Source organism: Hemiscyllium ocellatum, unplaced genomic scaffold (assembly GCF_020745735.1).
Source record: "Hemiscyllium ocellatum isolate sHemOce1 unplaced genomic scaffold, sHemOce1.pat.X.cur. scaffold_649_pat_ctg1, whole genome shotgun sequence".
Classification (NCBI taxonomy): domain Eukaryota; kingdom Metazoa; phylum Chordata; class Chondrichthyes; order Orectolobiformes; family Hemiscylliidae; genus Hemiscyllium; species Hemiscyllium ocellatum.
This window is the reverse complement of record NW_026869152.1, coordinates 229,227-292,706: the sequence shown is the minus strand read 5'-3', so window position 1 is coordinate 292,706 and position 63,480 is coordinate 229,227. Positions and strand designations below refer to the sequence as shown.

The 63,480-nt window shown below is 45.5% G+C and overlaps 1 long non-coding RNA gene across 2 annotated transcripts; it reads right to left on the bottom strand.

Annotated features, from left to right (window-relative positions):
• Positions 1 to 21,894: 21,894 nt before the first annotated feature.
• LOC132814060 (uncharacterized) lies at positions 21,895 to 54,192 on the bottom strand. Of its 2 annotated transcripts, XR_009644278.1 has the most exons (6): positions 54,004 to 54,034; positions 45,101 to 45,207; positions 36,098 to 36,206; positions 32,068 to 32,173; positions 23,133 to 23,261; positions 21,895 to 22,637 (listed from the first exon to the last, which is right to left on the bottom strand). It is a non-coding gene; the product is annotated as an uncharacterized LOC132814060 (long non-coding RNA). The 2 variants fall into 2 exon arrangements; XR_009644279.1 differs by lacking the exons at positions 45,101 to 45,207; positions 54,004 to 54,034 and adding an exon at positions 54,164 to 54,192.
• Between the last annotated feature and the right edge of the window lie 9,288 nt (positions 54,193 to 63,480).

Here is a 63,480-nt window from a genome sequence, read left to right as displayed (position 1 = left end):
CCCCCCCCCCCCCCCCCCCCCCCCCCCCCCCCCCCCCCACCCTGCTGGACTCAGAGTCAGACTCATTAATTTGGTTCTTAGTCCGCAGACAAGAGCTAGGAAACTGAATTCAAAGTGAGGAGAGAGAGTGTGAGAACTGGGGTGGGAGGGAAGGGAGTGAGGAGATTGGTTTGGATTTCAGTTCACAGAAGAAAGAGATTGCTAGACTGAGAGTTAAAACTTTGGGAAACATGAAACTACAATTTAATACTATAATTGTCTTATAAAGATCATCCTGTATTAATATGGTGAGTTGTTTTCTCAGTTGTAGGGTACCGAAAGGGTGGATTTGTGGATGAGAAATTCAAATTGAACTTCATTTTCAGTTTTGATAGTTACTTGATCCGTGCCGATCTGAATATTCATTGGCCTTTTCCTGTGGAAGGAAAGGTGTGTATTCTGTCCGTGGGCGAATATTCCAAATCTCAGTGTGACTGAAAAAAACTACTGAGACACAGCCAAGTCCATGTTAGCGTGGTGACTGTGGAGAAAGAGTTCGTTTGTTTTTGAAAGTCTGAAAAATCATGGCATGTTTCCCAGGAACAATTAAGCCACTGCTTTGCTTTGTAGAAGGACAAGTCTTTAATTAACCATACAACCAGAAAGACACAAGGATACCTGCACCTTGGGAAATACTATGAAAACGGGATTGTTGTAAAGGAGTTCATTCTCGATCATGGATTGTAATCCATTGGCGTTGTCACGTCGGTTCCAGCGCCGTGGGGAAACACTGTAAATATGATGAATGCAGTGTAGGTTTCAGTTATTAAACTGTAAAAAGTGCAGAACAATTTACAAGGATGTTGTCAGGGCTCAGGGGTCTGAGTTATAGGGAGAGGTTGGACAAGCGAGGATTTTTTTTTGTTTAGAGCAGAGGAAACTGTGTGGGTACTGTTCTAGAAGTGTATAAGACCATGAGGGGCATGAATAAGGTGAATGCATTCAGTCTTTTTCCCAGGAAATCTAGGACTGGAAGGCATCAGTTGAAGGTTAGAGGGGAAAGAATAGAAGGGAAGTTGAGGGGCAACTGTTTTACACAGAGGGTGGTATGTATATGGAATGAGCTGCCAGTGGAAGTGGTTGAGGTGGGTACACTCTCACAACAGGTAAAAGGCATTTGGACAAATACATGGATAGGAAAGGGTCAGAAGCAGATGGGCCAAGTGTAGGGAAATGGGGTTAGTGTGGATGGACATTCTGGTCAGCATGGGCCAAAGGGCCTGTCTCTGATGTTATAACTCTAAGTGCATCTGCTATTTCTCCCACTAACTCTGTTGATATCCTGGGATGTATTCCATCAGGGCAAAGAGACTTATCTATCTTTAGCTCCATTAGCTTGCCCAGCTCTACCTCTTTCATGATAATGGTTATTTCTAGTTCCTCACCTTCCTCAGTCTCCTTATCAATTACTGGCATGTTCTTCGTATCCTCCACTGTGAAGACTGACTGCTGTGTACTCATATTCCTAAACCATGCTGGATAGCAACAACTACATTAGCAGAACTCTGAGAGGTCTTCTTTGAGTCTTTATTGATGAGACATGGCAGTTACCTGGATAGTGTACATGCAAAACACCTCCAGGCAATATCAGGTAAAGCCCCACCTGTCCAATGTAAAGCTCCCATTCTTATACCTTTTGTGGTTTGGTACTTTGAATAGAGACTCTCTCTCAGTATTATCTCCATGACAATGGTCAGTTAGAAAGTCTACTTCAGTTTCGCACTTTGTGGTTAAAAACATACACCCCTGTGGCTCCCTCAAGTATCTGACAGGCACTTCAGTTTCAGTGGGGCTGTCTATCAGGATTCTGATATGGAGGAGCCGGTGTTGGGGTGGGGTGGGCAAACCTATGAATCACACAACACCAGGTTATAGTCCAACAGGTTTATTTGGAAGTACAAGCTTTTGGAGTGTGCTGTGATTTTTTAACTTGATCAGGATTATCTCTATGGTAACAGTTAAGTGCTTCAACAATTACAGAGACCATATATTTCCCCTTGAGCAGTGTAAAACTGCTATTCCGGCCCTGGGGACAGCTACTCATCACTTTTCTCTCCCAATCCCATCTAGCTTTCTGTTGATCTTTAAAGTTTCTCTAATCTCCTAGTTTCTCCGTGGTCTTTGCCAATTTGTATGCCTTCTATTTAAATTTGATATACTCCCTTATTTCCTGAGCCACCCATGGCAGATTACTCCTTTTCCTACAGTCCTTCCTTTTCCCTGATATATACTTTTGCTGAGCACTTCGAAAAATTCCCCGTTGTCCGTCAACTTTCCCACGGTAAAGTCTTTGCTTCCAGTTTACATTAGCCAACTCCTGCCTCATCCTATTGTAGTCTCCTTTGTTTAAGCATTGGATCTTGGATTGGATCTAATCTTCCCGCTTTCCAGCTGTGTTCTAAGTTCAACCAGATTTATCAGAAGTCTTTTACCAGATAACGAGGTGAGGCGCAGTTTCCTGGGTGTTTTGTGTTACATTGTCGTATTAAAGTACAGGATAGATATTCACAACAGAGTATTCTGGACGGTGTGAATGTCCTCACAGTCTAAAACCATAAATCACTGTCTCCCCTCAGTTTAAAATTGCAAAATCATTATCTCCTACACGCTTCCTCACTATCTAAGTTTGGAACGCTAATCCACCTGACTATCCTGCTTTTTCCAAAATCTCCTTTGGTGAAGGTGGTGAGTTTTGGATTCAGCTTTCCAGTTATTACCGTAAGAAGATAAGCACTGGGCACAGGAGAGGCAATGCAGCCCTTCGAACCAGCCCCACCATTTAATACGGTGATGATTGAGCTCACCTCGGTCTCAGCTGGGTTTTCCCACCTGCTCTCTCTCACCCTTCATCTCATTGTAAATTCAACATCTGTATCTCTTCATTAAATCTGCTCATTGTCCTGGCATCCACCACATTTTGAAGAGGGAATGCCACAGATTTGCAACACATTGAGATAGGTACATTCTTCTTCATGAGAATAGAGTCCCTATTGTGCAGAAACAGGGTATTCATCCATCGAGTCCACACCAGCCTATGATGAGCATCCCATTCAGACCCACCCTGTCCCTGTAACCCTGCATTTCCCTTGGCTAATGGCCTAACCGGCACATACATGGACACTGTGGGAAATTTAGCATGGGCAATTCACATAACCTACACATCTTTGGACTGTGGGAGGAAGCTCGAGCACCCTAGGAAACTCACGCAGACATGGTGAGACCGTGTAAACTCCTCACAGTCGCCTCTGGCTGAAATAAAACCCGGGTTCCTGACGCTGTGAGGCAGTGGTGCTCACCACTCAGCTACATCTGCTTAAAATCTGCTACCCTTTATTAACCTCCCCACCCCGCAATCTATGTTCCTTACGTCAGAAATCAGGTTGTGGAAGCAGATGTCTCAGTAAAATCCCGTGACAGCCCACATGTCCTGTGTGTCTGAATGGGGATCCTATACACAACACCCTCCAGCCCACACCTTTCATTCACTATCCAGAAACATGTCTCCAGTGGCTTCATGGGGGCTACAACTCCCACAATCCCTGAGGCAGGGACCACACATGTGCGGGGAAGCCCAGAACTGCACATGTACAGAATATGGGCGGATTTTGGAGCATGTGCTTTGGGGTAATTAGCGGAAAGCATTTGACACTGTGATTGGCTGGAGGAGGAACCAATCAGCTTGTAGGATTAACGGGTTGGGGGGAGTCAAAGGGTCACCACACCCACATGGGCCCAAGTTCCATCCCCAACTTGTCATAATGCTGGGAATCGACCAATGGGAAACAAAGAAGGATCTGACCCATTCTCCCAGACTGAAGGTTCCTCTTCTGTCCAGGATCTGCCACCTCCCTTTCTGTTTCCTTTTGTTTCATTCTGCTGTTACATTATTGACTTGCAGCAACTGAAGGGAAAGGAAGTGAACCCAGAAAGGGTGCAGAGTCTAACCAGGGACGGGAAGTGGTGGCATGGATCTGTTTATCAGTAACTCCATGAGAATGGTGGCGGGTACATTAGGGACAGCAGAGGCAGAATGGTGGGAGAGAGTAAGTGGGCTGGAGGGTTACAGCTTTTGCAGAAGAAAGGGAAAGAAGATTTCCAGAGAAGCTAGAATTGTCTGCTCTGAATTTCTAACCTGTACATATTTGTTTATTCAGGGTGCTTGATGGTAAAGATTTGCAGACTGAAATCTCAAACTCATGTGCAGATCGTGATTAAGTTAACCAGCATTTGAAGAACCAAAGATGGAGAATAACTTGGCCAAAATCCTGTACACTCTCCTTCCCAGCATTGTCGGTCTCTCTGCGCCAAATGGACTGTGAATGGTACAAGACAGCAGCTCACTACCATCTTCTCAAGGGTAACTAGAGATGGGGAATAAATGCTGGCTGAGCCAGTGATGCCCATATCCTGGAAATGGTTTCTGTCTCTAGTTGCTGAAAACCAGTTGATGTTACTGCAGGATGGTGAGGGATGCTGAGTACATCCTCCAGGAGGCAGCACCATCACATCACCCCTGCCTACACCCACACAGTAACACCGCAACGTCACTGGAACAAAAGGCAGTGAAGCCAAAGGAGGACTTAGATATAGTTCTTCGGGTAAAGTCATGAAAGGGGATTGGAACACAGCAGGAACAGGAGACTGAGCTGGATGGTCAGCTGTTTCCCATTGAATGGTGGAGCGGGATCGAAAGGCCGAATGGCCTCCTCCTACTATCTCTCCTGTATGTATATAGCCATGGAGCCCGGCTAGGAAGAAGTAGGCAGGGCAGGGATTCTCCAGGCGAATGCACTTCCACACCCAGTTTCAGTGAGGGATGGTTTGATGGATTTTATTTAACATTTGTCTTTAACACAAGGTTTGTGAATTTGGTTTTAAAATATTGTAGCTATTTATTCCACAATAAATAAAACTAAAAGAAAATAAATGAAACTATCTTAATATAACAGTTTTTAAAATTTCAAACGCCCTGTAAAACAAATCCTGTCTACTCCCGGACACCATCAGTTTCCAGTTACTCAAGCTCCAGGGAAATATTCCCTCCCTGTCTGAACCTTTGGTTTGATTTAACTGTTTTTCAGTTCTGGTTCTGTGAGCTGTGAAGTGTTCTTTATTCCCCATTTCTCTGACCCGGACGTGGTATCTCACACAGCTGATCAACCTTCCCACCAATAACATCATCACCCCCTATTACCCCATTTTGGTTCACATATAATCACCAGCAGTAAACCACCCATGTATCCAATTGAATATTTATAAACAACGCCCCTTACAGGCAAAGCAAACCATTATAAATGACAAAGTGGGAAGGGATCAAATCAAAGTAGAGTTGGGAGTGAGGAGGCAGCGATGGAGATAAAGCACTGTATCCACTGCGGTACCCATCTCTATCTAAAGGCAGCGGGAGAATTGATAAAAACTACGTGCTCCTTCTCCAAGGACACCCTGTTGTATCGCCTTTATCCTCAATCATAGAATGGAATCCCGACAGTGTGGAAGGAGAGCATTGGCCCATCAAATCCCACCAACTATCCAAAGAGCATCCCATCTGGAGCATTCCACCCCTGTAACACTGCATTTCATATGGCTGATCCACAGAGTCTGAACAATCCTGGACACTGTGGACAATTTAGCATGACTGATCCACCTAACCCACAAATCTTTGGACTGTGGGAGGAAACCAGATCACCTGGAGTGGACCCACACTATCCTGGGGAGAATGTGCAGACTCCACACAGGCTGTTGACCAAGGCTGGACTCTAACCTTGTACCTGGTGCTGTGAAGCAGCAGTGCTATAGAGCAATTTAAATCAAAACAGATGACCCCTGCTCATTGATGTTTGTGGAGACTCATTGCCCAGAGAGACATCCTGAGATTCAGAAAGAGACAATATGAATTCAGTCAACTCCTGCCGAGTTAATGTGATTAACAACAACATCAATACTCCAACAGTATCATCAGACCTCGTACCTACTCTATCATTTACGATTTTTAACCCATGGGAAGTTTGTTACCAGCTCGATGACAGCCATAATGCTCTGACCACTTTGACAGAGCCAGTGCTTGTCAGTTCTCATAGTTATCAATAGATTGTATCTAAACAGGATGCCCCACAACAGGAAGTGCACTGACACTCAATGCATGTAAGGCAAGGTCATTTTCCTAAAACCACTCGCGTCTGGCAATACCATTGAATGTATTTTATACAGGAGTCTTTCAGTCTCAATTGCCAGTTCCAGTCCATGAAGCAGCCAGTAACACGCCCCAGTGAATTGAATTCTAACAGCAGCATTGCCCTGGCAGGAGAGATTGAGGAGCTTGAAGCTGTCTTCTCTGGAGTATCTAAACATGAAACACTTCAAATGAACAAAAATCTTCAAGAGTTCGAGAGAATGTATACAGGAAGGAAGTGCTCCTAGGCTGGTGTGCCTGGAATGAAATAAACACTAACTACGGTATCTTTACCCAGCATCCCCTTTAGCTGCATAAATGTTGAAGATTTATTTGCTGCTCTCTCCATCACTCCCATTTTTCACTGCTGTAATGTTGATGACTGTGCAAATATATAAAATTTAATTTAATCCATCCCAAAGCCTCTCTGTACCTGTGCCTCACTTGTGTTCACCGAGACACTCATTCAATCTGACCTCTTTGTAAACCCTGCTCTGATATTTCCTTAGAGGGCTCAGAATTAATTATTCACAGAATTGTTACTGTACAAAAGGAGGCTGATTGGCTGATCAGCTCTCCAAAGGATCACCTCACTGACTGCTATTCTTCTCCCTTTACCCCATAAACCTTCCCATTCATCCTCTTCCAATAACACCGGCGAGTTCACAACTAACCACAGCGATCAGATTTATTTTGTTTGTTCATGGGATCACGGCATCACTTGCTGGGGCAGCATTTGTCATCCATTCTGACTGCACAAGAAATGGTTCAGAGTCAACCCCATTATTCAGGGTCTGGATTGACATGTCGGCTGGACCAGGTCAGGAGTAACACAGTCTCCCAGACCCAATGATATGAAGAGTTGATTTCTGGCCTACTATCTTATTTCTGAAACGATAATGAATAATGTTTGCCTTTGAATTAAAAGAGAAAGACGAAAATGTGTTTTTATTCTGATTGAGCCCGTCCTCCTGTGTCTCTCAGTTGTTATTGACAGTCTCATTCCCCTCGCACCAGAACCTGTTCCAGAGAGTGTTACAGAAATAGCAGAATGGTCAGCTGCAGCTGGTCACCTGACCGGTCACTGGACCCAAAGGTTCACTCTCCACAGATGCTGCCAGATCTGCTGACTTTTTCCAGCAATTTCTGTTTTTATTTCTGATTTCCCAGCATTTGCAGATGTTTAGTTTTTCATATTCATCTGGTCTGTTGCAGAGGAGTTTATTGATGAAATTAGAGGGTTTTGCAAGTTGTACGTTAGGTCACACATCAGCTATGATCATCATGAATGGCAGAGAAGGGTTGTGGGGCTGAATGGCCTCCTTCTGTTCCAATGAAAGTTATCCATCGGCAGCTTGTGGTAACATTTCCCCTCACTGCTCACTTCACCCTCCATGTCTAACACACTGTTACTGACTGAACAAACCTCCTGTGTTTGAACTAAACCTGCTAATGTTCAGTGGCTCCTCCTGCCTCCTGGGTTTAACTCTCATCATGGAATGCTGTCTTGTATTACTGCGGGAATGCCCACAAGGACTCAGCCTGGAGTCTGTATCCCCTGGGATCCACGAACCCCATTTATTTCCTCCTTCCTCTCTCATTCTGGCTATTGAACTCTCAGTTTCAATCCATTCTCTTGTCATGCTCTTCAACATGCCCATGTGGGTGGACTAGAGGCAGCTGGGATTTAATGAAGGGAAATGGGAATTAGGCGGAAGCATGAGGAGAGGTGACAGCAAAGACAGTTCTCATTGTAACGGCAGAGTTTCTCCATGACCCAGTGAGTGCTGCAACACCTAAGACTGTGGGGGAGCCAGATTCAATCAGGGATTTGGGGAAACACTCAGACACTGACCTGTCCATCTGGTGTTAACTCAGACAGAGAGAATGAAAGATACACATTAGATTGCAACTTTGATGATCTGGGGCAATGAAACATGCTTCCGACCTGATGATTTCAACCTCAAATCTCTGAAAATACAAACACAAAGCTTCCCATTTGTACCAGGTTGTCTCTCAGCCTCCTGTTTTCTTGAGAAAAACATTTGGAGCCGTTCAGCCTTTTCTTGTAATTATAACCTCTATGTTCCTGTAAGATTTGTAATGAAACCTTTATTGTTTTCCTGTCCCTTGTGAGTGATGGCAGCAGCAGAAACAGTCCTGACCTGTGAGGAGTTTCAGTTGGAATATTGATATTTACAAATTCGTTCTCACCCTCACATACAGTGTGAAATTGAGGTAAAAACAGAAGGATAGGAGTGAGTGAGAACCCACAGAAACACACAGGCAGCATGTGTACCTGAGCTGAACGAACCAAGCATTAGGAAAATGTGACAGCAATCGCAACCATTTATAATCGCATAATTCTGCAGGTGTAGACAGAGGCTATTCGGCCCATCAAGTCGGTAATTACCTGCTCTCCTACCCTATCTCCGTAACCCCACATTTACCATGGCCAACCCAACGCGCCAAACCTGCACTCTCCAGGCCATGTTAGCACGGCCAATAAAGCAAACCTGCACATCTGTGGGAGGGTCACAAATTACATCCAAATGCTCGGAATTGTGGATGAAAGCTCACAAATACTTGACTGACGCAAATTCTCTGTTTCCAAAATAAAATCTGGGGGAAACTGCAGCCAGAAAGATTTCCCATTATCTCTGGAGGAACAGAATTCAAAATTTGTGCCATTGACCCGGGGGGGAGTGAAAGTTACAGTGGTCAGGGAACTATCAGAAATGTTCGAGTAAAAAAATGAGGTCTGCAGATGCTGGAGATCACAGCTGCAAATGTGTTGCTGGTCAAAGCACAGCAGGTTTGGCTGCATCTCAGGAATAGAGAATTCGACGTTTCGAGCATGAGCCCTTCATCAGGAATAAGAGAGAGAGAGCCAGCAGGCTGAGATAAAGGTAGGGAGGAGGGACTAGGGGGAGGGGCATGGAGGTGGGATAGGTGGAAGGAGGTCAAGGCGAGGGTGATAGGCGGAGTGGGGTGGGGCGGAGAGGTCAGGAAGAGGATTGCAGGTTAGGAGGGCGGTGCTGAGTTGAGGGAAACGACTGAGACAAGGTGGGGGGAGGGGAAATGAGGAAGCTGGAGAATCTGAATTCATACCTTGTGGTTTGAGGGTTCCCAGGCGGAAGATGAGGCGCTCCTCCTCCATCCGTCGTGTAGTTGTGTTCTGCCGGTGGAGGAGTCCAAGGACCTGCATGTCCTCGTGGAGTGGGAGGGGGAGTTAAAGTGTTGAGCACGGGGTGATTGGGTTGGTTGGTTGGGCGGCCCAGAGGTGTTCTCTGAAGCGTTCCGCAAGTAGCGGCCTGTCTCACCAATAGAGGAGGCCACATCGGGTGCAGCGGATGCAATAGATGATGATTGTGGAGGTACAGGTGAACTTGTGGCGGATATGAAGGATCCCTTGGGGCCTGGAGGGAAGTGAGTGTGGAGGTGTGGCGCAAGTGTTACATTTCCTGCGGTTGCAGGGAAGGTGCCGGGGGTGGAGGTTGGGTTGGTGGGGGGTGTGGATCTGACAAGGGAGTCACGAAGGGAGTGGTCCTTGCGGAACGCTGATAGGGGAGGGGAGGGAATATATCCTTGGTGGTGGGGTCCGTTTGGAGGTCTTGGTGGTGGGGTCCGTTTGGAGGTGGCCTTGACCTCCTTCCACCTATCCCACCTCCATCGCCCCTCCCCCTAGTCCCTCCTCCCTACCTTTTATCTCAGCCTGCTTGGCTCTCTCTCTCTTATTCTGATGAAGGGCTCATGCTCGAAACGTCGATTCTCTATTCCTGAGATGCTGCCTAACCTGCTGTGCTTTGACCAGCAACACATTTGCAACTATCAGAAATGTAACAGGTTGTGAGTAGGTAGGTGTCAGACAAGGACAGAAAGGCAGTCTGTCACATAGGCGAAGGCAGGAGAGATTAAACAGCAGAAATGGTAGTCCCTCAAGGCCAAGGGGAATAGATTTAGGGCTGGGAAAGAAACAAGAAAACAAGATATGCAGCTGCCAAAGAAATACTTTGAGAAAATAGGTTATAACAACATAGAGGACAGCGTCTACAGTCTGAAATTGTTGCTCTCATTGGTGAGTACAGAACGCTGTAAAGCCTGAGTCATTCTATCACAGCCAACACATGGAGGATGGGCCAAGTGACTTTGATCTGTGCTGTAACTTTCTGATAATTTTATTCTGACATTTGGAGCTCAAGTCTAATGATGTTTAACTTCTCAAATTGGACTGGAGTTTAATATTCTGGAGAAATGTCAAATAAATCACATTTATCCCATTCTGCAGAACTTAGTCCATTGCCCTGCACGTTCCAACATTTCAGTTCCATCCACGTACTTTTATTCAAATGTAATGCTGGTAACTGCCTCTGTCACCCCATCAGTGAGATCCTGCTCTCCACCATCTCTGAGGGAAATAAATTCTCCTTTCCTCTTTTTTTCTGAGAATTATCTTCAATCTAAAACCTCTAGTTCCTGATGGCTCTGTTAATGAATAGCTGCTTCCTATCCATTCTACCTGGATTCCTCAGCATTTCATCACATCAATTAAATCTCAGTTCATCTTCCTTGGGACCCCCCCCCCCCCCCCAACCTATCCAATCTTTCCTCAGAGCAGAAATTCTCCAATCAGAGAAACATTCTGATCAATCTTCTCTGTCCCCTCTCTGGTGTGATCACATCAATCCTGGAATGCGGGGACTAAGAGTGAGTGCAGTACTTTAGCCGTGGTCAAACTAGTGTTCCAGTGTCACCTCCGTGTTCTTGTGGTTGTTGCTGATACAAGAAGTGTCCTGGTTTTCCCACATGGAACTGAATGTGCACTCCATGGGGCTGGGATTCCCTACCATGTGTTTGTTTGTTAACTAATCCTAAATTAACTTCACATTTCAGATACCCACCAATAAATTTCGTCCATTATACTCAAGTCACCTTACTTTTAATATCTCTTTAAAATTATTACTAACACAACAGGTTTTAATTTGCTGAATAAGTATTCCGGTGTCTTCACTGGTACAATCACTTGAAGATTATCTTTACCTTCAGCTACATGTGGCGAATTGAACACTGATTGTAAACATATTAATATCAAATGGACTTCAGTTTTATGATGATTCATCCAGTCTGACATTCTTGTTGATTAATATCTTGGAGAGAACTGTCCTCAGAACTCCAGCTGTGCTCTGACTTCAATCACAACTGGTTGTGGTGGACTGCAGATCTTAGATCTGTTCCGTTGTTTACTGGATTGTTTCGCTCTGTCTATCACTTGCTGCTTATGCTGTTTGGTAACTTCATCAGGTGAACACCTCATTTTTAGGTATTCATGCTGCTATTACTGACATGCCCTCCTGAATTCTCTCAGTTGAATGAGGGCTGATCCTCTGGTTTGATGGAAGGAGGGAGGTTGGGGAATATGCTGGGCCGTGATTCTGTAAGCTTTGTTGGAGTACGACTCTACTGTTGTTGGAAGGCAAGAGCTAAACTCTTGCACTGTAAACCCGATGTACAAGAAGCTACATGCAGTATCCTGAACCCTGATAGGCCAAGACATGAAATACGAGCAACGCTGTACAATGATGCAGGATCACAACTGCAGCAAGGGGAGATTAAGATCCAACTTGACATAGGAGTAGGGAAAGAAGCAGCTGATCAGATTGTCTCATTCATAGTCACAAAGAGACTCTGTGAGATTATTGTCCTGTTGGAGGTGAGGATGGAGGAGGTTGGGGAGATGAGGAGCTCTTCAAAGGAAACTAATCTGCCTGAGAGTTATGGGATCGACTTGATTGCTAGGTATTTAACAGAAAGGTAATTGAAACTGTTCTTATCCCCAAAAGATAACAAGACTGATGGTGTTTACAATCATGATCAGAAACAAACCTCAGAATACATGGTTCATAGATGAATGTCAATAGCCCATCAACATCCAGCTCCTGCAATTATTCAGCAAATGTATGTGTGATTAACCAGTCCTGATGTCAGTCCTGATGTACCAGAAAATCGCTGTTTACTCGGTGCAGATGGACAGTGATGTGGGGAAGTATTGGCCGAGTGATATTGTCGCTGGACAGTTAATCCAAAGCCCCAGATAAAGTTCTGGAGACCTGAGTTCAAAGCCTACTGCAGCAGATGGGGGAATTTGAATTAATTTTAAAAAACTTGAAAATTTAAGAATCTAATGATGACCATTAATCGATTGCCAGAAAAGCCCATCTGGATCACTAATGCCCGTTCAGGAAGGAAGCTGCCATCCTTACCTGGTCTGGCCTACATTGTGACTTCAGACCCACAGCAATGTGGTCGACAGTTCAGAAATGTTGTGAACATTTCCAAAACGAAGTTCTCGATATGCAAAACTTTATGAACTGCCAAAACCGTTGCTCATTACTTGGTGTGAAAAAGAGAAAAAAAATCATCCAACTGTGGTTATGAGTAAATTGACTGGTATCTCAGCAGGATGGATGCCTGAATGAATCCCTTCCCCCCCACCCCCCCCCCCCCCCCACACACACACACACACAGAGCAGGTGAACAGCTTCTCCCCAGTCTGACTGGTTTGGCCAGTTTCCAGGTGGGATAGGCAAAGAATTCCCTTTTGACATTCCCCACATTTCCAGAGTCTGTCCCTAGTGTGGCTGCACTAGTGTTTTGCCATTTCAGATAAATGCTGGCAGACTGCTATACACACCCTCACCACCCCCTCCATATATATACACACCCACACACACACACACCACACACCACACACACACACACACACACACACACCCCAGAACCCAGTATAAAGCAGTAAACATTATCTCCTGCTGTGGAAGGACAGACTGTATTGGTCTGAGTAGGAACACTGAACAGATTTACCTAAATGACAACTTAATCGGTGACCACAGCAAGTTAAGCAAGTCCAAATAAAATGCATTATTGCACAGAGAGAGGCCCATCAAATCCAAGCTGGCTTTCTGTAGCAGAATCCCATATTCTCCCTCCTCATATGTCCCACAAACTTTGCAAGTTTATTTCCCTCAGATCTGATATAATTGTTTTTATCAATCATTCATCTTCTCCTCTGCCTGCACCACCATAATAGGTAATGTTCTGCATATTTCTAGCCAATACAGACAGCAGAAACACTTGTTCATGTCCCTCTGTCTCAAAACCTTACATCTGATCTTAATTCTTGTACCATCGCCTATCGAATACAGATATTTTTGTCTGCTATATCTAGATCTGTTATAATCTTATACAGCTCTATCAAAATATATTTAGCTTGTTTACTTCAAAGAAAATAGCAATTTCTTCAAATCAATCCAATGACTGCATTTTCTTCATCAGTGAACCACTCCAGTAAGTCTGTACTCCACATCCTGAAGATCACTCATATCTTTCATTGTTGATGACTATTTTGTTCCACAAATCCAGACGATGCAAGTTTTCTGCACAACAGCAGTAGCTTTATTATCGGACAGCCGGCGAGAGTTTTAAAGCATCTCTAAAGTAGCAAAGTGCCTACTTGTAGAGACTCTTCTTCATGAATCTCTGCCTTACCCACAGAGACAGTATATTTAATAGGAATTAGACAAAGGCATATCAGTCACATGGGCGATTGTCATTACATAGTTTAAAGCAGGTAATTATGACCTTACAAAGCTTGATGAATGGCGATGTCCTGTGATAACGTATGAATGGATTACAGAAACTGATTATCGTAATATTCATGATTATGTGTTGGTGGGAAGAGATTAAGGCTGGAGGGTTCTTCCTTCAGTAAATGGGGAATTCACTTACCTATGCTAATATGGAGGGGAGGTAAGACAATGGGAGCTTGTTAGATGATTATAACTGTTATCTCTTATAATCCTTTCCAAAACCTTTCCTACAATGGAAGGAAGGCTCACTGGTCTATAATTACCTGGGTCATGTCTGCTGCCCTTCTTGAAAAAGGGCACAACATTTGCAATCCTCCAGTCCTCGGGTACTAAACCCATTGACAATGATGACTCAAATATCAAAGCCAAAGGCTCTGCTAGCTCTTCCATAGCTTCCCAGAAAATCCTCGGATAAACCCCATGGGGACTTGTCTACTTTCACTCCTTCTAGTATTGATAACACCTGTGTGTAACTAACCTCAATCCTTTCTAGTCTAATATCTCGTACCAAGTTTTGTCCTCTACAATATTCCCCTTTTCCTGTGTAAACACCATTGAGAAATGTTCATTTAGCACTTCTCCGATCTCTGCACGGTCCACACTCAACTTCCCACTTCTGTCTTTGATTAGCCCTATTCCTACCCTAATCATCCTTTTATTCTTCACATACCTATGGAAAATTTCAGGGTTATCCTTTATTCTGTTTGCTAAAGACTGCTCTTGTCCTCCCTTTGTTTTTTTTAAACTCTCTCTTTAAATCCTTCCTAGCTGATCTGTAACTCTCTATTGCTTCATCTGTACCATTTTGCCTCATCAACACATAAGCCTCTTTCTTCTTCTTAACAAGAGATTCAATTTCTGGAGTAAACCATGGTCTACAAACTCTGTCTGTGCCAGTTGGGTCACCCCACAGCCATTGATTTTCCAAAGACAACAATCCAAGATTTTCCAACCTATCCCAATCCAGGCAACATCCTGGTAAACCTGTTTCCACCTTCCCAAAACCCTTCACATTCTACCTATAATAAGGTGATCAAAACGGCACACAATACCCCAAAGGTGGCCTGATTCTAGGTTGATATTCACTTCCCTGACAGAAGGAGGCAAGCCCTGCCATCCACCTCCTTCACCACTTTCAGGGATCTTTCAGCTTGCAACTGAAGATCCATCTGTTTATCAGTGCTGCTCAGGGCCCTTCCGTTTATTGTATACATTCCTCTTGCTGTGTGTCTTCCAAAACGCATCACCTCACACTTGTCTGAATTAAAATATATCTGCAATTTCTCCACAAAACTTTCTGACTCATCTCTTTCTTGCTGTATCCTTTGACATCATTCTTCACGATTCACAACTTCAACAGTTTGTGCCATCTACAAACTTGCTCATTAAATCTTTTACATTTCCAAACTTTTCATTTACATACATTACAAACAACAGATGGCCCAGGTCTGATCCTTGTGGAACAGCACTAGCCACAGACCTCCAGCCAGCAACATGCCCCTGCACAACTGTTGCTGGGAGAAATATCAAAGAGGAGCCTTGAGTTCTGTGATGAGCAGCATGACCAACGTTTATTCAGAGCTCCTTACTAATGCATGATGGGAGAGGTCTCTCTCTGGCTCCCCCAGATAACTCCAGCATTTTGATGTGTTTATTTCATACGTTCCAGTAATATTTTCCCCCTGACCTGAACTCCAGGGTTTGGAATGTCAGCTCGGATATTTCCGTGTTCCCTTTCACAGTCTCTGATTCTCTCAGCCCATGCAGCTGCTTTGCCAGTTCTTTCACAAATGGTTTAACCCTATCCTTGTCATTGCACATCTCCAGCCCTCCCACTACCACACATCTCCAGCCCTCCCACTACCAAACATCTCCGGCTGTCGCACTACCAAACATCTCCGGCTGTCCCACTACCACACATCTCCGGCCCTCCCACTACCACACCCTGTGGCATCTGCATAGTCCATCCAGTCACTAATTCAAAGGGGGACAGCCCCATACCCTTTGCTGGGGTTGTCCTCAGTTTCATTAGGCTGGTGTGGAGTACTCTAACCCATCGCTGTCCTGTCTCTGAGAGAGCCTTAGTCAGACTAGCTATCAGTGTCTGCGTCATTCCTTCTAGTGTCCCAGAGCTCTGGGGGTGGTATGGAGGAATGGGTATTCTGTTCAGTACCAAACAGGGCACATAGCTCTTTAGCTATGTTCCCTGTAACATTTGTCCCTTGGTCATAATCTGCAGGGGAATGCTTCCACCCAATGAGTAAACCTATTTATTAAAACCCAGTAGGACTTCCTTCCCTGGGACTGGGATGGGTGTGTGTGTCAAATCCATCTGTAATTGTTCCCATGGGCCCCTGGGTCCCTGCTGCTGCCTCCATTTTATCCTGATTGCTTTCCCTGGCTCACACTGTGAACACACTGCACCCCTTCGACAAAACCTTGCTCCCTGTTCTAGGCAAGGATTGTCGTGGATCATCTGCTATTGCATTGTATCCTGCCCCATATGGTTCAGCCCATGATATGTTTTTAATAATGTTTGCCTTATACAGTGTGGTGGCACTGCTGGATCATCCAGACTCTGTCTTGTCCTATTATTGCCCCACCCTTTTCCCATTCCTGTTTCTCCTGTTGTGGGACTGTTTCTGGGAATATCTTTCAACCTTCCTCTCTCACTTCTGTAGCTATGCCCATTGCCATCTCCTCGAATGTCTTCACTGTTTCAGTCAGTATTTTACATACAAGATTATTAAAGGATTCGACATTCTGGAGGCTGGAAGCATGTTTCCGCTGATGGGTGAGTCCCGAACTAGAGGGCACAGTTTAAAAATAAGGGGTAGGCCACTTCGAACAGATTGAGGAGAAACTACTTCACCCAGAGAGTAGTGGGATGGAATGCTCTGCCCCAGAAGGCTGTGGGGGCCAAGTCTCTGGATACTTTCAAGAAAGAGTTGCATAGAGCTATTAAGCATCGTGGAATCAAGGGTTATAGGGATAAGGCAGGAACAGGATACTGATTGAGAATGATCAGCCATCATCATAATGAACGGTGGTGCTGTCTTGAAGGGCAGAACGGCCTACTCCTGCATCTATTGTCTATTCACCCGCCTTCCCCACATACTCACTGCCCTGTTAGTGTGGGGTTTCTACTTTCCTGTGAGCTATAATCTTCATTATTGCTGCTTCACTGGGAAAGTTAGCTGCTTCCACAAACTCTCTGATCTGTCCTTCATGCTCTATGTGCCCCACCAAGCCCAGGCTGTCAATTGGTCATGAACTATACCAAAGGCATGCTGTCTGTCTGTGTATGTGCTGACTCCCTGACCCCTGGCTAATGTCAGTGCTTCTGTCAGGGCTCGTGATGGTTCTGCCATTTCTGGGTAATTCTCGACAAAAGTCCTCCAATAATTGAACAATCCTAAAGTTTGCCTTATCTCCTTCACGGTGTGTGGGTGTATAGTTTTGAAATCATGATCTTTCGTTACACTGGGATTGTCCTCCTTCCTTCCTGATTTGATCGCCCTGATGTGATGTCCCAGGTACGTCTCCCCCTACCTTCCCACGCTCTGTGGGTTAATTTTAAGCTCGGCCTGCCTGATCCAACACAATACTCTGTGTGATATCTGGATATGTTCTTTCTCTCCAACTGAGGTAATGAGGTGCTGGTAAGATTAAATTGACGAACTCCATCAGCCATGTATCGGTGGGATATACTGGAATATTATGGGATCCCTGAGGTACTTGGATCCAGGTCTACTGCTTTCCTCAGACCGTAAATACCAGCTTATTCTGCTGTTCCAGGTCCACAGGACCCATTCACAATATCAAGGGCTGAGACTGTATCCTGTCGCAATTTTAATCCATTAACTGAAGTGGTGTGGCTCGCTACTGTAGGATACTGTTTAGTGGCGGATTTACTGAGGGAGGTATAATCAATAGTGAGGTGGGATGACCCTTTCGGTTTCTGTGAGTTAGTCTGGGATACTGTTAGTCTGACTATTCCCTGCTTCTCTCACTCTGTTACTGTCACAATGACTGCCTCCTCAGCCCCAGCTTTAATGGGATCCTGTTTGTGTGGGGAGTGAGAGGGCCTCGATCTTTACAGGATCTACAGATAATAACCCACATTCCTGTTTGAGTTACCCGCCCTGCTATAACTCTCCAGATTCTCTGACTGCTCCAGTCTCCCTGCAAGGTAACTACTCTGGAGATGTCGCCTCTCCTTTGCTTCCTGTCCCAGGGCCTGGCCAGGTTGTTCCCGTATTACAGTTTGTGTCTCTACATCAATAGTTGTTCGGAATGGTTCTAAAATGGCAACTCCCAGAATGGTCCTTTCCTCAGTTTCACACTCCCATATCTGAATATATTTTGCCATATCCATGATCTGCATCAGGACAGGTTTATTTCATCCAGCTTCCTCGATTCCCTCTCCAACTGCTCTCATTTTAGTAATTGAGGAGTGAGGGGCAAATCCGTATCGGTAACTGATATAGATGCTCCTGTATTAATATTATGTTCTGCTGGTTCCCAAGCACAGCATCAATGAATATTCATGTGCCTACATGAACACAGGTGCACACACAATGTGAACATCTACCTCCCTCTCTCTGCCTCCGTTCCTTGGCTATGTACCCTTTCCTGCTTCCCTTGTAACATTGTGGGTCTGGTTACCCTCCCTGTACTGCAGCTATTCCCCTGTGTTTCTGAGTTTGCCTCAGCTCTCATGGCCCAATTCAGAAGGTGGTTAGAATTATCTCCCACTGGGAGTCCCATGTTTATAATTACAGTTAAATATGGTCCCATGTCATCTTTAAACACATCAACCTATTTCATCATCACAGGTTGGGGGTTGGTAATCCCCAGTGGTCCTTACACACCTTAGGTTTCCTCTCTGTATGATCCTCGATATTACCCTTGGGTCCCTGAGTCACCAAGGTTATTTTAGCCCATTCAGCCTGACCCCTCCCCAGTGTGTCCCTGTAATAGCTGTAAATGCCTGGAGCCACTGATCGGCTGTGCACTGGGAGGGAAGCAGCTCACACCCTCACCATCTCATTGTAGAGACATGTTCTGCTGTACACATCGTGGCATCTTGGCCTGACACCATCATCGGTGAGACTGTATCTCAACTAATTTATCTGTATTCACCCAATAAGGCCCATTATTACCATTTCTCTATCAGGCTGGGTGGTCATTCACCAACATCTGTCGTTCAGCTGGATAAACGGTTCAGTTTGGTTTCTGTCAGTTCCCTTTCTTGCCCCCCTCCCGTCTGTCCAAGTTTGAGCTTTGATGCCGAGCGGTGCCACAGACACGGCCTTCTGGGCCTTACAGGGCGGTGGGTCAACCCACCTATTGTCCTCTCTCTGTCCATACGTGGGCGCTTTGTCATCTAACCCGTCCCAGTCAGTGTCACCATCCTCACTGCCTTCTGAGGATAGTGGGAGACTCGGTACCTCCCCCACTGTAACTACCACCTGGCTCTTTGGCTTTCAGGTCTCGCGTCTGAGAGGCACCACCTACACTTGTTCCTGTTTCCCATAATAACGTAACACATCCTGTCATTCCTGGAATAAAACAGAACAAAATGTAAATTTGGTTTGACTTGAAATATGAGTAATTTGACATTCACTTGACATATCTATAGAAGTGAAAATTCTACTGTGATTATTTAAGTGAATTTAACGTGATCATATGGTGAAAATGATGATAATCAACGACAATGAATGAACTGAATAATATGTGATTATTTGCACAAGTTCTTGCAATGAAAATTCAATTTTATTTTAATGCTTGTCACCCATTACACCATGGGCATTGTTATTAGGGAATAAAGTAATGGAAGGATATCAGAGAAAATAAATAGACTTTAATTTTAGCTTCACTACAATAATGAACCAAAACAATATTTGGACATATGGGTAAACTACATAACAAAGTTTCCATTGTCATTATTACCATGAAAACTATTTTAGTTTGCAAGTTGTTTTATACTAAGAATAATTGGAAATAAATTGTGATTATGAATTTACCATTTAACATATATTTTGAAGAGAGTAATCAGATATATTTTTTGCAGGAAATTAGGAAAGTAAATAAATATGTATATATTGATATTAATAGTTTTAAAATGTTTAGAAGTTGACTAGGATTATTTGATTGAGAGAGGCTGCATGATTATAAAGACTAATTCACCTTTTTCATTGCATTGTTGGTTTCACTAGAATCTGTTGTGGTCTAAGCTCTTGTTGTGTGAAATGGACTGTCACTAATAGCTTCATTAACCTGCGAGTCTCAGATCAGGTTTCCTTTGTCTGTAAGTCAGTCTGTAAGTGCGCGACACACCTGCTTTTCTGAGGGGAAACAGCGACTCTTTTCAAAGGAAATAAGTGGCAGATCACTGAGAATGGTTTCTACTGCAAACCATAAGCAGGGAAGTGTTTTTCCAAAGAATTCCAATCTTTATCTATAAATCTGATGGTATCTGTGTTTGTCAGTTTGTGGAGGATTTTGTTCTGAGCTGTTTTATACAAGCAGTTGGTTCATTAAGTCTTTGCCAAGAATGTTGTTTACTTTCCCCTTTTACTGTGATTCTGCAGGTTAGAATATTCTGAGAGTCAATAATGTCCAATAATTGAACATTGAATGATTTTGACTCTAACAGAACAGTTGCCTTGTTTTCAGCTAATTATTCATGTTTTTTATTTCCTGGTTGAGTTGAATGTTACAGAAACAGGCTCTGAGCAATGTTTCCATTCACTTGTGTTGGAGTCACTGACAGCCACATGGTCAGTCAGTTTCAGGCTGATGGATCAGTTTCTCTGACCTTGTACATGATGACACTGTTGGAGTATTGATGTTGTTGTTAACCACATTAACTGGGCTGGAGTTGACTGATCTTACATTGCCACTTTCTGAACCTCAGGCTGTCTCTCTGGGCAGTAAATCTCCAAAAACAGTAATGTGACAATGCGCAAGGATCATCTGTTTTGATTTAAATTGTGATTGTAGCACTGCTGCTTCACAGCATCAGGTACAAGGTTGGAGTCCAGCCTTGGTCAACGGCCTGTGTGGAGTCCCCACATTCTCCCCATGATAGTGTGGGTCCCCTCCAGGTGCTCTGGTTTCCTCCCACAGTCCAAAGATGTGCAGGTGGATCAGTCATGCTAAATTGTCCACAGTATCCAGGATTGTGCAGACTAGGTGGATCAGCCATGGGTCATGCAGTGTTACAGTGATAGCGTGCTCTGGGTGTGATGTTCTTTGGATGGTCGGCGCGATTTGATGGGCCAGTGCTCTACTTCCACACTGTAGGGACTCTATTCTATGATTGAGGATAAAGGCTACACAGCCGGGTGTCCTTGGAGAAGGACCATGTGGTGTGTATCAATTCTCTCGATGCCTTTAGATAGAGGTGGGCACCGCAGGGGATACAGTGCTTTATCCCCACCGCTGCCCCCTCCCCACAACTCTACTTTGATTTAGTCCCTTCTCACTCTGTCACTTGTAATGGTTTGCTTGGCCCGTAATGGGCTTTGTTTGGAAATATTCAATTGGTTACACAAATGGTTTACTGTTGGTGATGATATGTCTAGATTAGAGTGGTGCTGGAAAAGCACAGCAGGTCAGGCAGGATCCGGGAGCCGGAAAATCAACGTTTCGGCAAAAGCCCTTTTCCAGCACCACTCTAATCTCGGCTCTGGTTTCCAGCATCTGCAGTCCTCACTATTGCACTGCTGGTGATTATATGTTAACCAAAAGCAAAATGGCATAATGATGATTTTGATGGTGGGAAGGTTGTTGTGATAACATTTCTGTGTCAGGGAAATGGGGAAAAAGAACGCTTCGCAGCTCATAGAAGGAGACCTGAAAAGCAATTACATCAAACCAAAGGTTCAGACAGGGAGGGAATATTTCCCTGGAGCTTGAGTAGCTGGAAAGTGGTGGTGTCCAGGAATAGACAGGATTTTGTTTTACAGAGGTTGAAAGTTTTAAAACTGTTATATTCAGACAAATTATTTTCTTTAATTTTATTTGCTGTTCAAAAAACTTTCACAACATTTTAAAACCAAAATTTATCTTTAACACAAGGTTTGTAAATGTTAAATAAAATCCATCAAACCATCGCTCACTAAAACCTGTTGTGGAAGTGCAATCTCTTGGAGAATCCCTGCGCACTCCTTCCTTCCCGGGCTCCATGGCTATATACATACCTGGGAGATAGCAGCAGGAGGCCATTCGGCCTTTCAATCCTGCTCCACCATTCAATGGGAAACAGCTGACCATCCAGCTCAGTCTCCTGTTTCTGCTGTGTTCCAATCCCCTTTCATGACTCTACCTCAAGAACTATATCTAAGTCCTCCTTTGGTTTTACTGCCTTTTGTTCCAGTGACGTTGTGGTGTTACTGTGTGGGTGTAGGCAGGGGTAATGTGATGGTGCTGCCTCCTGGAGGATACACTCAGCATCCCTCATCATCCTGCAGTAACATCAACCGGGTTTCAGCAACTAGAGATAGAAACCATTTCCAGGATATGGGCATCACTGGCTCAGCCAGCATTTATTCCCCATCTCTAGTTACCCTTGAGAAGATGGTAGTGAGCTGCTGTCTTGTACCATTCACAGTCCATTTGGTGCAGAGAGACCGACAATGCTGGGAGGGAGAGTGTTGCAGGATTTTGGTGGAGTGATTCTCTATCTTTGGTTCTTCAAATGCTGGTTAACTTAATCACAATCTGCACATGACTTTGAGATTTCAGTCTGCAAATCTTCACCATCTAGCACCCTGTATAAAGGAATATGTACAGATTAGAAATTCAGAACAGACAATTCTAGTTTCTCTGGAATATCTTTTACCCCTTTCTTCCCCCGAAGCTGTAACCCGCCAACCCACTTTCTCTCTCCCACCATTCTGACTCTGCTACCCCCTAATGTACACCCTCCCCATTCTCATGGAGTTACTGATAAACAGATCCATTCCACCACTTCCCGTCCCTGGTTAGACTACACCCTTTCTGGGTTCACTTCCTTTCCCTTCAGTTGCTGCAAGTCAATAATGTAACAGCAGAATGAAACAAAAGTAAACAGAAAGGGAGATGGCAGATCCTAGACAGAAGAGGAACCTTCAGTCTGGGAGAATGGGTCAGATCCTTCCTTGTTTCCCATTGGTCGATGCCCAGTGTTATGACGAGTTGAGGATGGCCTTTGGCCCCACATGGGTGTAATGACACTTTGACCTCCTGCCCCCCAACCGATATGTTCGTCCTCAAAGTATACTTACCCAAAGCACATGTTCCAAAACCCGCTCACATTCTGCACATGTAGCGTGCAGGGTTTCCCCACACACGTGCGGTCCCTGCCACAGGTACTGTGGGAGTTGTAGCCCCCATGAAGTCACTGGAGCCTGTCTCTGGAATGTGAATGAAAAGTATAGGCTGGAGGATGTTGTGTATAGGATCCCCATTCAGACAGACAGGACCTGTGGGCTGTCACTGGGTTTTACTGAGACACCTGCTTCCACAACCTGATTTTCTGATGTAAGGAATATAGATTCAGCCAACTGGGGCGTGGGAAGTGAATAGGAGGAGCAGATTTTAAGCAGAGGTGGTTCAATGGTTAGCATTGCTGACTCTCAGCGTCAGGGACCTGGATTTGATTCCAGCCTTCGGTGACTGTGTGGAGTTTACACGTTCTCCCCGTGTCTGTGCGAGTTTCCTCTGGCTGCTCCAGTTTCATCCCACAGTCCAAAGATGTGCAGGTTAAGTGGATCGGCTATGCTACATTGCCCACAGTATCCATGCATGTGCAGGTTAAACTGTTAACCATGGGAAATACAGGGAATGGATGAGTCTGAATGGGATGCTCATTAGAGTATTGGTGTGGACTCCATGGATGATTATCTCGATGTGTTGTGAATCTGTGGAATTCCCTATTCAAAATGCGGTGGATGCCAGGACAATGAGCAGATTTAATGAAGAGATACAGATGTTGAATTTGCAATGAGATGAAGGGTGAGAGAGAGCAGGTGGGAAAACCCAGCTGAGACTGAGGTGAGCTCAATCATCACCGTATTAAATGGTGGGGCTGGTTCGAAGTGCTGCATTGCCTCTCCTGTGCCCAGTGCTCATCTTCTTACGGTAATAACTGGAAAGCTGCATCCAAAACTCACCACCTTCATCTTTTGGAAAAAGGAGGATAGTCAGGTGGATTAGCGTTCCAAACTTAGATAGTGAGGAAGCGTGTAGGAGATAATGATTTTGCAATTTTAAACTCAGGGGAGACAGTGATTTATGGTTTTAGACTGTGAGGACATTCATACCGTCCAGAATACTCTGTTGTGAATATCTATCCTGTACTTTAATACAAAGCCAAGGTCTTCGACAATGTAACACAAAACACCCAGGAAACATTGCCTCACCTCGTAATCTGATAAAAGACTTCTGATAAATCTGGTTGAACTTCGAACACAGCTGGAAAGCTGGAAGATTAAATCCAATCCCAAGATCGAGTGCTTAAACAAAGGAGACTACAATAGGATGAGGCAGGAGTTGGCTAATGTAGACTGGAAGCAAAGACTTTACCGTGGGAAAGTTGACAGACAACGGGGGAATTTTTCGAAGTGCTCAGCAAAAGTATATATCAGTGAAAAGGAAGGACTGTAGGAAAAAGGAGTAATCTGCCATGAGTGGCTCAGGAAATAAGGGAGTCTATCAAATTGAAATAGAAGGCATACAGATTGGCAAAGACCAAGGAGAAACTAGGAGATTAGAGAAACTTTAAAGATCAACAGAAAGCTAGATGGGATTGGGGGAGAAAAGTGATGAGTAGCTGTCCCCAGGGCCGGAATAGCAGTTTACACTGGTAAAGGGGAACCTATTGTGTGGGGAAATGTGGCCTCTCATTGTTGAAGCACTTAACTGTTACCATAGAGATAATCCTGATCATGTTACAAATCACAGCACACTCCAAAAGCTTGTACTTCCAAATAAACCTGTTGGACTATAACCTAGTGTTGTGTGATTTATAAGTTTGTCCACCCCATCCCAACACCAGCTCCTCCATATCTGAATCCTGATAGACATCCCCACTGAAACTGAAGTGCGTGTCAGATACTTGAGGGAGCCACAGGGGGTATGTTTTAACGGCAAAGTGCGAAACTGAACTAGACTTTCTAACTGACCGTTGCCGTGGAGATAATACTGAGAGACAGAATCTATTCAAAGTCCCAAACCACAAAAGGTATAAGAATGGGAGCTTTACACCAGACAGGTGGGGCTTTACCTGTTGCTGCCTGGTGGTGTTCTGCATGTACACTATCCAGGTAACTGCCATGTCTCATCAATAAAGACTCTAAGAAGACCTCTCAGAGTTCTGTGCCTAGTTATTCCTATCCAGCAGGGTTCAGGAATATGAGTACACAGCAGTCAGTCTTCACAGTGGAGGATACTAAGAACATGCCAGTAATTGATAAGGAAACTGAGGAAGGTGAGGACCTAGAAACAACCATTATCATGAAAGAGTTAGAGCTGGGCAAGCTAATGGAGCTAAAGGTAGATAAGTCTCCTTGCCCTGATGGAATACATCCCAGGATACCAACAGAGTTAGTGGGAGAAATAGCAGATGCACTTAGAGTCATAGCATCCTGCAGCAGAGACAGGCCCTTTGGCCCAAACTGGCCCATGCCGACCAGAATGTCCATCCACACTAACCCCATTTCCCTGCACTTGGCCCATCTGCTTCTGACCCTTTGCTATCCATGTATTTGTCCAAATGTCTTTTACCTGTTGTTAATGTACCCGCCTCAACCACTTCCACTGGCAGCTCATTCCATATCCATACCACCCTTTGTGTAAAACAGGTGTCTCACAGCTTCCCTTTTATTCTTTCCCCTCTAACCTCCAACTGATGCCCTCCAGTCCTGGATTCCCTGGGAAAAAGACTGAATGCATTCACCTTATCCATGCCCCTCATGGTCTTATACACTTCTAGAACAGTACCCACTCAGTTTCCTCTGCTCTAAACAAAACAATCCTCGCTTGTCCAACCTCTCCCTATAACTCAGACCCCTGAGCCCTGAGAACATCCTTTTTAAATTGTTCTGCACTTCTTACAGTTTAATAACTGAAACCTACACTGCATTCATCATATTTCCAGTGCTTCCCCACGGCACTGGAACCAACGTGACAACGCCAATGGATTACAATCCATGATCGAGAATGAACTCCTTTACAACAATCCAGTTTTCATAGTATTTGCCATGGTGCAGGTATCCTTGTGTCTTTCTGGTTGTATGGTTAATTAAAGACTTGTCCTTCTACAAAGAAAAGCTATGGCTTAATTGTTCCTGGGAAACATGCCATGATTTTTCAGACTTTCAAAAACAAATGAACTCACTCTCCACAGTCACCACCCTAACATGGACTTGGCTGTACCTCAGTATTTTTTTCCAGTCACACTGAGATTTGGAATATTCACCCACGGACAGAATACACACCTTTCCTTCCACATGAAAAGGCCAATGAATATTCAGATCGGCACGGATCAAGTAACTATCAGATCTGAACATGAAGTTCAATTTGAATTTCTCATCCACAAATCCACCCTTTCAGTACCCTACACCTGAGAACACAACTCACCATATTAATACTGGATGGATCTTTATAAGACAATTATAGTATTAAATTGTAGTTTCATCTTTTCCAAAGTTTTAACTTTCAGTCTAACAATTTCTTTCATCTGTGAACTGAAATCCAAACCAACCTCCTCACTCCTTCCCTCCACACCCAGTTCTCACACACTCTCTCCTCTCTTTGAATTCAGTTTCCTAGCTCTTGTCTGCGGACGAAGAACCAAATCAATGAGTCTGATTCTGAGTCCACCAGGGTGGGGTGGGGGGGGGGGGGGGGGGGGGGGGGCGTTGTTGGTGAATCCTCTGACGACAACCACCCTGCATACACTGCTTCCTGCACACTCTGGCCGAAACCCGTCTTACTAAAATGAACCAAATTGGGACTCTAATTGCAGGTCCATCCTGGTCACTTTCCATAAAAACCCTGAATCTTCACAAAAGAGTTCTGATAACTTTCTGCAAAACGCTGCACCACTGATAGTCTGATCACAGTGTCGGGGGGGGGGGGAAAGGGGCCATTCCCCTGGGTCCTGCTCCCAGAGGGAGGAAGCTGCCAAGTCCATACTGACCCTCCAAACAGTAACTTACGCAGACCCATTCCCCTACCCTATATTTACCCCTGACTAATGTAACTAATACTATAGGCAATTTAGAATGGCCAATTCACCTGTCCTGCACATCTTTGGATTGGGGGAGGAAACCCGCTCAGACACGGGGAGAATGTACAAACTGCACACAGACAGTTGCCAGAGGCTGGAATCGAAACCGGGTACCTGATGCTGTGAGGCAGCAGGGCTAACCTTCCCGTCTTCTTCTCTATAGACGGGAAGGAGTGGGGCTGGAGAACTGGGGTAATGTGATTGCAAACAATGAATGAATGTGGAGGACACTGGGGGATGGACAGGTCAGTGAGGGACACGAGCAATGCAGCAGCAGAACGGGATCCTGGACAATCTGAGCAATGGGAGAGTCTGACAGGAGAGAAATTACAGGAAGGTTCTGTTTAGAGGCTGAGGCAGGGACAGCTGGGAGACAGTATGGCCTGGTGGCTTGGGCGGGTTTTCTAATCATCCTCTTCAAAGATGCTGTTCCTCAACTCTGAGCCCGATCCTCCTGGTCCAGAGGTAAAGACACTGCCACCATTTCCTGGTGGACAAGGGATACGGGGACTACCGTTCAAAAGGAACTCAACTGTGTTGGTAACATTAACAAGACTCAATACATAGTCACTGACAAAATGCTGGTGTACTTGAACTTCATCCCGAATATTAACACCTATAACTGGGTAACGCAGACCCCGATGTACAGAGTTAAATCCTGGATATTAATAACAGTTTTGTGCATGGGAAATCATGTCTCATGAATCTGACTCAGGTTTTTTGAAGAAGTAACAAAGAGGATTGATGAGGGCAGAGCATGGACATGATCTACATGGACTTCAGTCAGGCGTTTGACAAGGTTCCTCATGGGAGACTGGTCAGCAAGGTTAGATCGTATGGAGTACAGAACTGGCCCGAAGGTAGAAGGCAGAGGGTGCTTTTCAGGCTGGAGGCCTGTGACCAGTGGAGTGTCACAAGGATCGGTGCTGGATCCATTACGTTTCGCTATTTACATACATGATTTGGATGTGAACATAAGAGGTATTGTAAATAAGTGTGCGGATGATACCAAAATGGGAGGTGTGGTAGACAGGGAAAAAGATTACCTCAGAGTACAAGAGGATCTGGATCAGATGGGTAATGGGCTGAGGAGTTCAGTTTAGAAAAATGCGAGCTGCTGCATTTTGGAAAAACAAACTTTTGCAGGACTTACAGTTTACAGTAAGTTCCAGGGTAGTGCTGCTAAACAAAGAGTCCTTGGAGTGCAGGTTCATAGTTCCTTAAAAGTAGAGCAGCAAGTAGATAGAATAGTGAAGGTGGCAGTTGGTCTGCTTGCCTTTATTGGTCAGAGCATTGAGTATAGGGGTTGGGAGGTCATATTGCGGCTATACAGGACATTGATTCGGCAACTTTTGTAATATTCCATGCAATTCTGGTCTCCTTCCTATCAGATGGATGTTCTCAAACTTGAAAGGGGTCAGAAAAGAATTGTAGGATGTTGCCAGGGCTGGATAGGCTGTTTTCCCTGGAGCATCAGAGGCTGAACGGTGAGTGGAAAGAATTTTTTAAAATCAGGCCGGGCATGGATAGGGTAAATAGACAAGATATTTTCCCTGCGGAGGGGGGAGTACAGAACTAGGGGAATGGGAGGGGAGGGTAGACAGAGAGGGGGTGGATCGAGAGGGTTGGGACAGAAATGGGTGGGGGCAGAGAGGGGGGATAGAGAGGGGAGGCACAGAAATGGATGAGGGCAGAAAGCGGGATTAGAGGGGAGGGGAACAGACGGGGGCTACAGAGGGGGCGACCGACGGTTGGGGGGGGGGGGGGGGGACAGACGGAGGGGGAAAAGAGATGTGCGACCGACAGGGGGGCGACTGACAGAGGGGGGGAAAGACCAACAGTTTGTGGGACAGACCAACAGGGGAGTGCGACCGACGAGGTGGGGGGGGCGCGACAAAGGACTGACCGCCGGGGGTGGGGGAGGGGAAACCAGACAGAGTGTGGGGAGACGGGGGGGAACAGAGAGGGGGAAGATGCAGAGTTATTTTATTGATCTACAACTCAACCCTGTTCCTGTTTTCTCCTCCTCGCATTAATTCCCTCTGAAGGGCTCAGAACAACTGCATAGTTCCTGGAAAGTGGGGTTTCAGGGAGATCAGGTGCTGAATGCGGCATTTGGGACACTGACCTTTAATTGAATGCACTGGTCAATAAATGGACTCTGGTTCGACTCCACTGTCTGTGTGGTGTTTGCACATTCTCCCTGTGTGTCTGGGTGGGCTTCCTCTTGGTGTTCTTAATTTCCTCCCACAAATCCAAAGACGTGCAGGTTAGCTGGATTAGCTTTGGGTAATGATAGGTTACAGAGTTAGGGTGGAATGCTGTCCCGATGGTTGGTATGGTCTCATGGGGCGAAAGGCCTGCTTCCACACTGTGGGGATTCTGTCACTGAGTACAGGGGTTAGGAGGTCACGTTGTGGCTGAGTAGAGCATTGGTCAGGCCAGTGTTAGAATACTGCATTCAATTGTAGTCTCCCTCATTTCAGAAAGATGTTACCAGAATAGGACTCAACTTCTCAAAGAAAAGTTCCTGGGAAGTGTTGACAAACAAACAGACCGTGCAGTGTGGGTTGATAGTTCCTTGAAAGTGGGGTTGAAGGTAGACAGGTCGGTGAAGGTGGTGTGCGGTATGCTAGCTGTTATTGGGCAGTGCAGTGAGGATAGGAGTTGGGAGATCATGTTTCGGTTGTACAGTTTATTGGCTCGGCCACTTTTGGAATCCCGAGACTGCTTTCAATTCCAGTCTCCCTGTTACAGAAAAGATGTTGGGAAACTTGCACGAGTTCAGAAAAGTTTACTAGGATGTTGCCAGTATTGGAACATTTGAACCATAGGGAGAGGCTGAATAGGCTGAGGCTATTTCTCTGCAGCACTGGACACTTTAGGTGGCTTTATCAAACTGTATAAAATTATAAGGAGCAATGATAGGGTGACTAGTCATGGTTTCTTTTTTCCCCCAGAGTCGGGGAGACCAAACAAATGTGAATCTTTTTCCCAAGGTGGAAATGACAAATCCTAAGGAGAGATGGCAAGTTTAAATGATATGAAAACCGAACCAACTGAAGATGCTGTAAACCAGGAAGAGAAACAGAATTTTCTGGAAAAGCTCAGCAGGTCTAGCAGGAGGTGTGAAAAGAAATTAGAGTTAATGTATCTGAGGAAGGATGACCAGACCCGAAACTTTAACTGATTTTTCTTCACAGATGCTGCATGACCTGCTGAGCATTTCAACATCAGTGCAAGTTTAAAGGGAGTGGTTTGGAGTATATACCTGAGAGGAACTTTATGAAGTTTATAAATTGAAGTGAGACCACATCTGGGATTAATGACAGAAGTTTTGGTCCCTTTATTTAAGGAAATACATCATTTCATCAGAGGCATTTCACAGAAACCTGACTGGGATGAACCCTGGTTCGCAGGGATTATCTTTTAAGAAAAGGCTGAAGTAGTTGGGACTCCACTCACTGGATTTGGGAAGAATGAGAGGTGATCTCATTGTAACATGTAGAATTCTTAAGGAATTTGACAGGTTAAATACCGAGAGGATGTTTCCCATCATGAGGGAGTCTGGAAGCAGATTTTGGGTCAGTCACGGAATCACGGATTCTGTTTTAGATTCGTCAAGTTTAAGGCAACACCAACACGGGTCAGGGGTTTCAGTAGCAATGGAGCTGGGGTGAGGTGGAGACAAGCAACATTTTAGAGATTGGAATTCCTGGTGTTTGTGATTGTGTAGATATCTGATCAGAAGGTCAACTTGGGGTTACAGATATGACAGCAATATTGTGAAGAGTATGGTTCTATCTCAGATAGTTCCCAGGGAGAGGAAGGGGGCTCAGTAGTAAGGGAAAGGAATTTGTAATAGCAACTGAAGGCAATGAGTTTAACCACTACAATGTTTCATTGGGGGAAACTGCAGCCAATCGCGTAGTGGGAGTGTGATGAGCAGTTTGATAACTGAGTAATGGAGAGGGATGATGGGGAGGGAGAGCTGGGCATTGTCAGGGTACATGTGAAACCTAACACGGTGCTTTTGGACGATGTCACCTCCTGGCAGTATGTAGGTGAGAAACAGGAGGGACCAAGGAGAGATCCTGGAGGGACACCAAATACAAGGAATTCAGAAAGAAAAGGGAGAGTGGAGATGGAGGAGGTGTTTGCAACAATGGTGAGGTCAAATATTAGTTTGTAGCAGAATGGGAGAGAAGGACATAACCAGAAAAGAGAGACAGATAGAACAAGGAACAATATCTGTGACTTAGTGAGGGGGAGTGGTGAGGAGGAGGCGCAGCCTAACACCAAAAACACTATTTCTACATTAGTGACGTCACCCAACTCCACCCTAGTCTCAGCTCATTTACTGAAACACTCGTCCATCCCTGTGTTATCGCCAGACTTCGTTATCAAACACACTCTTTGCCAACCTCCCACATTCAACTTACATGCAATCTCAAGAGTATCTAAAACCCTACTGTCCAAGTGCTCACTTGTACCAAAATTTGTTGATCCATCAACAAGCAACAATTTAAAATTCTCACCCTTGATGAAATTCCTGGCTGTGAACATCCCTGTCTCCCTGCACCACACAACCTGTGAGACCCCGACAACTCATTTTCTTTCAGATTCCCAACGATATGTTTATTCATTGCTTCACCTGTCTGGCTGTTTCTACTGTTGCCAAGGCAACACTGTCTGGAATTCCCACCCTAACCCTCTCAGACCTGCTTTCCTCCTTTAAGGTATTCCTGAAAACCTGTTTATTTGGCAGTTCTTTTGATCACCTGACCTAATCTGTGGCTTTATGTCAGAAGCTCTCAATAGTATTTCTGTGGAATTATAAACTTAAAAAAAAACAAACTGTTGTTGATTTGCACATACATTGTCAACTCTTCACTGTCGCTGAGTGAATAAACTATAACAGCTCTTACCCAACCACATTGTGGGAGCACCTTCACCACACGAATTGCAGCTGTACAGGAAGTCAAACATCACCTTTTCCACAGGCAATGGGGCTTTGGCACTGATCACTGGGATCTGTGGAGGGAGAAACACACAGTTGATATTTCAGGGAGTGTAAAATGCATTATAGGGAGGGAAAATGGGGCAGAATTTGGATTTTCAAATGTGTGTTTTACAATGTGCACTATGTTCTGTAAAACCTCTCATTCCATACTGTGAAAATTTCCTTCTCTTTCTGGTCAATACGTCTTTCCTTTCCCCTGCCCTGCACCTTCACACATTTCCAATGCCTTGGCCACAACACACTGTGCTGTCAGTGAGGTTTACCACGTGGTTGAGTATCGTCCCGCCCCTCATTCACTCCGATTGGTTGAAGCAACAACTAGCACCTCTAGCCCCCGTTCGCCCATTAACATCAATAATCCGAGGCCCATTGTGGGCTGGAGCATGCTCAGTGCTTCCTGCTTTTGCTGCTGTTCATCAGGTATGAGAGAGAGAGGGCTCATCCCTGTTTCTCCTGATGTCAGACAGTAACAACAACTACCTGCATTGTATGGAGCCTTTCACATTGACAAATCTCCTAAAATGCTACACGGGTGATGGAAACGTTGATTAAAGAGAACGATTTTTAGATACATCTTTAAGGTGGACAGAGGGGGTTAGGGAGGATATTCCAAAGGTTTGTGTACTCGGCAGCTCCAATTGTGGAGTGATATAGGTGGGCAACAGCTTACAATGGAGACTGTTAGGGGCTAACCATAGGTTAAGAACCCCATGTCGAAGCCCCCTACCCCACACACCAGGCCTTGGTCTCACAGCCTGTCATTACACACTACCTATGGTTAGCCACTAACTGTCTCCATTAACAGCTAATCACCCTCCCCCAGCCAGATCGTTATCCACTCCTTTATCCAACCGCTCTTCTCACTCTATCCCCACCTATCCTTTACTCCTTATATCCTCCCCCCACACTATCTTCTGCAAATAAACTGACTTTTTTTCCTCAGTAACATCTGTCCTGTGGAAGGGACACCGGATCTTAAACTTTAACTCTGATTTCTCATCACAGATGCTGCCAGACCTGCTGAGATTTTCCAGACCCTCCGGGTTGTTAGTTCTGTTTTACATCTTCCGCAGTTCTTTTGGTTTTAATTTACTGGGAGTTTGTAATTCAGGTCCTACAGCCTCTGTCCCAGTCTCTGCTGTGTCTCCCACCCCCACCCAGTGACACTGCACCTGCACAGCTCATGGACAGGTGTCGGCTTGCTGGCCACACCCCTGATTCACTCCCATTGGCTGCAGGGGAACACAGACTCTCCTCCTATTGGTCTGGAGCTGCCGTCAATCAGCCGGGCACCATTGCCATGAGAGTGGTTGACTCCTCCCTCTCTCTGCCCTGGGATGAGCTTCATCATTCACAGTGAATAGAGCAGTATCACAGAACACAGGGGCTGGGGGCTATTCAGCCCATTGGGGCTGTACTCTCTCTCTCTGGAGATGCTGCAAATCTGTCCCAAGTCCCCTCCCATGAGCCCATAGCCTCCCAAATCTTTCCTTAAAAAGTAAAATTCCAAGTCTGTTTCAGAATACCTGCTGAATCTGTGTCGTTCAGATTGTTCCAGATGCTCAGAACTTACTGAGTAAAATAGCGTTCACATTTTCACCTTGTATTATTTGCCAATTACTTGAAAGTAGTTACTAAAAATTGTGACAGTGTTAACAATTCCTCTCTCTCTCTGTAAATTCAAGACCTTGCAACCAAATCTGCACAAGATCGAAATCACTGCTTCACCCTCTCAGCTCCAAGGATAATTATCTGTGCTTCAGCTAGCTCTGCACAAAAGAGAGGAATGCATCTTAATTTATTAACATCAAAGAAACAGACCTTCCGTCCAATTCGTCCGTGCCAACGAGGAATCCTAAACTAATGGATTCCCATTTACCAGCTATTAGTCTGTATCCATCAAAACCCTTCCTATTCATGTACCCAATTGGAAGCCTTTTAAAAGTTGTGATTTTTATCAGCCTTCACTACTTCATCTGGTAGCCCCTCCCATACACACACCACACTCAGCTTGAAAACGTTGCCACTTAGATCCCTTTTAAATCTTTGCCCTCTCAACTTAAATCCATGTGCTCTAGTTTTGGACCCACCTAACCTGAGGAAATAGGACGCCAGCTGCTCACCTTATCCACGCCCCTCGTGATTTTATAAATCTCCATGGAGACACCTCTCAGTCTTTGACTCTCCAGAGAAAATAGCCCCAGCCTATTCAGTCCCTCCCTGTCGCCCAAATCCTCCAATCCTGGCAACGTTTTTGTTAATCTTGTCCAAACCTTTTCAAGTTTCACAACATCCTTCCCAGAACAGGGAAATTCAAACTGAAAACAGAATTCCAGAAGTGGCTTAACCAACGTCCTGTCCAGCCACAATATGACATCCCAGCTTCTGTATTCAATGCATTGACCAATAACGGAGACCGTTAATGGAGTCCCATTTGCCAGCGGTTCACCCTTATCCCTCTAAAACCTCCCTCTTCATGTACCCAATCAGATGCCTGATTCCAAGAACAGCGAGATTGGAACTGAAAACAGAATTCCAGAAGACCTATAATCAGTGCCCTGTCCAGCCACAATATGACATCACAACAGCTGCATTCAATGCACTGACCAATAACGGGGAGCGTACCAAATGCTGCATTCACTACCCCGCCTCCCTGTGACTCTACTTTCAAGGAACTATGAACCTGCACTCCAAGGTCCCTTTGTTCAGCAACGCCCCTCAGGACTTTACCATTATGTGTATAAGTCCTGCTCTGATTTGCCTTTTCAAAATACAACAGCTCACATTTATCTAAATTGAACTCCGTCTGCCATTCTTTGCTCCAATGGCCCATCTGGTCAAGATCCTGTTGTATTCTGAGCTAACCTTCTTCACTGTCCATGACACCTCCAATTTTGGTGTCTTCTGTAAACCTACTGACCATACCTCATATATTCACATCCAAGTCATTTATTTAAGGGCCCAATATCCATCCTTGCAGCACATTGCTGCTCACAGACCTCCGGTCCGCAAAGCAACCCTCCATCATCCTCTGTCTCCTACTTTCAAGGCAGTTTTGTAATGGCTTGCTCTCCCTGCATTCCATGTGATCTAACCCTGCTAACCAGTCTGCTTTGTGGAACCTTGTTGAATGTCCATATCAACAGCATTCACCGCCTTCCTTATTCAATTTTTTCGTCACTTCAAAATACTCACTCAAGTTAGTGAGACCCAATTGTGCATGTACAAAGCCACATTGACTCTACCTGATCATTTCTGTCCAGCTGCGCCTTCCTTGTTCGGTCCACACCCTCCCACCAACCCACGCTCCACACCCTTGACCCTCCCTTACCACCATGGGAGATGTAAAACATGCGGCCACACCTCCCTCTGACCTCTGTCCAAGACCCCAAAATGATCTTTTCACATCAGGCAGAGATTTGCCTGCACATCCCAAAACCTCATCTTCTGAATATGGGAAATTTAACATGGTTCATCCAACTAACCTACACATCTTTGGACTGTGGGAGCAAACTGGAACACCCGAAGGAAATCCTCACAGAAACTGGGGAGAATGTGTCAACTCCAACACAGACAGTTGCCCGAGGCTGGAATCAAACCCAGGTCCCTGGTGCTGAGGAAGCAGCATTAACCACTGAGCCACAATACTGTGGGATCTTTGATGCTGATGAGCTGCCCCACTGATACCTCAGTCACTCACCCTGCCTCATTTCCTAAGAGGCAGTGATGATGGAGTGAAATTAGACAGTTAATTCAGAGACCCAGATAACGTTCTGGGGACAAGGGTTTGAATCCCATCACGGCAGATTTTGGAACGTGAATTCAATAAATATCTGGAAAAAATAATCTAGTCATGACAGGAATCCATTGTCAATTGTTGGAAAAACCAATGTGGCTCACTCATGACCTTTAGGGAAGGAAAATGCCATCCTTACCTGGTCTGGTCTGCATGGGACTCCAGACCTATAGCAACGCAGTTGACTCTTAACTGCCCTCTGGGTAAACGCAGCAATAAATGCTGGCCGAGCCAGTGACAGCCTCATCCTGTGAATGAATAAAGAAAACAGGTCAGGTTTTGTTCCTTCTCTCGTAGGTACATCCTACAAACTCAATCAGAAACGTTCTCGTACACACTGAACAAATACCTTTCCATCCAAGCCCTTAACACTACAGCACTCTGAGGCTATGTTGGTAAAGTTAAAACCACTTATCATTGCATCCATATTATTCTTACAGATATCTGAGGTCTCCTGGTAAAATTGTGTCTCAATTCCCTGCTGACTATTGGGAGAGGGTCTATAACACAATCCCAGTAAGATGGTCATCCCTTTCTTATTTCTCAGTACCACCCAAATAACTTGCCTGGATGTACTCCCAGGAATATCCTCCCGAAGCCCAGCCATAATGTCATACTTAATCAAAAACACCTCTCCCACTGCGCTGTTGGTCCCTTTCTATCCTTACTATAGCATCTATACCCTGGAACATTAAGCTGCTAGTCCTATCCATCCCTGAGTGATGCCTCTGTAATTGCTGTAATATCCCAGTCACATGTTCAAAACCATACCCTGAGCTCATCTGCCTTCCCCGTCAGGTCTCTTGCATTGAAATAAATGCAGTGCAACTGCTCCGTCGCACCTCATTCTGTGACTTGCTCTTGCCTGCCTTGACAGTCTGACCGGTGAACAGTACCAGCCTCAGACTCACCTCTTTTCTCACTATCTCTTTAGGTTTACCCCGACTCCCTCACTGGTTTAATGCCTCCCAAGTGGCACTAGCAAATCTCCCTGCTCATCAGGACCCCATGCTTTCCCCTTCCTATGCCATTGGTACCAATGTACAATGTCCTCCCACTGGTTATTCTCCCTTTTGAGAATATTCTGCTCCCTCTGTGAGACACTGGCACCAGGGCAGCACCACCCCATTCTGATGTCTCACTGTCAGCTGCAGAAATGGCAGACTGTGCCCCTGACTAGAGAGTCCCCTATCACCATCGATCGTGTGGAACTGGATATACCTCACATTATGTTAGAAGCCAGTCTCAGTACCAGTAACTTGGCTGTCAGTGCTGCATTCCCCTGAAAGTCTATTACCACCTACATTTTTCAAAACCGTGTACTTGTCTGAGATGGGGATAGCCAGTGGAGACTCCTGCAGTACCTACCTACCCCTCCTAGCTTTCCTGGAGGTAACCCATCTACCTGACTGTATCTGCAGTATCTTGCAATCCTGAGACGGCCACATATCACACCCCCCGGCTCCTGTTAACTCCTCACTGCCTTTAATCACTCCTTCACCAATCCATGCGATCCAATAGGATTTGCAATCACACTTCCTGCAGACAAATCATCAGGATCATTGAGACTCTCCCTAATCTCCCACATCCGACAGGAACAGCACACCACTCTACAACAGGCCATCTCTCCACCTTAACAACCTACAGACCATGACAAAGACACAGTCTTACTTCTCAAAAAATACTGCCCGAGATTAGCAATGCTTACATTTCATATCTTAAACATTTAATCAAGAGACCCAAAGACATTAAAAAGAAATCCTCACCTTACTCACTACTGTAGATTTAATAAAATAAAACTGACTAAGATTGATGTTTGAAGAGACTGAAACTCACTGAGCTGAACCCCGGCTCTGAGTACTTCCAAGGGTGAGGTCTCTCTGAGGGCAGCTGTGAAATGTCACTGTTTCTCTTCTCTGCCCACTCCATTTCTAGAGAGGTTTTTAACTTCACAGCAAGTCAGCTCGGAGAGGTCACTGCTTGGTTTTATTCACTGGGGGTTGCCTTTGCTGCCCAGACCAGTATTTATTGGCCACCTTTACTTGTCTTGGAGAAAGTGGTGGTTAACCGCCTCCCTGAAATGCTGCAGTCCATGTACACCACAGTGATGTTTGGACTGTAATCCCCCTCCGGCTTCACCACCCTCCCTGTCTCCGTAATCCCCCTCCGGCCTCACCACCCTCCCTGTCTCCGTAATCCCCCTCCGGCTTCACCACCCTCCCTGTCTCCGTAATCCCCCTCTGGCCTCACCACCCTCCCTGTCTCCGTAATCCCCCTCCGGCTTCACCACCCTCCCTGTCTCCATAATCCCCCTCCGGCTTCACCACCCTCCCTGTCTCCGTAATCCCCCTCCGGCCTCACCACCCTCCCTGTCTCTGTAATCCCCCTCCGGCTTCAGAAATTATATGTCCGTGGCATCAGATTTTTATTTAGATTCATTTTTGTTTAATAAACACCCCTCCCCCCCAAAAAAAGTGAAATATTTCACTCCCAAACAAATTTCTGTTGATTAACCTCTTGGAGAGGCCGACACATGGACGTTGCACATTGTTCACGTAGAATGATGGAACTTTCTTTAAACATTGCTAAAAAGGGGAGGCAATGGCTTAATGGTATTCCTGCCAGATGAGTGACATGTGCAATGTTCCGAGGATTAGGGTTAGAATCCCAACATGGCTGTGCGGACATCAGAATCCAATACAATCTGGAGTGAAAAGGCAAATGATGACCATGAAACCATTGTCGATTGTCAGAAAACCCATCTGGTTCACTCATGTCCTGTAGGGAAGGAAACGGTCATCCTCACCTGGTCTGGCCGACATGTTACTCCAGACCCACAGCAATGTGGTTAGCTCTCAACTGCCCTCAGGAAAAATACATTAAACACTGTTAACAAATACTCCGCAGGAATCATTGAAAAACTGTCTGTTCCCTGAACTAAAACTGAGTTTCAGCTTCACCTTCTCCCTGTCTCCCCTCGCCCTGTTTACACCCAACTCCAAAACACTCTCATTGAGCCAAGGAGCCCTCACAGTGCAGCCCTGTCATTTTCATTGTCTGCTCACACCTACACTGCCCTCAGCCTCCTGTACTGTTCCAATGCATCTCAATGGGAGCTCAGGGACAGCATCTCATCTTTCAATTCAGCCCTTTGTAACCCCAGAGTCAACATGCACCTCAGCAGTTTCTGGATGAACAGACAGTTGTCAGAAGCTGGAACATTCCACCTGAAAAGGTACTGGAATTTGAGTCCAAAAGGACTTTTAATGGGAAGTTTGTAGGTCATTGAAAATATGAAGTTTACAGGTTAACATCATGAAGTGGGTGATTGGGTCTAAATCTGAGAGTACCTACAAAGAGACAAGGTGTAATTTGGATAAATCTGTGCTCCATCTCAGGCCAATATCTCCTTCCTCAGTTGCAGGGCCCAGAACAGAGCACACACCCAAAGGGTGATCCAAACACAAATTTGTACATCTTTCTGGTTAACAAAGATATTGGAGATATTTTCCCACAATAAGAACAGAAAAACCTTTCTCCTTCCACAGTTAAATGCCAATGATATTCAGATCCTGATGACTCCATTGACTGTAAAAGCTTACTTTTGAGATCCCAGCCTCAATTATTCTGATTTAATATCCTATGAAATGAATTCACAAAACAAAACTCACAGTCAGTGCAGGAAGAATACAAGACATATTTTTCTATTGGTATGTGCTTGGTGTGTAAATGCCTCTCTTCAAATCGTACACACCCGCCACATCCTAGGAAGAGGACATGTCAATGCCCCTCACTGTACCTTGCCCCCAATAAAGATGGCGGCCATATCCCAGGACCTTTCACTGCCTGAGGGCCGCAGCCATTTTCCCATCTGCTGCAAACGCGAGAAAGAGTTTCTAATTCAGATTAACGACCCGCACAGAGTGTAATTAAAACTTCCCAGTCTAAAGTGACTCATTATCTCCATCTCCAAGGCATTCTCCCCTTCCCTGTTTGCCTCTCCCACATTCACCAACGACAGTCACGTGACACTGCACAGGCGGAGTTATTGGTGACGTGTCATCCCACTGGCCACACCCCTCATTCACTCCCATTATTTGGATGGCCAGCTGGTTCCACTTGGTCCACCAGTCCCACCAGTCCCACCACCTTTTCCTATTGGTCCGAAGCTTCCACCAATCAGCTGGACCCCATTGTGAGGTCAGTGGTGGGATCCTCCCCCTGCCTGAATCAAACCCGGAAGGTGGATGGATGGTGTCAATCAGGAACAACAAGCAGGAGGTGCTGGGAAAGCTCAGCAGGTCTGGCAGCATCTGGGAACAGAAATCTGTCCAGTGGCCCTTCCTCAGGACCGATGGGAGCTGGGAAAATTAGAATCCTGACAGCGTGGAAACAGGCCTCTCGGCCCCAAAAGTCCACAGCGTCCCTCCGAATGGTATCCCACCCAGACTCATTCCCCTACCCTATTACTGTATATTTCTCCTGACTAATGCACCTCACCTACACATCCCTGAGCATTATGGGAAATTTAGCTTGGCCAATTCAACTAACCTGCAGATCTTTATACTGCAGGAGATAGGGGTTAAAGAGTAAATAATAGACAGGGACAGAACACCAAAAGAGAAACTGGAACATTTGGAAAGATAAAGGAGTGGATTACGATCTGGCTGTGAGGGTGCATAGCTGTTAATGGAGGGGACAGGAACCAGTGTCTGGCAGCATCTCAGTGGAGGTGGCGGAAATGGCAGCTGATGATCTACGTTCTGCTGCAAAAACAGACCCCGAGCTTCCAGCTGCCTGCCACTTTAACACACGAGCCTGTTCCCTGGCCAACATCTCTGTCTCATGCTTACTGCAGTGTTCCAGTGAGGCCACAACATACCAAATGGCCCCATATTACAAGGACTGCAATTTCCCCTCCCATGTGGTCAATACCATCCACTAGATCTCCTCCACTTCCCGCACCTCTGCCTTTGAAACCCACACCTTCAACTGCAACAAGGATAGACCACCCCTCTTCCCCCGCCAAGTCCTTACCTTCCACCGAGATACAACACATCAGCCTTTGCCATTTCCACCCAGATACAACACATCATCCCCTACCATTTCCACCACCTACAATCAGACCCCACCACCAGATCCTTAAGGGGTTTGACAGAATAAATACTGATGTGTCTGAGGGTAAATACTGAGAGGGGAGTCTGAAACCAGATTCTGAGTCAGTCACAGAATCAAGGGTTCTGTTTCGGATTCATCAAGTTTAATGCAACACAGACACGGGTAAGGGGTTTCAGTAGCAATGGAGCTGGGGTGAGGAGGATACAAACGACGTATAAGAAATTAGAATTCCTGGTGTTTGGGATTGTGTAGATGTCTGATCAGAAGGTCAGTTTCACGTCAGAAACGACTGCAATATTGTGAAGAGTGTAGTTCTGCTGCATCGTTCCCAGTGAGAGGGAGAGGCTCAGCAGTAAGGGAAAGGAATTTGTAAGGCAACGGGTTTAACCATGACAATGTTTCATTGGAGGAAACTGCACCTAATCGAGTAGTGGGAGGGTGGTAAGCAGTTTGATAACTGAGTAACAGTGGAGTAATGGCGAGGGATGATGGGGAGGGAGAGCTGGGCATTGTCAGTGTACATGTGAAACCTAACATTGTGCAAATGCACAATGTCACCTCAAGGATTGATCCATGAGGGACAGCAAATGCAAGGAATTCAGAAAGCAAAGGGAGAGTGGAGATGGAGCAGGATTTTCCAACAACTGTGAGGTCAAATATAAGTTTTTCACAGAACGAGAGAGAAGGACATAACCAGAAAAGACAGAACAAGGAACAATATCTGTGAATCGGTGAGGGAGACTGATGAGGAGGGGGAGAAAAGAGAGTTGGAAACTCTATGGTTCAGTGAGATTAGGGGAAAGGGTCAAGATGAGCTCTGATACGGCTTGACAGGAGATTGGCGAAAATTTGGACAAAAACCGGGAACACTTCGTGAGGCAGTTTGGCTCGGCGGGCTAGTGGGAGGGAGGGAAGCTACAAATCGGATTATCTCAGTCTTAGTGACAGAGAAACTCCATGTGCTCCTTGCTCTTGTTGTTGGAGGGAAGGATGGAGGAGACAGGATGATGGACAGTGTTTCACAAAGAAACAAAACCTGGGTAAGTGATATTTAAAATGAGTGAACAAACCTAATGTATTTAACTTTTATCCAAAATATTAAAATAAACGACTGAAGTCCTAGTTCGAATCCCAACTTGGCAGACGGTGGAATCTGAATTCAAGAAAAAAAATAAGTGGAATTAGGAATCTCCTGATCTCCATGGAACCATTGTCAATGGCGAAAAAAATCCTGCCAACCTGACAGTGGCCCAGCCAGCTACTCACTGTATTAATCACTGCAAAGTCTCAACAAAGGAATGAAACTGGATGGACCACTCGGTATCTAACAGGGCACCAGAAAATACAACCACAGAATCAGCCCACTCGATGGTGCGATGTCCTCCAGACTAACATCTGGAGTTTGGTGTCAAAATGTGTAGAGCTGTCTCACAGACCAATCAAGGAACTGACTGACATACTCATACTCATGAAATCAACCCTTACAGACAATGCTGAAAATGTGTTCCTGGAAAAGCGCAGCAGGTCAGGCAGCATCCGAGGAACAGGAAAATCAACGTTTCAGGCATGAGCCCTTCTTCAGGAGCCCTCTTACAGAGGATGACCAGACACCACCATCACCATCCCTAGATATTGAGAGTGTGGTGATGGAAAAGCACAACAGGTCAGGCAGCATCCGAGGAGCAGGAGAATCGACGTTTCGAGCCTAAGCCCTTCATCAGCCTGACCTGCTGTGCTTTTCCAGCACCACACTCTCGACTCTGATCTCCAGTATCTGCAGTCTTCATTTTCTCCTGAAATCTCTGGATATATCCTGTCCCACCAGCAGGACAGACCAGATAGAGGTAGTGGCACAGACAGGGAGGATTTGCCCTCGGAGTCCTCATCATTGACTCCGGACACCAGGAAATCTCATGGCTCCTGCTGATTACCACGCTCCGTCCTCCCTTGGCTGATGAATCACTTCTCCTACATGTTGAACAACATTTGGAGGAAGCACTGAGGAAGTAAAATGGTGTCAAACGGACTTGGGGGACAGGATTTCAATATCCACAATCGAGACTAGCTCTGCAACAGAATTACTGACTGAGCTGGTCAGGTCCTAAAGGATATCGCTGCTCAACTGAGTCTGCAGCAGGTAGTGAGGGAACCAACAAGAGGGAAAAACATACTTGATCTCATTGTTATGAACTGACCAGGAGCAGATACATCTGTCCATGACAGTATCGGTAAGATCGACCATCACACATCCTTTTGGAGTCACAAGTTTTGGCTTAAAGTTGAGAAAAACCTCCATCGCGTTGAGTGACACGATCACCGTTCTAAATGAGACAGACTTTGAAGAGATGTAGGATCTCAAACTGGATATCTCGGAGATACATCAACAGCAGCAGAACAGTACTACAGCACAATCTGTAATCTCATGGGTTTGTAAGTCTGGCTATCGCCCATGACAATGGACAGTAAAAGGAGGGCATGCCAAGAGCAACACCAGGCATACCTAAAAATGAAGTGCCAACCTGGTGAAGCTACCAAACAGGACCATCTGCATTTCAAACAGCATCAGCAGCAAGCAACAGAGCTAAACGATCCCACAACAAATGGGTCAGATCAGAGCTCTGCAGTTCTGCCACACCCAGTTGTGAGCAGTGATGGACAATAAAACAACTCACTGGAGGAAGCATCACAGATATCCCCACCCTTACTGAGGAGGAGCCTCACACATCCATGTACCAGATAAGATAACAGCATTTGCAGCAATCTGCAGCCAAAAGTGCAAAGTGGGATGATCCATCTCAGCCTTCTCCAGTGGTTTCCAACATCACAGATGTGAGTTTTAAGCCAGTTCTATTCAGTTTGAATAACATCAAGAAATGGTTAAGTAGTGCAAAGACTATCGGCACTGTCGGCAACAATACTGATGGCTTGTGCTCCAGAACTTGCCACCCACCAAGCCAAGTACCGCTCCAGCGCTGGCATCTACTGACAATGTGAAACATTGCCCATGGACGTTCAACACAAAAACACAGGGCAATCCAACCCAGGCAATTTCCCTCCGTCAGTCCACACTCGATCAGCAGTAAAGTGATGGAAAATGTCATCAACAGGGCTACCAAGCAGCAGCTGCTCAGCAACAGCCAGCTCAGCGACACTCATTTTAGTCTCCACCAGGGCCACTCAGCTCCCGATTGTGGTACTGCCCTGATTCACAACCTGACAACCAGCTGAATCCCAGAGGTGAGGTGAGGGGGACAGCCCAGTCCCACTCCAAGACCACTATTTCTAGCTGGTTCTAACCTTGCATCAGCTCATAACACAAGGTGGATGAGAGTGTATCTCCAGACTTCATTATCCAAACACACTCCTGGCCAGCTTCCCACATTCAACCTCCCTGTAATCTCAAGAAAACTAAATCTCTGCTGCCTAAGTACTCCCTTGTACCAAAACATGTTGTTCCATCAAAAAGCTCCTATTCATAATCAACAACATAGAGCTTCGGAGATGTACAGCATGGAAACAGACCCTTCAATCCCAACCCGTCCATGCCGACCAGATATCCCAACCCAATCTCGTCTCACCTGCCAGTATCCGGCCCACATCCCTCAATTTAAAATTCTCACCCTTGATATAATTCCTGGGTGTGACCATCCCTAGCTCGCCGCATCACACACCCTTTGAGAACTCGACAACCCATTCTGTTCGAGACTCCCAATGATCTGTTAATTCATTACCTCACCTGTGTGGCTGCTTTTATAGTTACCAAAGCAACAAGGTCTGAAATTCACAGCCAAAACCTCACAGGTCTGCTTTCCTCCTTTAAGACATTCCTCAAAACCTGCTTATTTGGCAATGCTTTTTTGTCACTTGACCTAATATCATCCTTCTCTGGCCTGATGTCTAAAGTTCCCAATAATATTTTTGTGAAATTATAAGCAGGATAATGAAACTACAAACTGTTCTTGATTTGGACATTATCTTCACATCATCACTGTTGCTGTAATGAATAATCTGTAATGTCTCTTACCCAACCACATTGTGGGAGCACCTTCACCACACAAACTGCAGCTGTACAAGAAAGTCAAACATCACCCTCTCCCCAGGAAACAGGGCTTTGGCATTAATCACGGGTATCTGTGGAAGGAGAAATACACATGATGTTTCAGGGAGTGGAAAACGGATTACAGGGAACGAAGATGATGCAGAATTTATAGGCAGAAATGGAAGGAAAATACACTTGCTTATTTGGAAATAAGAATTCTTGACTGTCAAAGATTTTCCAGAAAAAAATTAAGCAGCAGCACATGGTCAGGGGCTGGGCGGCAGTGAAAAATTAATTTACAAAAATGTCTGTAAAAGTAATAGTAAAACACTCCCATTGTTCGAGACCGAGGAAGTTAGATATTGACAAAGTGGTCATGAGGGAGCCCAGAGATGAAGTAGAGCAGAATAAGCTGTTATGATCCTACAGTCATAGAGATGTATTGCACTGACACAGACCCTTCGGTATAACTCATCCAAGCCAACAGGTATCCGAACCTAATCTATTCCCATTTGCCAGCACTTGGCCCATATCCCTGTAAACGCTTCCTAATCATATCATGTGTCTACTTAGATGCCTTTAACAAGTTTTAATTGTACTAGCCTCCACCACTTCCTCTGGCAGCTCATTCCACCCACTGCATGAAAGAGTTGTCCTTTAGGTCCCTTTGAAATTTTATCCGTTCACCCTAAAGCAATGCCCTCTACTTCTGGACACCACCACTCCAGGGAAAACACCTTGTTCATTTACTCCATTCATGCCCCTCATAATAGTATAAATCTCCATAACATCACCGCTCAATTTATGGCACTCCAGGGAAAACAGCCCCAGCCTTTTATGCCTCAACGTGTAGCTCAATCTCAAACCCTAACAACATCCTTGGAAGTCTTTTTTGGAACATTTCAAGTTTCACAGCACCCTTCTGATAGGAGGCAGGCCAGAATTGCACACAATATTCCAAAAGTGGCTTAACAAATGTTGCTGTACAGGACATGACCTCCCACATCCTATACTCAATGCTCGAACCAATAAAGGAATATATATTAAACACCTTCTTCATCATCCTATCTACCTGCAACTTGACTTGCAAGGACTATGATCCTGCAGACCAAGGTTTCTTTTTTCTGTAAACGTCTCCAGGGCCTTGCCACTCAGTGTATAAGTCCTGCCTTGTTTTACTTTTCCAAAATGCAGCACCTCACATTTATCTAAATTATACCCCGTCTCATCAATATCTCATTGTAATCTGACGTAACCTTCTTCATTATCCACATTACCTCCAATTTTGTATGACCTGCCAACTCATTTACGATACCAAATCATTTAAATGAATGATGAAACAAATCTAGAAATAAACATCCATTTCTCTGAGTTAGAATGTGCTCTGTGTAAATCCTGCCCAACGACTCTGTACCAGAGAAAGGCTGCACATGCGCCTGGCTGTACCTTGCCCCCTACAAAGCTGGTGGCTCCACACATGTCCAGTGAATTCTTGCCCCAAATAAAGATGGTGACGCTCAACAATGCCCGCAGCCACACTGAGGCAATTCCCCGTTTACTGAAAACACGAGACTGGGACGTTCAAATGTGTGTTTTCCGATGTGCACGTTGTGTTTGTTAAACCTTTCCGCTCATACAGAACCTCTCTCACCTCCTGCGGTTCCACAGACAGCCTTGATGTTTGTGGGTACCTGTTCTCGTTAGTCCTTAGTGTATTTGTACAATCACTTTGGATTCGCCTTAAACCCATTTCCTAAAGCTATCTTGTGCCCCCTTTTTGCCCTCCTGGTTTACCTCGAGTATACTCCTCCTGCCCCTATACTCCTCTCGGGATTCTCACAAACCCAGCTCTCTGTACCTCCCATATGCCTCCTTCATTTTCTTGACCAGGGCCTCAATTTCTTTCGACAGGCAGCATTCTCTACATCTACCAGCCTTGGCCTTAACAGGAACATACTGTCTATATACTCTCATTGTCGCAGGCCTATGGAGGCAATGGCAGATGAGGACAGAGAAACAATCATTCCCAGTAAAGAGGTAATGTTGGGAAAGATAACAGCCTCAAGGTAGATGGGTCTCCTGGCCCTGATGGATTGCATCCCAGGGACTAAAGGAGATGGAGGCTGGGGGGGGGGGGGGGGGGGGGGGAAGAAAGATTAACAAATAAACTCGTGATAATTCACTAAAATTTGTTGGATTCTGGGATGGTTTTGACAGAGTGGAAGCTGCAAATGTGGTGCCACTATTTTTCAAAAAGGGCCCGTTAGCTTAACTTCTGTAGTGGAGAAAATGCTTGAATCTCTCAAGGAAGTAGTGGTGAGATATCTGGGTTGAAATTGTCTCATTTAGCCGACATAGCATGGATTCATGAAAGGCAGGTCATGTCTAACACATTTACTGGAATTATTTGAGGATACAACGAGTGCGTTGGACAAGGCGGATTCGGTGGAGGTGGTGTACCTGGATTTCCAGAAGGTATTCGATAAGTTGCCACAGAAAAGGCTGCTGTATAAGGTAAAGATGCACAGCATTATGGGTAATTATCATTGATACGGGATCGGTTCACCAACATAATACAGAATGGGGATAAATGGGTGTTTGAATTAGTGTTGGCACTACAACTGTTTGCAATTTACACAGATGTTTTGGAGTTGAGGACCAAGTGTACGGCATCAGAGTTCACATTTGATACAAAGATGAGTAAAGCAATGTCTGCAGAGACCACTGTCAGTCTGCACAGGGATACAGAGAGGTTACGTGAGTGGGTAAGGATCTGGCAGATGGAGTTCAATGTTGAGGTCATCCATTTTGGTCGAACTAACAGCAAACTGGATGATGAAATGGTGAAAACATGCAGCAGGCTGCTGTGCAGAGGGAGCTGGGTGTCCTTGTGCATGAATCACAGGAAGCTGGTTTGCAGGTACAGCAGGTAATTAAGGCAGTGAAGGGAATATTGTCCTTCATTGCCAGAGGGATGGTTATGCTGCAGCTGTACAGGGGGCTGGGGAGGCCACACCTGGAGTACTGTGTACAGGTTTGATCTCCTTACATTAGCAAGGATGTACTGGCACTGGAGGGAGTACAGAGGAGGGTCATTAGTTTGAGTTGGGAGTTGAGAGGGTTGGTGTATGTGGAGAGATTGAGAAAACATGTTCTATACTCATTGTCATTTAGAAGAATGGGAGGTTGGATACAAAAATGTAAAATTATGAAGGGAGTAGATAAGACAGGAGCAGGGAGGCTATTTCCACTGGGGGCGGGTCAGACTACAGAGCATTACCTCAAAATAAGGGGGAGCAGATTTAGGACTGAGTTCAGGAGGAACTGCTTCAGCTAAAGGGTTGTGAATCTGTGGAATTCCCTGCTGAGTGCAGCATTTGACGTTATCAACTTGAATGCCTTTAAAGCAAAATGTAGATTTGTGAACAGGAAAGGAATTAAGGGTTATGGTGGGAGAGCAGGAATGTGGAGCTGAGGCCATGAAAAGATCAGCCCTGATCTTACTGAATGGCAGAGCAGGCTGGAGGGGCCAAGATGAAAGTTCTTGCCTTGTGCCATCAAAATTGGCCTTTGTCCAATTCAGAGCCTTATCTTGTAGATCTGGTCTATTATTTTCTGTAACTATTTTAAAACTAGTAGAATTACCAGAGAATCCCAACAGTGTGAAAGTAGGTCATTCAGCCCATCACATTGATACTGACCCTGAGAGCCTCCTAACCTCCCTCTGTAACAATGCATTTCCCAGGGCCACGCAACCTACACATCCCTGAACATTATGGGCAATTCAGCCTGGACAATCCACCCAACCTGCACATCCCTGAACACTGTGGGCAATTCAGCCTGGATAATCCACCTAACCTGCACATCTTTGGACTGTGGGAGGAAACCAGAGGACCCAGACGAAACCCATGCAGAATACCCCAATAAGGTGATCATCCCTTTCTTATTTCCCAGTTCCACCTAAAGAACTTCACTGAGCGTGCTCCCAGGAATATCCTCTGTAAGCAAAAACATAATGCTATCCCGAATCAAAAATGCCACTCCCCCTCCTCTCGTCCCGCTTTCTATTCTTCCTATAGCATCTATACTGTGGAACATTAAGCTGCCAATCCTATCCATCCCTGAGTGATGCCTCTGTAATTGCGATAATATCCCAGTCCCATGTTCAAAACCATACCGAGCTCATCTGCCTTCCCTGTCAGGCCTCTTGCATTGAAGTAAATGCAGGGCAACTGCTCAGTCCGACTTCATTCTGTGCCTTGCCCTTACCTGCACCAGCCTCAGAAAAACCTCTTTTCTCACTATCTTCTTGTGTTTACACCCACTCCCTCACTGGTTTAATGCCTCCCGAGTATCACTAACAAATCTCCCTGCCTGGATATTAGACACCTTCCAATTCAGGTACAATCCATCCTTCTTATGCAGGTCAACTCTACTCCAGAGGAGATCACAATGATCCAAAAATGTGAATCCTTTTCCCCTGCACCAGCTCCTTAGCCACTCATCCAGCACCCCCTCCTCTGTAATATGGACATTTTTCAGAATGTCACCATTTATTTCCCCACATTCTATATCTCCCATGTACTTATTCACAATAAACACTGGTTTCCTATCTCGCCCATCGCCTGCAGCTCCACACAATGGCTGTCTTGCTGATCTTTGCGGGTCTCTATTTTCTCCCTAGTTAGCCTTTTGTTCTTCATGTATTTACAAAAGCCCTTTGCATTATCCTTAACCCCATTCACCAAAGCTATCTCACGTCCCTTTTTTGCCTCCTGATCTCCCTCTTAATTATACTCCTACTGCCTTTATACTCAAATATTGTTTGGATTGGAAAAAATGCAAAATATAACATCCTGACAAAACAAACGAGGGCAGGACTTAAACTCAATAAAAATAGGGCCCTGAGTAGTGATATGGGAACAAAGAGACCAAGGGCTTCATAACTTTGAAGTCTGTGTCACATGTAGATGGTTAAGAAGGTATTTAGCATGCTTGCCTTCACTGTTTAAACCTTGGTACAGGAGTTGGGACGTTATGTTGAGGATGTACAGGACGTTGGGGAGGCATCTTCTGGAATACTCTGTCCAGTTCTGGTTGTGCTGTTATAGGAAGGATATTATTAAATTGGAGCAGGTTCAGAAGAGATTTAACAGCATGTTGCCACAAATGGAGGGATTGTATTATAAGGAGAGGCTGGATAGGCTCAATGGAGTGCAGAAGGTTGAGGGGTGACCTTATCAGAGGTTCATAAAATCAGAAAGAGTGTAGATAATGTGAATGGCCGGGGGAGAGGGGGATTCAAAACTCAGGTGCGTTCATTTTGAGAAGAGATGAGAAAGGTTTGAGAAAAGACATTAGGGTTTCAAAAAAAATGTGGAATGAACTTCCAGAGGAAGTGGTGGCTGTGAATACAATTACAATATTTAAAAGACATTCAGATAAGTACAGAAATAGGAAATATTTGGATGGATGTGGACCAAGCGGAGGCAGGTACAATTAGTTCAGTTTGGAATTATGGTCGGCATGGACTGGTTTGACCACAGGGCCTGTTTCCTTGCTGTATAACATTATGACTCTAATCCTCACTAACTCTAAATTCCTCCATCCTCACAACTCTCCCGATTACTGTCACCTCATCCAGCCTCACAACTCTTCCTTATTTATATAATTCCTCACCAGCCACAGAACGCTCCCTATCTCGTGTCCTCCAGTTTCTCAAATCTCTGTGATATGTGCCTTTCTTTAGTTCCAGCCTTGAGGCTGCCCTCATTCACTCCGATTGGTTGGACAACCTGGTCCTCCAGTACTGCCCTCTCGTCCTATTGGCCTGCGCTGACATCAATCATCCGGGGCCTATTTGTGAGGCGAGTGGTGGGATCCTCCCTCTCTCTCTCTGCCTTGGGATGAGCTTCAACATTCACAGTCAATGGGGCAGTATCACAGAGCACAGGGGCTGGGGGCTATTCAGCCCATTGGGGCTGTACTCTCTCCCTCTGGAGATGCTGCAAATCTGTCCCAATTCCCTTCCCATTTGCCCATGGCCCCCCAAATCTTCCCTTAAAATGTAAAATTCCAAATCTGTTTGAATAACTGCTGAGTCTGTGTCCAGCTGCCATTCAGACTGTTCCAGATGCTCAGAACATACTGAATAAAATAATGTTCACATATCCACATATTATTTGCGAATTACCTGAAAATAGTTACTAAAATTGTGACATTGTTAACAATTCCCCTCTCTCTGGAAATGAAAATATCCTAGAAACAAATTTGTACTGGGTCAAAATCACTGCTTAACCTTCTCAGCTCCAAGGGGGGTGGGGGGGGGAGGGGAGGGGGGGTGGGGGGGGGAGGCGGGGGGGGGGGGGAGGGGGGGGGGTGGGGGGGGGGGGGGGGGGGGGGGGGGGGGGGGAGGAGGGTGGGGAGAAAGACCCTGGCTGTTCACCTTATCCATGCCCCTCATGACTTTATAAATCTCCATGAAGTCACCTCTCAGTCTGTGAATCTCCAGGGAAATTAACCCTGGCCTATTCAGCCTCTCCCTGTAGCCCAAATCCTCCAACCCTAGCAAAGTCCTTGTAAATCTTGTCTGAACACTTTCAAGATTCACAACATTCTTTCCAGAACAGGGAATTTCGAACTTAAAACAGAATTCCTGCAATGGATTAATCAATGTCCTGTCCAGCCTCAACTTGACGTCCCAGCTTCTGTACTCAATGCATTGACCAATAAACATAAGCATACCAAACACTACCTTCACTAGTCTGCCTATCTGTGACTCTACTTTCAAGGAACAATGAACCTGCACTCCATGGTCTCTCTGTTCAGCAACATTCCCAAGGACTTTACCATCAAATGTCTAAGTCCTGCCCTGATTTGCCTTTCCAAAATCCAACAGCTTACTTTTGTCTAAATTGAACTCACAGTCTGCCATTCCTCGCCCCAATGGCCCATCTGGTCAAGATCCTGTTGCACTCAGAACTAACCTTCTTCACTGTCCACTACACCTCCAATTTTGGTGTCTTCTGTAAACCCATTGACTATATCTCATATTCACATCCAAGTCAATTATTTAAGGACCCAATGTCCATTCCTGCAGCACACTGCTGGTCACAGGCCTCCAGCCCACAAAGCAACCCTCTTTCACCACCCTCTGTCTCCTACCTTCAAGTCAGTTTTGTATCCAAATGGCTAGTTCTCCCAACATTTTATGTTATCTAACCTTGCTAACCAGTCTGCTTTGTGGAACATCATTAAGTGTCCATATAGACAACGTCCACAGTCTGCCTTCATCTTTGTCAGGTCTTCAAAAAAACTCAATCAAGTTAGAGAGAGAAATAATTTCCCACACACAAAGCCATGTTAACTACCCCTAATCATTCCTCGTCTTTCCCAATACATATAAATCCTGTCCCTCAGAATCCCTTCCAACAACTTGCCTGCCACTGACCTCAGGCTCACTGTTCTCTTGTTCCCTGGCCTTTCCTTACCACCTTTTTAAATAATAGCACATGTCTTCCAGCACCTCACCTGTCACCAATGATGATATAAATATCTCAGGGAGGGGCACTGCCATCACTTTCCTAGCTTTCCACAAATGTCTGGGATACACCTTAACAGGTCCCAGGAATTTATCCACCTTGCTATGATTTAAGACATCCAGTACTACCTCCTCTGTAATATGGCCAGGAGCCGGGCAGCAGTGGACAATTCATTTACAGAAAAGGTCTGTGAACAAAATAGTAAATTACTAAACAAAGCAAAAATACACTCAGACTGAGGAAGCTAGATAATGAACAAGTGGACATCAAGGAGCTCAGAGGTGAATCAGAGCAGTGTTCACTTTTATGATCCCACAGTCAGAGATGTCTAGCACCGAAACAGACTCTTCAGTCCAACCCATCTATGCCAACCAGATATTCTAACCTAATCTATTCCCATTTGCCAGCACTTGGCCGGCATCCCTCTGAACCCTTCCTATTCAAATGCCTTTGAAATGTTACAATTTTTAGGCTACTGTTGAATTTCCCCCTCACACCCTAAACCTATATCCTCTAGTTCTGGGCTCTACCACCCCAGGCTAAACACCTTGTCTATTTACGCTATCCATGACCCTCAAGATTAGAGAAACCTCTTCAACATCACACTCCAGGGAAAATGGCCCCAGCCTATTATGCCTCTCCCTGCAACTCAAATCCTCCAACCCTGGCAACATCCTTGAAATCAATTCTCAAACCTTTCAAGTTTCAGTGCCTCCTTCTGATAATAGGGAGACCAGAATTGCACACAATATTCCAAAAGTGTCCTAACCAATGTCCTGTCCAACTCCTTTACTCAACACTCTGACCAATAAAGGGATGCATACCAAATGCCATCTTCACTGTCCTATCTACCTGTGACTCTACTTTCAAGGAACTGTGAACCTGCATTCCAAGGTCTCTTTGTTCAGCAAGACTCTCCAAGACCTTACAATTCAGTGTGTGAGTCCTGCTCGGATTTGCTTTTCTAAAATGCTGCACCTCACATTTATCTAAATTAAACCCTATCTGCCACTCCCCAGCCCATTGGCCCATCTGATCAATATCCCATTGTATTCTGAGACAACCTTTATCACTGACCACAACACCAACAATTTTGGTGTCACCTGCAAACTTACTAACTGTACCGCCTCTATTCACATCCAAATCATTTACATCAATGACGAAACAAATCCTGAGAAAAACAAAAATCCATTTCCCTGGGTGTGAATGTGCTCTGTGTAAATCCTGCCCTATGACTCTCTATCAGGGAGAGCTGCACATACTCCCCTCTGAACTTTGCCCCCTACAAAGATGGCGGCTGCACGTGTCCAGTGAATCATTGCCCCGAATAAAGATGGCGGCACTTACACGAGTCAATCGCGAGATGAGGCATTTTCCGTTTACTGCAAAAACGAGACTGTAAATTTCAAATTTGTATTTTCCGATGTGCACCAAATGTTTGTAAAACCTCTCAGCCCGGACCAACACCATTTCCCTCCCGCTTGCTGCTGTTTATTTCTTTCCTTACCGACAGCTCTCCGCCCGCACAGCTGCGCTGTCCGCGATGATCACGTGGTATAATCAAGTCCCGCCTCTCATTCACTCTGATTGGTCGGAGGGACAACTGCCCAGCCAGGTCCTCCAGCCCCGTCCCTGTCCTTCCATTGGTCCACCGCTGACATCAATCATCCTGTGGCCATTGTTGGCTGGAGCATGCGCACTGCTTCGTGGCTTTTGTTGCTGTTCATAAGTTACATGAGGGACAAAGTTAAAAACACACAACCACCTGATGCAGCAGCAGCAGCGCTAGTGCTTCCAAATAAACCTGTTGGACTATAACCTGGTGTTCTGTGAATTTTAATTTTGTCCATCCCAATCCAACACCAGCACCTCCAAGTCACGAGTGAGGGAGGAATGTATAACATAAGAACTAGGAACAGGAGAAGGCCATCCTGCCCTTTGAGCTTGCTCTGCCATTCAATAAGATCATGGCTGATCACTTCGTGGACACAGAACCATTTACCCAAGTTCTCACTGTATTCCTTAATTAATTATTTATTTTATTTAAAAAGCTACCTTAGCTTTAAAAACGTTTACTGAACAAACATCAACTACTTCCCTGGGCAATGAATTCCATTGAGGTTAAGAAGTTCCTTCTCAATTCAGTCCTAAATTTGCTGCCTCTAATCTTGAGGTGATGCCATCTTGTCCTAGATTCACCTGCCAGTGGAAGCAACTTCTCTACTTCTATTTTATCCATTTCATTCATTATTTTATATGTTTCCATTCTTCTGAATTCCAATGAATATAATCCCAATCTACTCCGTCTCTGTTAAGCCAACCCCCTCAACTCTGGAATCAACCTAGTTAATCTCCTCTGCACCCCCTCTCGTGCCAGTACATCCTTTCTCAACTAAGGAGATAAAAACTACATGGAGTACTCCAGGTGTGGCCTCACCAGCACCCAATACAGCTGGAACATAACATCTGCTTTTAAGCACAATCCCTTCAGCATAGAAGGACAAAATTGCATTTGCCTTCAGAATTGATTGTTATACCTGGTGACCAACCCTCATGCAGTAGGATACTCAGGTGCCTCTGCTTAGCAAAAATGCAACTTTTTAAAATTCAATTAATAATCTCTTTTTAATGTTACTCCAACCAAACAGTATGACATTACATTTATGAACATTATATTCCATATGACCGACCTTTGCCCACTCACTCAATGTATCTATGTTCCTCTGCAAAGTTCCACAGTCCTGCGCACACTTTGTCCTGCTACTCATCATCGTGTCATAAGCAAACTTTAACACCCTAAATGTGGTCCCCAACTCCAAATCATCTGTATCAATTCTAAATAATCGCAGTCCCAACACTGATCCCTGAGGCACACAACTAGTCACTGATTGCCAGCATGGATAATATGCATTTATCCCCACACTTTGCTTCCTGTTAGTCAACCAATCTTCTATCCATGCTAATACTATAGCCCTAATGCCATATACCTTTATATTATGCAACAGCCTCTTGCACAGCACCTTTTTGAAGGCCTTTTGGAAATCCAGGTACACTGCATCCACTGGGTCCACATTGTCCAACTTGCTTGAAATGTCTTCATAGAATTCCAAAAGATTTTTCAAGCATGACCTGCCCTTCATGAACCCATGCTGTATCTGTCCAATGGGACAATTTCTATCAAGTCCCTGCTATTTCTTCCTTGATACTAGATCAAAGCATCATTCCCACTATAGAGAAGAAGCTGTCTGGGGTATAATTACCCATCTTTTGTCCACCTCCTTTTTAAAACAGTGGCGTCACTTTTGCTGCTTTCCAAACTGCTGAGACTGCCATGAAGTCCAGTGAATTTTGGAAAATTACTGTCAGTGCATTTGCTATTTCTCCTGGGATACATTCTGTCAGGGAAAAGAGAATTTTCTATTATTAGCTCAATTACCTCCAACAGTCCAAAACTAGGTGTTCTGTAATAATGATAGCTTCCATATCCTCACCTACCTTTGTGTCTTTGTTAATTACTGGCAAGATATTAGTATCCCCCACTGTGATGTCCCGGAACTAAATGTTCCTTCTCTTTTTCCAAAAGACCAACGTTTACTTTTGCCACTCTTTTCTCATTATTTATGTTTATAGAAACATTTGCTATCTGTCTTTATAGTCTGTGCTAGTTTATTTTTCTCATGTTCGAGCTTACATTTCTTTGTAACTCTTCTGTGGCTTTCTGTTGACCTTTAAAGTTTTCCCAGTTCTAGTTTCATGCTGGTTTTGGCCACGTTGTATGCCTTTCAATTTGATCACTTTCCTTAGATACCCATCGTAGAGAACACCTTTTCTTACAGTCCTTCCATTTCACTGGAATATACCTTTGCTGAGGACTTTGGAAAATGTCTTTGAAAATCTTCCACTGCTCATCAACTGTCCCACCATAAAATCTTTGTTTCCAGTCTACGTTATCAAGGTTCTCCCTCATTCTATTGTAGTTCCTCATGTCCAAGCACAGGACCCAGGTATTAGGTTTTATCTTCACACTCTCCATATGTATTAAATTCAACCATACAGTGATCACTTCTTCCGAGAGGATCCCTAACTCTGAGGTCACTAATTATTCCTGTCTCATTGCAGAGGGTCAGATCTTGGATAGCTTGCTCCCTTGTAGATCCATTTCATACTGTTCAAGTAAAATATCACAGATACACTTAATGAACTCCTCATAGCTACCCTGACTAAGCTGGTTTGACCAAAATACATGTACATTAAAATCACCCATGATAATAACCGTACCATTTTTACAGGCATTAGTTATTTCTTTGTTTATTGCCCATCCCAATATGATGTTATTATTTGGTGGCCTATACACTGCACCTATCAGTGACTTTCTTGGTAGAATTTTGAATGCATCATTCCTGTTTCTCCTAATGTATGGCAAAAACAACAACTACTCATATTGTATGGAATCTTTCACAATGGCAAATCTCCTAAGGTACTTCATGGATGATCAAAACATTGATTAAGCAGAATGATTTCAAAAAAAATCTTAAAGGAGGATAGAATAGGTTAGGGAGACGATTTGACAGACTTCTGCCCTTGACACTTCCAATTGTGGAGTGATGCAGATGGGGCAGGTTGGAAAGGGAACATGCAAAGGGGAAATGGAGGAGTGCAGGCAGTGTATAAGGTCTTAAGGACAGAGGAGGTTCCAGACTGAGTCTGTCTGTGATAGAGAGTATGGCTGCCTCATGGAGTTTGAAGCTCTGCAATGGGTGCATGCAAGTCATGTTAGTCGAGGATAGTATAACGGTGGCTGAGATAGCTTTTCATGAGGACTTGTCTCCTGAGGTAGTGTGGGCTGAGGTTAGAAACAGAAGGGGAAAGGTCACACTGCTTGGAGTTTTTTTATAGGCCTCCACAGAGTTTTGGGAAGTGGAAGAGAGGATTAGCAAAATTATTCTGGGGAAGAGCAAAAGTCCCAGGGTGGGCATTGTCTATAAACCTCAGGCACATGCGCAGTTTGGTTCCTATGTAGCGCATGCGCAGTCACATTGATCAGGACAGTGAGAGACATGGAGCTGCTTCCTCCGGCAGCGGCTGCGATCGGCTTCAGAGAGCGGCGCTCAGAGCCGGGGTGTGGGAGCCTCGCTGGGAGAAAGGAGCGGAGAGAATTCACAAGTGCGGGATACAGGTTAAAAAAAAAACAAAAAAGCCCCTCCAGGCCCGGGGAAGGAGGTGGCGGTCTCTGATCAGGGAAGCGGCCCAGGGTCACGGCCGCCATTTGTTTGAGGGAAGAGGGAGAGCGGGCCTCAGGGCCGCCATGTTGAGAAGGTCAAGGTGCAGGAGGGCGGGGCTCTCGGGGTCTGTAGAACAATCAGAGGAAAGGGAAGCCCCATTGTTATTGATGAATTCCATGAACACAGCGTCACTGGGCGGTCCCGCAGGAATCTCCTCTCTCAGTCCCTGCTGTGATGTTTCACCCCAATCACAACCAGCAGCTCTCCTCCTCTCTCAGCTCCCCTTCTGTCCTTCCTGCAGCATCTGTCCCCTGGGGCATTGAGCTGCCTGTCCTGTCCCTCCCTCAGCTGTTGTTCTGTAATCCCTGTGATATCCCAGTCCCATCCTAGATTACTTCACTAAAGACATGAAACATTTAATTCACATTCAATCAGTTACAATGGTGGGATTTGAACCTGTGTCCAGAGAACATTTGCTGAGTTTCTGGATAAATTGTTTCACAATAATGCCACTACGCCATCACTTCACCTTCTCACAGGTTGGGCATCCCAGCACAAGTGTTTGATCCTGTACTCTGGTGATATCACTCAGTGTCGCTCCATGGGCATGGATAGGATAAATAGGCAAAGTCTTTTCCCTGGCGCTGGGGAGTCCAGAACTAGAGGGCATAGGTTTAGGGTGAGAGGGGAAAGGTATAAAAGAGACCCAAGGGGCAACATTTTCACACAGAGAGTGGTACGTGTATGGAATAAGCTGCCAGATGATGTGGTGGAGGCTGGTACAATTGCAACATTTAAGAGGCATTTGGATGGATATATGAATAGGAAGGTATTGGAGGGATATGGGGCGGGTGCTGGCAGGTGGGACGAGATTGAGTAGGAATATCTGGTCGGTATGGACGGGTTGGACCGAAGGGTCAGTTTCCATGCTGTACATCTCTATGACTCTATGTTGTATCCCTCATTGTGTGGTTCTAATTGCTGCCCCTGTCACCATCTCTCACTCTTGTAGCTACTCCAAATCCTGAGCCAACAGAATTCTCCACTCTAGAGAGATGAGGCAGCACAGGCCAGGATTGGAGACTGGGTTTTTCCAGATCTATGTGGGGCTCAGTGCCATTCTACATGTGTAACCCTCACAGCATCAGTCTAATTTCCCATTCTGCCTATTTCTGTGTCTTCTACAGGTACCCAGGGAGTTCCTGACTCAATAGACTTGACAACTGCTGGCTGGGAAGATGATTGGTCAGCCAGAGAAACAAAGGTCAGGGAGGTCGGGAGCCTTGAATAAGTTCTGCCGCCAGATAAGATCACTCAGCCCACAGAGCAGAGAGCAATGAGAGGGCTCCAAACATCAGCTAATGAGACATGAGATAGATATAATGCTGGAAAGGAGCACAGTACTGACACACCCCAGGCTCAGGTACCATCTTTACTTTAAGTTTTGTTGTATTGGGACAGCATCGGGAGTTCCCAGTTTTTCAATCCAGGCCTGTGCTGTCTTGGTGAACATCAGGACAACAGAGGGAAAGCAGGCCTCCCATGAGAGGGTAGTAATGCTTCCTGGGTCTTTATGTTCCTTATTCCCTCTCCAACACTGTATCGATGGCTTGTCTTGTGGACCAGTGTCTTCAATCATTCTAACACCAATAAGTGTTCCTATCTCTGTCACCTCCTCCCCTCTCACCAATTACTTCACATATTTAAAACCTCCAGTCCAGATGACCATCCATATCGCTGTAACTTGCGTCAGTCTCTACAACATGCCTTGTCTCGGTAGTCTCCTCCTCCAATAACTAGAAACATCGGGTCTGTTTCTGTGCGGCATGACCTTTCGGCCGAGGTTTCCGAAATGGAATGAGTCGCGTTTGCCTGTGTTTGGCTCAAATCCCTTCAAGTCAGGCACCATCCAAGGAACAGGAAATTCAACAGTTCGGGCATAAGTCCTTCATCAGGAATGAAGGGCTTATGCCCGAAACGTCGAATTTCCTGTTCCTTGGATGCTGCCTGACCTGCTGCGCTTTTCCAGCAACACATCTTCAGCTCTGATCTCCAGCATCTGCAGACCTCACTTTCTCTCCAAATCCCTTCAAACCTTCCCCTCTCCATGTACCTGCCCAAGTGCCTTTTCCATGTTGTAATTGTACTTGTTTTCACCATTTCCTCTGGAAATCCATTCCGTCTATGCACCATCCTCTGTGGAAAATGTTGCCCCTCAGCTCCCTCTTTAAATCCTTGCTCTCTCACCCCACGTTTATGCCTCTAGCTTTGGACTCACCTACCCTTGGCAATTCACGTTAGTTAGGCCCTACATTGTTTCATAAACCTTTATAAGGTCAACCTGTGGCCTTATTGATGACAGTGTTACTAATATCTCCAACTCATGTACTCAATGCGCTGGCCAATGAAGACAAGTGTGCCAAATGCTGCTTTCCCCACCCTATCCACCTGTGATGTCACTTCCAAGAAACAATGTAATTTCACCCCTTGGTCTCTCTCTGTTCGATAACCCTGCCCAAATCCCTACCATTAACTGCAATAGTCCTCCTGGTTTGACTGAACTAAATTCAACACCTGAATTAAACTCCATCTTTCAATCCTTGATCCATTGGCCTAGTTGATTACCATCCCCTTCGAGAACTATATTCCCTGCCCACTCTTCTACTTATCTTTGTATCCACAAACATTATAACAGGGACTCTTTTATTTTAACTCAAAAGGTTTATGTAAATGATGAACAACAGTGGTCCCAGCACCAATCCTCACAGCACACTGCTGGTCAGAGGCCTCCAGTCTAAACAACAACCCTCTCCCACCACCCTCTGTCTCCCACTGTCATCCCATTGTATATCCCATTGCTGGCTAGCTCTCCCTGATCCCTTGTGATCTACCCTTACGAACCAATGTATCATGCTGCACCCTGACCAAGGGTTTGCTGAAGCCAGAAACAACATCTGTTGCCCTGCCTTCATCTATCTTCTTGGTCACATCTTGAACAAACTCCAGTCAAGTTTGTGAGACATGTTTCCCACGCACAAAGCCATGCTGGCTGTTCGTAATCAGTCCTTGTATTTCCAAATGCATGTAAGTCCTACCTCGCAAACTGACCTCCAACAACTGACCCACCCTGATGTCTGGCTCATCAGCCTGTAGTTCCCTGGCTTCCTCTTGCAGCCTTTCTTAATTAATGACACAACGTTATAATCATAGTCAGAGAGTCAGACCGCATTGTTTGGTTAACACTAACAATACTCTAAAACTGATCTTGTCCTACCTGCCTGTTCCTGGATCATATCCCTTCAAACCTTTCCTATTCCTGTACTAATCCAAAAATCTTTAAACATTGTAATTGTCCGCACATTCATCCCTTCCTTGGGAAGTTCATTCCACACGCATCCCACCCTCTGTGTGACAATGTGTCCCTCACTTTTTTTTTAAAAAATGTCTCTCCTCTAAACTTAAGAATGTAGTGCCTTGTCTTGAAACTCCCCTGACCATGGGAAAAGACAACTCCCATTAGCTCTATCTATCCCCCTCATTATTTTATAAACTTCTATGATGTCATCTGTCAACATTCAGGTTTCAATGAAAACATACCAACCTATCCAGCCTTTCTTTATAACTGAAACCCTCCATAACCAGCCACATCCCAGTAAATCTCCTCTGAATCCTCTGCAGCTTAATAATATCCTTCCTATAACTGGGCACAGTATTCCAGAAGAGGACCAAAGGATTAAGCAATGAAAACAAGTGTGGCAAGCAAGTTTTTTTTACCATCCTGTCTCTCCATGTTGCAAACTTCAACCTGAACCCTGAGTTCTACAACACTCCCGAAGGACCTACCATTAATTGTATAAGCCCTGCCCGTGTTTGTTGTACCAAATGCATTCCCTCACATTTATTCAGATTGAACTCCATCTACAGTTTTTCAGCCATTCACACATTTCATCAGGATGCCTTTTGTAATCTCAGAAAACCTTCTTCACTGTCCACAATGCCACCCTCCGGTCTATCAGCCTGTCACACATAGCTCTCTATGGTACAAATATCTCTGCTAGGGGCCCTACAATGTCTTCACCAGCTTCCCACAATGTCCTGAGCTACATTTGATCAGGTCCTGGGATTTATTTACCTTTGTGTTTTAAAACTTCCAGCACCTCCTCTTCGATAATGTGGACTCATTTCAAGACATTGGCTCATAGAGATGTACAGCATGGAAACAGATCCTTCGGACCAACTCCTGCATGACGTATCTAGTCACATTTGCCAGAACTTTGCCAATATCCCTCTAAACCCTTCCTACTCATACACCCATCCACATGCCTTTTAAATGTATTTCTATCAGCCTCCACTATTTCCTCGGGCAGCTTATTCCATACACTCTGCAGGAACCAATTGTCCTTTAGCTCCCTTTAAAAAGTTCCCCTCGCACATTAAAGCTATCTCCTGTCTGTTGGGAATCCCTCAGCCTGGGGAAAAGACATTGTCTATTGACCCTATCAATGATCATCATGATTTTAAACACCTTTATCAGTCAACTTCTCAGCTTCCCATATTCAAGTGAATTCAGCCCCAGCTTATTCAGCATTTCCCTGGAGCGCAAACTGACCAACTTTGGCAACATTTTTTCTGAACCCTTCCGTGTTCCACAACATCCTTCCTGTGGCATTGAGACCAGAATTGCACACAGTATTCCAATAGTAATCGGGCCAAACACTGTTTAGTTCCCTGAGCTCCCCAGGATTTATCCACAGTAAGTTCCAAAGTGAAATATTTGTTTCGGATCTTGTAATTTCACACATCCCCTCTCGCACTCCCCTCCACTCTCTCGCCCTCCCCTCCCATCTCTCGCCCTCTCGGCCCTCCCCTCCCCTCTCTGGCCCTCCTGGCCCTCCACTCCCCTCGCCCTCCCTCTCCTCCCTCTTTCACCCTCGGCCCACCTCTCCCCTCTCTCGACCTTCCGTCCCTCCCCTCCCCGCTCTCACCCTCCCGGCCCTCCCCTGCCCTCTCTCGCCCTCCCGGAACACCCCTACCCTCCCCTCTCTCGTCCTCCTCTCGCCCTCCCCTACCCTCCCCCTCTCGCCCTCCCCACCACTTTCCTCTCTCGCCCTCCACTCCTCTAGCCCACCAGGCCCTGCCCTCCCCTCCACTCATTTCGCCCTCCCCGCTTCTCCCCTCCCCTCACCGCCCCTCACCCTCGCCTACTCTCTCTCGCCCTCCTGGCCTTCCCCTCCCTCGCCCCTAGCACTCCCCTCCCCTCCCCTCTCTCGCCCTCCTGGCCCTCCCCTCTCTCGCCCTCTCAGCCCTCCACTCCCCTCCCCTCCCTCGCCCTACTATCCCTCGCCCTCCCCTCCCCACTCTCGCCTACCCTCCCCTCCCCTCTCTCGCCCTCCCGGCCATCCTCTCCGCTCCCCTCTCTAGCCCTCCCTGCCTTCCCCTCCCCTCCCCTCTCTCACCCTCCCTCCCCTCCCCTCTCTCGCCCTGTCCTCCACTCCACTTTCTCGCCCTCGTGGCCCTCCCCCCCTCCCCTCTCTCGCCATCCCCTCCCCTCTCTCGCACTACCCTCCCCTCCCCTGTCTTGCCCTCCGAGCCCTCCCCCTCC